The sequence below is a fragment of the Saccoglossus kowalevskii genome, chromosome 4 (genome assembly GCF_978046115.1).
Source record: "Saccoglossus kowalevskii chromosome 4, keSacKowa6.1, whole genome shotgun sequence".
In the NCBI taxonomy this organism is placed as follows: domain Eukaryota; kingdom Metazoa; phylum Hemichordata; class Enteropneusta; family Harrimaniidae; genus Saccoglossus; species Saccoglossus kowalevskii.
In genome coordinates, this window is record NC_140644.1 from 3,904,757 (window position 1) to 3,976,845 (window position 72,089).

General features: G+C 36.0%; 3 protein-coding genes, 1 long non-coding RNA gene and 4 other non-coding genes across 8 annotated transcripts in view; 6 read left to right on the plus strand and 2 right to left on the minus strand.

Moving 5' to 3' along the window:
• Positions 1 to 598: 598 nt before the first annotated feature.
• Positions 599 to 717, plus strand: LOC144353967 (5S ribosomal RNA). Its single transcript, XR_013420912.2, has one exon. It is a non-coding gene; the product is annotated as a 5S ribosomal RNA (ribosomal RNA).
• Positions 718 to 2,178: 1,461 nt separating this feature from the next.
• Positions 2,179 to 2,297, plus strand: LOC144353965 (5S ribosomal RNA). The gene has a single exon (XR_013420910.1). It is a non-coding gene; the product is annotated as a 5S ribosomal RNA (ribosomal RNA).
• A 1,461-nt stretch (positions 2,298 to 3,758) lies between these two features.
• Positions 3,759 to 3,877, plus strand: LOC144353966 (5S ribosomal RNA). The gene has a single exon (XR_013420911.1). It is a non-coding gene; the product is annotated as a 5S ribosomal RNA (ribosomal RNA).
• A 1,461-nt stretch (positions 3,878 to 5,338) lies between these two features.
• On the plus strand, positions 5,339 to 5,457 carry LOC146746193 (5S ribosomal RNA). Its single transcript, XR_014929358.1, has one exon. It is a non-coding gene; the product is annotated as a 5S ribosomal RNA (ribosomal RNA).
• Positions 5,458 to 7,605: 2,148 nt separating this feature from the next.
• On the plus strand, positions 7,606 to 29,338 carry LOC100369567 (ubiquitin carboxyl-terminal hydrolase 38-like). The gene is made up of 8 exons (XM_085497670.1): positions 7,606 to 7,730; positions 19,761 to 20,717; positions 20,963 to 21,064; positions 21,613 to 21,771; positions 22,405 to 22,598; positions 23,219 to 23,312; positions 25,318 to 26,853; positions 28,186 to 29,338. The coding sequence occupies exons 2-8, from the start codon at positions 19,779 to 19,781 to the stop codon at positions 28,357 to 28,359; spliced, it is 3,198 nt and encodes a 1,065-aa protein (XP_085353796.1). The 5' UTR covers positions 7,606 to 7,730; positions 19,761 to 19,778; the 3' UTR covers positions 28,360 to 29,338.
• On the minus strand, positions 17,125 to 18,868 carry LOC146746194 (uncharacterized). Its single transcript, XM_085498202.1, has 3 exons — positions 18,596 to 18,868; positions 17,933 to 17,936; positions 17,125 to 17,843 (listed from the first exon to the last, which is right to left on the minus strand). The coding sequence occupies exons 1-3, from the start codon at positions 18,866 to 18,868 to the stop codon at positions 17,125 to 17,127; spliced, it is 996 nt and encodes a 331-aa protein (XP_085354328.1).
• A 19,510-nt stretch (positions 29,339 to 48,848) lies between the features above and the next one.
• On the minus strand, positions 48,849 to 55,030 carry LOC144351955 (uncharacterized). The gene is made up of 2 exons (XR_013420504.2): positions 54,786 to 55,030; positions 48,849 to 48,968 (listed from the first exon to the last, which is right to left on the minus strand). It is a non-coding gene; the product is annotated as an uncharacterized LOC144351955 (long non-coding RNA).
• A 6,534-nt stretch (positions 55,031 to 61,564) lies between these two features.
• LOC100369716 (uncharacterized) overlaps positions 61,565 to 72,089 on the plus strand; it is a 21,946-nt gene continuing 11,421 nt past the window's right edge. Inside the window, exons 1-2 of the mRNA XM_002734716.4 lie at positions 61,565 to 61,851; positions 62,197 to 66,426. Of these exons, the coding sequence (XP_002734762.1) occupies positions 62,316 to 66,425 (4,110 nt within the window). The 5' untranslated portion in view covers positions 61,565 to 61,851; positions 62,197 to 62,315 and the 3' untranslated portion in view covers position 66,426. The remainder of the gene's footprint in view (positions 61,852 to 62,196; positions 66,427 to 72,089) is intronic.

Below are 72,089 nucleotides of genomic sequence, written 5' to 3' on the forward strand. Positions count from 1 at the left end.
CAAGATCAGTTACCTAATATAAACTATAATAATGTTATCTCCGTCAAGCCTAGTTATGATCTATGGTAATTATATCTACAAATATATCTGCCCCTCTCACACACAGATAAACTATCTAAATTAAGGAGATTCGCTACTCGTAAATATTAGCCGTGAATGAAGAATTGAAATAGGAGTTATATTAATAGACCTAGTATTCTCGTTACGTTAATGCATCGAACTACGGCACCCACTAAAATGTACCGCCCCCCACAAATACAACAAAACAAAACAAACCAACTAAATTAAGAGGGTTCGCTACACATGTATTTATTTGTCATGCGTACGAGTTTTTAAGTCCAGGGCACACGACATCTAATATTTAAGCATGAAGCAATATGCAAATGAAACTAGGGTCAGAGTACAAATTTCCGACACAATGACTGTATAGTAGTCACTAGAAAAGGTGTTGACGGTGTTTGTGGCATTTTACCATCATTAGTCCGTTTCAGTTTTATATACGCCACATTTAGAAATTCTCCACACGATATATAGAACAAAACAAGAAGAAACCTTGTCGACGCGATGTGATGTAGTGACTTAAATATGTGATACAGATGCCTACGGCCATACCACGTAGAATGCACCGGTTCTCGTCCGATCACCGAAGTTAAGCTGCGTCGGGCGTGGTTAGTACTTGCATGGGAGACCGGCTGGGAATACCACGTGTCGTAGGCTTTTTCATTTTCTCTCTCTCAATTTTATCTTTTTCTCTCATTTTTATATCCCATTCTCATATTTTCTCTTCATAAAATATTTTACTTGCCCTCAAACTATTATTTTCACACTTTTTTCGCCAACAAATTTGTTTTGCCTTTCGAACCAATGACCACAAGAGGGCGCACCACCAAGCCGACGAACAACTTGATTCGTCATCAGTGTCAATTTACCGTTAAATGCAGCCATTTTCAACACTTGTTTGTCACGGAAAATAAACCCAGTTTCTAAATATATCTTATTCTAGATTATGGCGCTGTATTTTTTCCAATTTCTCACTGATATTTATTGGATTGCAAACACGGTGATATTAGAAGAAACCAACTTAAATAGTCTTTGATATCTGTTTATACGTTTCAAAAATAATTCCAAGGTATTGTGTTTTTTGTTTTCATAAAAAAGATTACATCTGTGTAACATTTTTCGTTCTAGGAAACTACTACAAACTATGATTAGAGTTATATCTACGTCTAGCCTAGTTAACTGTTATGAACTAAGATAACTGTATGTACGTCTAGCCTAGTTAACTACTATAAACTACGATAAATATATGTTCATGAAGACTAGTTAACTATAATGAACAATGACAATTGTATTTCCGTCAGACCTCGTTAACTACTATAACTTATGATAAATATATATTCATGAGGACGAGTTAACTATAATGAACTATGCTAATTATATTTACGTCAGGCCCAGTAAACTATACTATCAACTATTTTAATTATATATTCGTTAAGACCGGTTAACTACGACGAACTATGCTAATTATATTTTCGTCAGACCGAGTTAACTACTTTAAACTATGATAGTTATATGTACGCCAAGATCAGTTACCTAATATAAACTATAATAATGTTATCTCCGTCAAGCCTAGTTAAGATCTATGGTAATTATACCTACAAATATATCTGCCCCTCTCACACACAGATAAACTATCTAAATTAAGGAGATTCGCTACTCGTAAATATTAGCCGTGAATGAAGAATTGAAATAGGAGTTATATTAATAGACCTAGTATTCTCGTTACGTTAATGCATCGAACTACGGCACCCACTAAAATGTACCGCCCCACACAAATACAACAAAACAAAACAAACCAACTAAATTAAGAGGGTTCGCTACACATGTATTTATTTGTCATGCGTACGAGTTTTTAAGTCCAGGGCACACGACATCTAATATTTAAGCATGAAGCAATATGCAAATGAAACTAGGGTCAGAGTACAAATTTCCGACACAATGACTGTATAGTAGTCACTAGAAAAGGTGTTGACGGTGTTTGTGGCATTTTACCATCATTAGTCCGTTTCAGTTTTATATACGCCACATTTAGGAATTTTCCACACGATATATAGAACAAAACAAGAAGAAACCTTGTCGACGCGATGTGATGTAGTGACTTAAATATGTGATACAGATGCCTACGGCCATACCACGTAGAATGCACCGGTTCTCGTCCGATCACCGAAGTTAAGCTGCGTCGGGCGTGGTTAGTACTTGCATGGGAGACCGGCTGGGAATACCACGTGTCGTAGGCTTTTTCATTTTCTCTCTCTCAATTTTATCTTTTTCTCTCATTTTTATATCCCATTCTCATATTTTCTCTTCATAAAATATTTTACTTGCCCTCAAACTATTATTTTCACACTTTTTTCGCCAACAAATTTGTTTTGCCTTTCGAACCAATGACCACAAGAGGGCGCACCACCAAGCCGACGAACAACTTGATTCGTCATCAGTGTCAATTTACCGTTAATCGCAGCCATTTTCAACACTTGTTTGTCACGGAAAATAAACCCAGTTTCTAAATATATCTTATTCTAGATTATGGCGCTGTATTTTTTCCAATTTCTCACTGATATTTATTGGATTGCAAACACGGTGATATTAGAAGAAACCAACTTAAATAGTCTTTGATATCTGTTTATACGTTTCAAAAATAATTCCAAGGTATTGTGTTTTTTGTTTTCATAAAAAAGATTACATCTGTGTAACATTTTTCGTTCTAGGAAACTACTACAAACTATGATTAGAGTTATATCTACGTCTAGCCTAGTTAACTGTTATGAACTAAGATAACTGTATGTACGTCTAGCCTAGTTAACTACTATAAACTACGATAAATATATGTTCATGAAGACTAGTTAACTATAATGAACAATGACAATTGTATTTGCGTCAGACCTCGTTAACTACTATAACTTATGATAAATATATATTCATGAGGACGAGTTAACTATAATGAATTATGCTAATTATATTTACGTCAGGCCTAGTAAACTATACTATCAACTATTTTAATTATATATTCGTTAAGACCGGTTAACTACGACGAACTATGCTAATTATATTTTCGTCAGACCGAGTTAACTACTTTAAACTATGATAGTTATATGTACGCCAAGATCAGTTACCTAATATAAACTATAATAATGTTATCTCCGTCAAGCCTAGTTATGATCTATGGTAATTATATCTACAAATATATCTGCCCCTCTCACACACAGATAAACTATCTAAATTAAGGAGATTCGCTACTCGTAAATATTAGCCGTGAATGAAGAATTGAAATAGGAGTTATATTAATAGACCTAGTATTCTCGTTACGTTAATGCATCGAACTACGGCACCCACTAAAATGTACCGCCCCCCACAAATACAACAAAACAAAACAAACCAACTAAATTAAGAGGGTTCGCTACACATGTATTTATTTGTCATGCGTACGAGTTTTTAAGTCCAGGGCACACGACATCTAATATTTAAGCATGAAGCAATATGCAAATGAAACTAGGGTCAGAGTACAAATTTCCGACACAATGACTGTATAGTAGTCACTAGAAAAGGTGTTGACGGTGTTTGTGGCATTTTACCATCATTAGTCCGTTTCAGTTTTATATACGCCACATTTAGAAATTCTCCACACGATATATAGAACAAAACAAGAAGAAACCTTGTCGACGCGATGTGATGTAGTGACTTAAATATGTGATACAGATGCCTACGGCCATACCACGTAGAATGCACCGGTTCTCGTCCGATCACCGAAGTTAAGCTGCGTCGGGCGTGGTTAGTACTTGCATGGGAGACCGGCTGGGAATACCACGTGTCGTAGGCTTTTTCATTTTCTCTCTCTCAATTTTATCTTTTTCTCTCATTTTTATATCCCATTCTCATATTTTCTCTTCATAAAATATTTTACTTGCCCTCAAACTATTATTTTCACACTTTTTTCGCCAACAAATTTGTTTTGCCTTTCGAACCAATGACCACAAGAGGGCGCACCACCAAGCCGACGAACAACTTGATTCGTCATCAGTGTCAATTTACCGTTAAATGCAGCCATTTTCAACACTTGTTTGTCACGGAAAATAAACCCAGTTTCTAAATATATCTTATTCTAGATTATGGCGCTGTATTTTTTCCAATTTCTCACTGATATTTATTGGATTGCAAACACGGTGATATTAGAAGAAACCAACTTAAATAGTCTTTGATATCTGTTTATACGTTTCAAAAATAATTCCAAGGTATTGTGTTTTTTGTTTTCATAAAAAAGATTACATCTGTGTAACATTTTTCGTTCTAGGAAACTACTACAAACTATGATTAGAGTTATATCTACGTCTAGCCTAGTTAACTGTTATGAACTAAGATAACTGTATGTACGTCTAGCCTAGTTAACTACTATAAACTACGATAAATATATGTTCATGAAGACTAGTTAACTATAATGAACAATGACAATTGTATTTCCGTCAGACCTCGTTAACTACTATAACTTATGATAAATATATATTCATGAGGACGAGTTAACTATAATGAACTATGCTAATTATATTTACGTCAGGCCCAGTAAACTATACTATCAACTATTTTAATTATATATTCGTTAAGACCGGTTAACTACGACGAACTATGCTAATTATATTTTCGTCAGACCGAGTTAACTACTTTAAACTATGATAGTTATATGTACGCCAAGATCAGTTACCTAATATAAACTATAATAATGTTATCTCCGTCAAGCCTAGTTAAGATCTATGGTAATTATACCTACAAATATATCTGCCCCTCTCACACACAGATAAACTATCTAAATTAAGGAGATTCGCTACTCGTAAATATTAGCCGTGAATGAAGAATTGAAATAGGAGTTATATTAATAGACCTAGTATTCTCGTTACGTTAATGCATCGAACTACGGCACCCACTAAAATGTACCGCCCCACACAAATACAACAAAACAAAACAAACCAACTAAATTAAGAGGGTTCGCTACACATGTATTTATTTGTCATGCGTACGAGTTTTTAAGTCCAGGGCACACGACATCTAATATTTAAGCATGAAGCAATATGCAAATGAAACTAGGGTCAGAGTACAAATTTCCGACACAATGACTGTATAGTAGTCACTAGAAAAGGTGTTGACGGTGTTTGTGGCATTTTACCATCATTAGTCCGTTTCAGTTTTATATACGCCACATTTAGGAATTTTCCACACGATATATAGAACAAAACAAGAAGAAACCTTGTCGACGCGATGTGATGTAGTGACTTAAATATGTGATACAGATGCCTACGGCCATACCACGTAGAATGCACCGGTTCTCGTCCGATCACCGAAGTTAAGCTGCGTCGGGCGTGGTTAGTACTTGCATGGGAGACCGGCTGGGAATACCACGTGTCGTAGGCTTTTTCATTTTCTCTCTCTCAATTTTATCTTTTTCTCTCATTTTTATATCCCATTCTCATATTTTCTCTTCATAAAATATTTTACTTGCCCTCAAACTATTATTTTCACACTTTTTTCGCCAACAAATTTGTTTTGCCTTTCGAACCAATGACCACAAGAGGGCGCACCACCAAGCCGACGAACAACTTGATTCGTCATCAGTGTCAATTTACCGTTAATCGCAGCCATTTTCAACACTTGTTTGTCACGGAAAATAAACCCAGTTTCTAAATATATCTTATTCTAGATTATGGCGCTGTATTTTTTCCAATTTCTCACTGATATTTATTGGATTGCAAACACGGTGATATTAGAAGAAACCAACTTAAATAGTCTTTGATATCTGTTTATACGTTTCAAAAATAATTCCAAGGTATTGTGTTTTTTGTTTTCATAAAAAAGATTACATCTGTGTAACATTTTTCGTTCTAGGAAACTACTACAAACTATGATTAGAGTTATATCTACGTCTAGCCTAGTTAACTGTTATGAACTAAGATAACTGTATGTACGTCTAGCCTAGTTAACTACTATAAACTACGATAAATATATGTTCATGAAGACTAGTTAACTATAATGAACAATGACAATTGTATTTCCGTCAGACCTCGTTAACTACTATAACTTATGATAAATATATATTCATGAGGACGAGTTAACTATAATGAACTATGCTAATTATATTTACGTCAAGCCTAGTAAACTATACTATCAACTATTTTAATTATATATTCGTTAAGACCGGTTAACTACGACGAACTATGCTAATTATATTTTCGTCAGACCGAGTTAACTACTTTAAACTATGATAGTTATATGTACGCCAAGATCAGTTACCTAATATAAACTATAATAATGTTATCTCCGTCAAGCCTAGTTAAGATCTATGGTAATTATATCTACAAATATATCTGCCCCTCTCACACACAGATAAACTATCTAAATTAAGGAGATTCGCTACTCGTAAATATTAGCCGTGAATGAAGAATTGAAATAGGAGTTATATTAATAGACCTAGTATTCTCGTTACGTTAATGCATCGAACTACGGCACCCACAAAAATGTACCGCCCCACACAAATACAACAAAACAAAACAAACCAACTAAATTAAGAGGGTTCGCTACACATGTATTAATTAGTCATGCGTATGAGTTTTTTAAGTCCAGGATACGCGACATCTAATATTTAAGCATGAAGCAATATGCAAATGAAACTAGGGTCAGAGTACAAATTTCCGACACAATGACTGTATAGTAGTCACTATATGATAACTATATATTCATGAAGACTATGTTAACTATTATGAACTAAGATAATTATATTTACTTCAGGCCTAGTCAACTACTATAAACTATTATAATTATTCATTCGTGAAGACTAGTTAACTCCTATGACCTAGGGTGATTAGGTCTAAGCTATTTAATACTATGCGTTATGATGTTTGTATTCACGTCGATCCCAGTTAGGCCAGACTTTTATTATCCCTTGTTTCGCGAACCCACCGAATGAACAGGAGCCGAAAATAGATTAAAATAAAATTTTATTTCAGCATAATTTCTCGCGCCCGCTGAATTGTAAGTGCAAAAAAATACTAAAACAAATATTTTTATCTTAATTATTTTTCCGCCCGCCGCATAACAAATTCAAGTTGCATTTTCGTTGGAGTATCATGATCAAAGTACCGAAGTCTTGCGCAGATGAGAAACAAGATTATACATGGAATAACATTTTATTTCATTTTTTCTCTCCGATCAATGATGTCACTTACAATTCTTTGAGAATCACACAAATCTAATGAAAAAAAAAAGAATTAATTTAATTTTTTTTCCGCCCTCCTCAAACAAAATTTGCCTCATAAAAACTCGAAAAACAAGGGATAAAAAAAGTCTGGCCTTAACTTCTTTGAATTTTGATAGTTATATTAACTACTGTTCAGACTAACCATATGTTTGTATATGTATATCGGCTCGTCCCAAGGTTTGTGGTTAAGATTGTCAATTCTCGAATAAATATTATAATTTATTTGTCTTTTGATCCCGTGATTGTTCTATAGAAGCACGCCCCCAAGTTTGTGCAACTGCATGACTGCAACGAGGAAAGAAATACCAACATCCGATTCAATATGGCGGAGAAGTCAGTGGCATTTTACAACATGATGATATTTTTTGGAAATTTTGGAATGCTGTGTGGCTTGGTTTTATAATTACTGATCATTTACATTTGACAGTAGTTGGTAAGTCATCTAAAATTCGTTTTCGTTAGGTTAACCTTCTGGTGCACTCGTGTTCATTGATATTTTCTTGAATTCAGACGAATGAAATTTGATCACGCGCATCTGTAGTTTTTTGTGCAGCACATATTTTCGTCTGGGAATTAAAATTTACGAGTTGAATCATATCATTGCCACGTTACGAAGTGACGTAACTTACTTTGCAACAGCCGCGTTAATTGTAACGCACTTGTGTTTTAAAAGTCGCGGAAATTGTACGTCAGTCCACCGTCCCTCAACACCGTCCCTCGGTGTTGAGGGACGGTGGTCAGTCCACAGGGAGCCCAGGAACTTTAATCAACTGTAATACGCAGTCTCTATGAGCAGGGGGGGGGGGGTATCAGCTGGTATCTAGTGCAAGAAATAGACAAGGGATGAAGGCTCCAGCCAGCTCACATTTTTTAAACTCGAAAAAACAAACGAAAAAAATAAAAAATAAAATCTAAAAAAAATACCAGGTTGAAGAATATTAGTTGCTCCTTCGAATTTCGTCAAAGCCTTACCTACATTTTACCGATATCTGCAGAATAAATCAAGAAAACTACAGAAATTGACTCCATTTGGGAATTCCTAACGGTTAGTCCGAACGCATGACACCGTTGGAGGCGTGGCCTGTTCAGCATTTGTCAACAACCAATCACAAGACTGGTTACGAACCAGTTGAGCAGGGCTAACCGAGTCGTGACCTCGATGTGGTTCGTAACCAGTCTTGTGATTGGTTGTTGACAAATGCTGAACAGGCCACGCCTCCAACTGTGCCGTGCGTTCGGGCAAACCGTTAGGAATTCCCAAATGGAGTCAATTTGTGTAGTTTTCTTGATTTATTCTGCAGATATGGTTAAAATGTAGGTAAGGCTTTGACGAAATTCGAAGGAGCAACTAATATTCTTCAACCTGGTATTTTTTTTAGATTTTATTTTTTATTTTTTTCGTCTGTTTTTTCGAGTTTAAAAAATGTGAGCTGGCTGGAGCCTTCATCCCTTGTCTATTTCTTACACTAGATACCAGCCGATACCCCCCCCCCCTCCGCTCATAGAGACTGCGTATTACAGTTGATTATAGTTCCTGGGCTCCCTGTGGTCAGTCACTGTTAATAGCATTGATCAGAGTTACGTCATTAATTAGCTCATGAATATTCATAATGACATCATCGCAACCCGAGCGGACAAACTTTGCGATTCACTGCACTTGCATAATGGAGCCGATCACTCTCACTGAAGACGATATGCCCGGGGCGAAACTGGTCCATTCTCTAATTGACAAGCATTCAAACGCTCAATTGTCCAGATGGTTAAAATGCAGGGGCCTTAAAACGAGTGGAAAGAAGAGCGATCTAATAGAACGGTAAGTTTTTTTTCGGAGTTTATAGGCCAGCATACGCTGTGCCGGCAGCCCACCGTTCCACTTCCGGGGTCTGTCTCAGACTGCAATCGCTGTATTTTCGACTATTTTTCTATCAAGGTGTCCTTTCTGCTTGAAGATCTATTATAGAAAAACATTTTCAGACGGCATTTGCAGTAATCCAATGTCTACATGACTAATTTCCATTCAATTGTCAGTCGACAATGCGTGTCAGTAAGAAGTCGGTCACTCACATCGCCGAACGTAAACAGTAACCCAGAGCCCGTGATTATGTTTTTGATAAACATTTTACCCGTGTTTTGAATGTGAACAATATTTAATATATACAATTTACCTATTTGTTTTTATTTTTGGGTTACATGCATGTAAAATTTTGAAATATACAATTTACTTATTTGTTTTTATTTTTGGGCCGCATGCAGGTAAAATATTGAAAAAACTTGTTAATACCCATGAAATGACCAGTGATCAATTGTAAAAATATTAATTCCATTCTATATTTTGTGTTATCCAGAATTCCCAAAATTTGTTTGAGTAAATCAAATAAATATTATTATAGATGTTTCTTGTGTTATAATTTTTAATATTTTTTAATATTTCAGTTGCAAAAGTTGCATTAACAGTGGAGGATCAGTGGATATTGACCCTGCTATAGATAAGGGGCACTGGGTGCAAATCAAGGAGAAGCAAGTTCGTTCATGTGGTACAGCTCAGGTGTTAATATCTTGCCAGTTACTGGTTGGAAGCACCTGATAGATATTGGCGATGAACTACCAGTAATAACCGAGGGTCATATTTATCACCACATAATAGAAAATCACCCAGCCAGCCAATTTTATCAGGATTCTGGTGATGAAGATGGCAGTGTATCAGAATGTCATACTGACAAACCCCTTAGAAGAGGAAAACAATTTTACAACAGTGGCAATGTTCTTGAGATCCAGGGGAAGCTACAGGGTGCAATTTTTTATTTCAAGGCAAAAGTTAAAGCAAGTATGAGGAGCACATCCTATTTCATCACTATTAGTCTATCGAATAACTCTGGTTTCGTGAAAGAATCAACATGTGAGTGCAAATCATCGGCATTAGGTAGATGCAGCCACATTGCAGCTGTCTTAATTTACATCTCAAAATTTGACAAAACTACGTGTACTGGTAGACCAGCTGCATGGGTATGGGTGCCAAGACAAAGAAAAATCCCACCAGAATTACTGACGTGAATTACAGTAACAGAAAGAAAACCTCGGATGTGATGAATTTCGATCCACGTCCTCCCTCACTAAGAGACAATACCATGTCAATTCAGCAAAAAAACGAATTTATTATTAGTTTACAGAAGTCTGGTAGTCCACGTCCATCAATGTGGGAAACAATTATCCCTATTCACTACAGTGACTACACACCATCAGAAGACCACATGGAGTGCATTAACCCTTTTCCGGTCAAGTCGGTGAAAAACCGCCGTCAATATGGGTATGCTAGAATTTCCCACTCCAGCTAGCTAACTGGTTAAGTCGTTGAAAAACGGCCTGTTATTTAGGTTGCTCAGACGGTCAAGCGTTTATAATACGTTGTACGGAACCTGATATTTTACACTTGCGAAATTATGGAGGGAGAGAATTTGTTTTCAATTACGCCAAGTCAAATAAATTAACCAAGTAATAAAGAATGTAATTCTATACTCTTGTCTGCTCATTTCACTATTTTACCGTCACAACGCGACGTTTGCGACGACGTAAAGAAACCGCCTTGACCACATTGCAAACTGCAGCATTACAACCGTATTTGAACGACACGATTCACGGTTATAACGGTAGTAACGTATTTTGACCAGCTTGGCAAATAGTCCCGGCACTTAGAATGAATAGCATAACGGATTCCAACGGCTGAGCTTGGAATGTCGGCAATCACCAACGTAAAATGACCGGGACAGCTGGTGGGAAATATTAAAGTCCACGTGATTTCACCGTCTGAGCTAGCATATGCAATTTTATGTGTATGTAAATTGTAACCAATCTGTGTTCGAAAAAATAACATATTTATTTACATAACAATAAATATTCAAATTGTGGGGAGATGCAGTCTTGTGGACATCTGGTCGTTCAGTATAAATATGGCCGAAGAAAGTGAGATAAAGCCCAGACTCGCTGTGTGCCTCCTTTCCGACACATACGTTAATATGCCGTCCTATACAGATAGAAAGTGTTTTATGAAGGCAAGAAGGAAACTGAAGAAAACGCGTCAATCGTGCAGTGGCACGGGGAGTGATAAGTTTGACATTGACACGACAGATTTTTCACCAGCAAAGCGTGGAAAAAGAAAGAAATCCAAAGCAAAGGAAACATTTGACGTCGGTGAGTTACCAGCCGAGCGTACCACGGACACCAGTGATAATAGTCCACTCAAGAAAAGGCGTAAAAAGAATAAGAACAAACGCAAGTCGGAGACTGTCTCCTCTGTCAATGAACATGCGATTACAGAAGAAAACCGTTTGAAGGACTGCAGGGGCAAACCAGGAGGCAAACGTAAATCGAAGACGAACCGTAAAGTGGTTGAATCGCCAGCTGCCGACAAAGCAGATGCCGAAGAAACGGAAGTTGGTCACGCTGAAATACAACGTGCCGTCGAAGATGTGATACAATTTTTGCAAGACAATGTTTGCGATTCGGAACCGTCGACATCCGCCACAACTGCCAACGCAGAAAAGCAGGGGCCTGAACATATCGACCCAGCGAGTACGCAACAAAACGTCGATGTCACCAAAGAAATGGTACAAGAAAATGTATGCGGTACAGAACAATCAACACTTGCGAGTTTCCCCGAAAAACAAACTATTAAAAAACGTGTTGTGTATGCACACGCATCGCCAATGGACACGCGTGATGATGAACTTGTATTGGACGAAAAAACGGGTGAGCTACGACACAAAATACCAGATGATTTCATAGTTGCAACTGACGACGATACAGATTCAGAAATCGATGAAGATCGTGCTGAGAATGACGATTTTTTAGAGCAACGTTACCCACCTGTACTCGATAGCGACATTGAAATTGAATCCGACACAGAAATTGGTGCTACATTCGATTATGTTGCCTCCGGCACTGGTGAATGGAGAATGGCCACGGAGGAAGACGGCGATATATTTACTATTCCAGTTTTTGAACCCAAACCTGGACCAACTTTCGAACTGCCTTCATATGCTCGTGAGGTGGAATATTTCTACAAATTTATCCCACCAGAACTGATAGAACTGGCTTCTACCGAGACTAATAAATACGCCAAATATCATCGAAAATGCATTGCAAAAAAATTAAATGCCCGCTGGCGTAATACAAATTTCATTGAAATGCAAGCATTCTTTGGTGTGATGATATGTATGGGTGTTGATCACAAATCAGCAATCGACGATTATTGGTCGAGTGACCCCTTTCTGCAGAACATGGGAATTGCATCAGTAATGACTCGGGCCAGATTTCAAATGCTAATGCGTTATTTTCATTTAGCTGATCCAGTAAATGACCCACGGCGGGATCCTGACATTGAACGTCGCCGTCAACGATCAGAGGCCGACCCGTTGTATAAAATCAACCCGTGGCTGAAACCCGTACTCGAAAATTGTCGGCGATACTACCAGATGGGACAGGAAATTTCGATTGATGAGGGTATGATTAGATTCAAGGGACGGTCCAAGTTTAAGCAGAGATTGCCCCACAAACCCGACCGTGATGGCTTCAAAATATGGCAGGTGTGCGACTCGACAACGTCTTACATTGCAAACTTTGAACCATATTTGGGGGTGAAATATAAAACTACAATTGAGGGGAGAAAGAAAGAAACTGGGACAATCAAGAAGACAACACACCGGTTGCTACAGCCCTTCACAGAAAAAAACCATATTCTTTTCTGTGATTCGCTTTTTACGTCAGTTAACACAGCCCTTGAATTACAAGACAAGAAAGTGTACATGGTCGGTAGTTTTAGTAGACGAAATCGGAAAACCATGCCGCCGCAATTAATTCCTGAAGGGAAAAGCAAGAAGCTGAAATTGAAAATTGGTGAAATGAAAGCAGCAACTAGACCGGACGACACTATCAATATTACTGCATACCAGGATGACAGCGCGCAAATATTGATTTTAAATACAGTCTATCCCCCACTGGCTACGTCGGCAGAAGCAGTAGATGACGAGAGACACGTGCCTGTATCGTTACAATGTTACAGACATCACATGGGTGGCGTGGATCGTTCTAACCAAAGGCGAAAATACTATCACACGGGCAGAAAAAACAATCGTTGGTGGATCTACATGGCCTGTTACCTCATAGATGTTGCATTGGTCAATGCTTATGAATGTTTCAAGGCATTGAATCGCACGACTAAAGTAACGCACAAATTCTTCAATATCCGCACAGGTAAACAACTGATTGGTGGACACTCGAGTAGAATTCAAAAATCCATAAGAGAAGTTGGCTCTCTTCCAAGTAACACGTCATTTATTCGTAGTGAAAACATGGATTCGCACGAAATATGCAGACTATCCGGGCGTCAAAAATCGTGTAAGCAGTGCAGCAAGGACGGGAGAAAAACTGCGAGTGGCCGATTATCAGAAACATCAAAAGGATGCCCAATTTGTAAAGTTCACCTTCACGCGGGCGAATGTTTCGCTGCTTTTCATCACAACATGGCACTGAGGGGAAAACGCACCGTGGGAACACAAACACGAAGTACAGAAGAGCAGCCCTCTACATCAGGCAGACGCATGGGAGCAGCCCGCCGGGGTGGACGACTAAGAAAGGCGTACAACAAATAAATTTGGGACTTATTACAGCGTCACGAACTGTACAATAGTTTGAGTTGGTGAAAATACGTTATCGTTAATTTAGTTTCATGCTCACTCGGCATTTATACGTTTTAATGTCAGGATAGTTCATCGGGTCTAGTCGGTGGAAATACGTTTCTGCGTGAGTATATATACACGCCAAGTCCCTGCAGTTACGTTCTCGCTAGTTCGTTTTATTTCAAGTCGTTAAATATACGTTGAAATATTTAGTTGGTTAATGTGGTCATGTCGGTGAATATACGTTGCCGTGTGAAGGTAACCCCGATCAAGTCGTTGCAGTTACGTTCTCGTTCGTTTCAGTCTCAGTTTGAGTCGTTAAATATACGTTGTAAGTGTGGACTTACTCATACGGTCAAGTCGGTTAATATACGTTAGAGCTTGAATATAACATCAGTTAAGTCACGGAAAGTACGTTGTAATATGTTACACATGTAGTTCAAGTCGTTGAATATACGTTGCAATTTGAAATGTACGCTAACGGGTCGAGTACGTCAAACACGTTTTCCCCCGTACATGTCCCAAATATCCCCATACTCACGCGTTTTTTTTCTTCTTACTTCGAACTTGCATTCATGTAGTGACCTTGTACTTGCTTGTAATGTGTTTTCAATTAAGCAATATTTATTTCAATGTTTAACACGTGTTTATTGAGACTGTACAAAGGGCAAAACATCGTTACTTAACGACAGTAAAAAATGTGTATTGAAATAAAACGGTGATTTTTTTTATACGAGAAATTGTTGTCCATGGTGGTAATGAAGTGTGTATGCAAACAGATTGCAAAAAATGTGAAAACTGTGGTCGATACAGTCTGTTAACTATGGCCTATTTTTGCAAAAATGTCTGGCAGGATAGCATGCACAGATGCTGGCTACTGGAGTGCATTGAATCATGACCGTTTTTCAACGACTTAACCTGATAGCGTGAAACTCCCCTGACCGGAAAAGGGTTAAAGCGAAAACTGACATTCTCATAAAGAATCTCACAGTACCTGGCATCACTGAGGTTACAACAGGACAGGGAGATGGTGTCTGACACAACGAGTGTCGTATTCGCATAACAGCTTCAGTGTGTAAGCAAGTTTTCACTTGTAAATCTGAGACGGCTGCTGAAAATATAGTGTTCAGTAAATTGTGGGGCAAACCAATATTCACTGCTGACTGGGGCCAAAAAAACGAAGACAAGGCACGTAAAGAATTTCAGGGAACCCACGGAAATTTAGCTGTTAAGGAATCAGGGATGTGGACAAATGGCAAATACCCTAGCCTTTCTGCATCGCCTAATGGTGTGATCACCGACAAGGGCCAAAATATAGCAGTCCTGGAAATTAAATGTCCATACTGTTTGAAGACCGGAAATCCTGTTAGCTTTGAAAAAGATCTGCGTCAGAAGCAGGTAAAAAATTTTTGCTTGAATTCTGACCTAAAGCTAAAGCGTAACCATGCATATTACTACCAATGCCAGATGCAAATGGGAGTCTTGGAAGTACCCAATTGCTACTTCGTTGTATGGTCACCCAATGGTATGACATGCGAGAAATTACAGTTTGACCCAGTGTTCTTTGCAAACATTGTGAAACGTCTCACAAAATTTCACCAAACCAAGTTGATTCCAGAACTGTTTGAAATGAGACTCCCCAGAAGGCTGCCAATGCTGAGCATTGAATGAGTAGTACAATATTTTCTCTATTAGAAGCGCACTTTATAAATAACAATGGTTTTCTATGGTTAAAATATTTCAACATTTCTTTATACAGATAATGCAACTTTTGTTCTACCTGTGCTTCTATTAGAGGAAATACGGCACTTTATTTTGATTACCTCAGTCACTTTCATATATTCTGCACACAGTGTGAACTACATTGTACTTCAGTGAACAACCAAATGTGGAAAGAAAATACAATAAATTAATCAGAGTATTTTATTGCTTAATTTGGAATTCAAACACATTGTATATGTACATCAAATTGGATGAATAAAGCAAGTACAATAATTTTTTTTCACTTTCGCAGTGCATTTGAAAATACTGTATGATTTCTAGTTGCACTATGAAAAGCAAATTGTTTTGCCATATCATGTTTTATAAGTCACTTTTACAATTTTGTTATGAAATAAAATATTGAATTATTTACATTTACCCGGTATTTGTCTATTCTACCCCTGAACTCTCAATATTAAAGGATATATCCCCCTCAATATTACACAATGCATCCCTCCCTATATCCTCCCCTCAATATTACACAATGCATCCCTCCCTATATCCTTCCTCCCCTCAATATTACACAATGCATCCCTCCCTATATCCTCCCCTCAATATTACACAATGCATCCCTCCCTATATCCTCCCCTCAATATTACACAATGCATCCCTCCCTATATCCTCCCCTCAATATTACACAATGCATCCCTCCCTATATCCTCCCCTCAATATTACACAATGCATCCCTCCCTATATCCTCCCCTCAATAGTAAATGATGCATATAAATGAATATGAAAATAAAATCCAGCTGATTCAAAACACCGAAAAGTACATTACAGTTGTAACATTAATTTTTTGCTGGGATTTATTTCCGCTACTATTTGAATAAAGTTGCATGAATATGTAAAATAACAGACATACCCAGTGCTCCCTCAAATATACCAAAATTAGAATCCCAGTGAAAGTTGATGATTTTACACAGTACATTTACATTCAAAAAATACTCAATGAACAATGGGGTCTTGAAAGTTTACTAGACAGCCTGCTACAAACACCATTTGTGAAAACACTGGCTGAAGAGACAAGGGCAGTATCTTCCTTAATAACCTAAATTTCTTGATTCGCTCAATAGCACGTTCAACGTGTATGTGTACTCTGGCAATTTCTTTTGTTTTTATTTCTTCTGCTGCTGACAACTTATCCCTGCCCCCTAAAAAAGGAGGAATATTCAGGTCTGCTTTCTTGTCAAACAGCATATCTCTGATAGTGAATCCTCTATCAGCAAGGACAAGATCACCTTCAAGCATGTCAAGGAAACCAGAGTCCTTAACAATCTCATTATCAGAGATTGACCCTTCATAGGCAGGTGAGATATAGGTAATTGCCCCAGATGGAGCAATGCCTATAAGAACTTTATAAGTTACATGATTCTTATAACTGGAGTACATATTACCCTACTGTTTAAAATGAGTAGACTGTTCAACGAAAAATTCTGAGCAATCGATGATAACACGTATATCTTTGAATTTTTTGAAGCATGGTGGAATATTGCATTTTATAACATCTCTTGAAGGAAACATATCTGATCTTAGTCTGGAACACTGTAAATACATAAACTGTATCCAAGTAGTGACTATAGTTGTAACGTGACCTTTGGAAACCCCAAACCTATACGCTATGTCCTGATTTAACAGACCAGCTCTCAGTCTTACAAGTGTCATAAAAAGTGCATTCATTGGACTTAACTTGCGATCAGGACCACAGCGCTTTTTCGGAGATGTTTCCTCATTGACCACATCACGCTTCCAGAAGAGCAGTTTCTCTCGTGCAGGCCCCAAGAATTCCCAGAAGCTAAGAAACTGGAGCCAAGTCAAGCCGGTGTAAAACTTGCATTTTGCTGCATCATCTTGAACATCAGTCACACTGAAAGAGGGTGAATTCACTGGAGTTTGTGGAAAACTATCGGTACTTGTACCTGCACTTTTCAGAAGTGTTAACTCATTTCTAAGTAGTGTATTTTCAGATTTCAGACGAATTAGTAAGTTTACATCACCACTATTGAAATTAACTTGGGTCTCCTTATCAGCTGTCTCCTTTTCATTACCGTTGCTTTCACTGGAACACGGAAAAGGTGGGCATGTTGAATCACAATGAGAATCCTCATTGCTACAATCTGTACAGTATTAAAAATATGAGAGTTACAAAAAGAACACTAATGAGTTATAAAATCGAAAAATGTTAAATAAAAAGGCTTGTGCTAACCTCTCTATGAAAATAATATAAAGTACAGCAACCCACATGTACATGTACTCCCCTGAGGCCTTATTAATTTATAGCGATACAATAAAAGTTTACACAACATAACCAACAAAAGCAAATTATTAGTAGTAAAGCATGCAGTGAAACAATGTTAGAAAATAATTTATTATCAGATAAACAAATGGCTCACCTGTGACAGTTCTAGTATCTGTTGTTGAAGCCCCCAGTAACAAAAGGCAACTTGCAGCAAGGGCAGTATCATTTTTTAGTTGTTTACTTGACTTATTTTGTGAATCATTTCTTTCTTTTGGGGCTTTTTTTTTTTCTGGAAAAACGTTTTATCTGAAAGAAAGAACTACTATTTAATATGATATTGGCAAAGAACTGAACTGTGTTAGGTGTCAAACATTCGAAAAGGGGAGGGGTTGGAAGATTTTATGAAAAAAACATTTTTTTCACCGTACCATGGCATCAGTTATTTTTCCCAATGGGTGCAGTGTTGAATATTGTATAAAGGCGCGACAATTTTCTTCTTCTTTTTTTCAGTTTTTACCTCAAATTTTAATTCGCAAAACATTCCAATCCCTCCAAGAAATTTCAAATGGGTGATCCCCTATATCGTTTTAATTCCGTATACTTGACTGCTATAGTTATATTTCACTGTACCTGTTCCTCCGAGTACGTTGCTGGTATAGGGTCAGGTTGTTCATCTGTTGGTCCCTTTTGTCCAGGGAAATGAAGAGAACATATGTAAGTGTCCTTTTTAATGTTTTCAACGCCGAATCCCTGGCGACCACAGGCGGTAACCCATTTCCTGCATTTCTCGATGTTCAGATGCGGCTTTGGAAAACGAATGAAATGCACGTCTTTCATATCATCTCGGTGGCTGCATCGTGAGTCACTACGACACCTGCCATAACAGCAATGTTTAGCTACCATGGTGTATAAGCAAAACTGAAACTAATGTGCCTACGGTGCACTAAAATCATGGAAGATTACGGCGACACAGCTTACAACAACATGGCAACCATGAAATGTTTGTCCGCCTGACCTCGCGCATGCGCATGCAAAATCTGTTTTTAGCTCGATCATAAAAACCGCGATCAATGCTATTGTGGACTTCCATCACTGTTGCTGCAGTTTCAGCAGCTTCGATTGGCCGATGCTCGGCTATGTTACGACCAAGAAGCTGCCGGTCAATGCCACAGGGGCCTGACGATCTATTACTGTCAATAAATGGACGTCTATTGGGCGGACCTTAGCCTTGCTCAAAATAATAGAAATTATATAATTAATACAAATTTAAATTTAAGTATCCATGCTCCGAAACCCCCGAAACTTGTTTCCGGCCAATCAGCTTGCACTATATATATAACAAAGGAAAAAACAATACATGCACATATTTTTTTAGCTGTCGAAAATCACACCTCAAAATACAAAATACCTTGTCCAAACCAGTTACGAGTACTTATACTTAAAGGACACTGGGCTATTGCAAAATGTTGATCATATAAATCATATTTTTCCAAATTTCACGCATTTAGGACAAAAAATGACAATTTCTGTTTCTTGTGATGCACTTTCATACGTAAACTCAAAGTTGTATTAATGAGTGTGAATTTTGTTAAAACTTGGGACATACAAGTATGTTGAACGTAATGAGACCTTATTGCATGTCAGTTAGTTTTTTCGGGTCGCTGGCTTACTATAACTTATCACAAATGCCCTTTCCGTTTTACATTTATTGACGATTCTATGTCTGAATTTTACACTCTGTTTTGATTTTGAAATTCCTGTGCAATAATTGTGACATTTTTATACATTTTTACAGAAATATAAAAACAGTAATATGGATAAAATTCTTCAAGGTATAGCAGCGTCTAATCATCCAGACAATGTGAAGAAATTTCTCATTCAAAAATTTGCTACATCAGCCAACAAACCTGTGAATCCGGAAGTATGTAAGTCCATACTAACAATTTCTGCCAACTGGATCCTCCAAGATGAAACTGCTGTCCTTCAAGAGATGGGACGTGTGGTCTTTCAGGCGTGGGCCAAACAAAACTTGAAGATCTTTGAAGAGTTTTTTCATTACAGCTACTTAGTTAATGTTATGTCCTGTGCAGTTCTTAATCCAAAGCCAACTATTGAGTTTATCCATGATTCTATTAGACTCCTCCGTGACAAGACACCAGTTTGTAAAGTGATCCAAACCAGGGCTATCAGCCTGGCTAGGGACTGTGCACAACTTGATGTCTGTGCTGCACTCTGTAAATTAATGATTGAGTTTCCCGAATGCATTCCTCTGGGCGACTTTGGTGCTGCGTACTGTGTCACCTTGATTCAAGCTGTCAGCCGTGTTGAATTTCCAAACAGTGAACTCGCTTTAAAGACTAGATTTAAAGATGTTAATGCGATTGGTACGCTTCTTTTTAAAATCTGGCACTCAGATTTCAGTAACATCATGCCGTCATTGCGTGAAATCTTCACTATTCTTACTAGAATTAAAAGAGACGGTGATGATCTGCCGAGGGAGCCATCTGTAGCCCTAGGATGTCTAGCTCAGTATGTACCCGTAGAGATGATTTCGCTTGTGACGAAGAACGCCGCTTCTGATCCTTCTGTGTTGGATGCAAATATGACTGTTGCCTTATCTAGAATGATTGATTGGCTGTCCTGGCCTGCCGTGAAAATTATCGATAAATGGATTGTTGCGTTTCTGAGGAGTCTTGCGTCAGTACAGAAATTCACAATATTGATCAATGTCACAGTAGCCACTGTTGAAAAGGTGAGAATTCATCATAATGACCATTTTTTTTTTCACTATAGCGTGTAGTATAGGAAAGTATAGTACAGTACAACTTAGATTTAACGTTATTGTCTGGCATAATAAGTCTATGTACCTGTACTCGTGAACTAAAAACTGTTTCTTTGTGTATATAAAAAAAAAATCATCTTAAAACAATGACATACCAAAACGTGTAATTACGGCTGTCATCAATGTAACTAATACAATTCCTATTTGAATTGTAGGTTTTTTCACGGTTATATTATCCAATTGTAAGAAGCAGTGCTCTTGCAGTACTTACACATATGTTACTTAGTTTTCAACACTCACCAGAAGCCTTCCATAAGGTCAGTATATAATCTAAAATTTGCAAGTGTTATGCTAGTATTATCCTTGAATGGAAAGTAAGTGGTTTAAAACAGCCTGTGATTTTACAAATATGCTTATGAATCAGATTTGATGTCTGTTATGAACATACTATTCCAGTTTCGACCACTAATGATTTTCGATATCGCCAGATGTATTACACTTCGTAGTGATATTTTATCAAAATAATCAATTTCAGTCATTTTAGAGTTGTCAAGTCTGAATTTTTAATTTCACAGCGTCAAATATGCTACCATAACACTATTAGGTTTTTTACTGTTTGAGCATATCACAGTGTTTAGTGTAGAATAGCAGTTAGTGATATTTCACACTACCAGGTAGACGTCACTGCTGTTAATATGATGGACCATGATCATGTGTGATACACCAAAGTACTACCACTCTTTGAGAAAAATAATTCTCTCCAGTTACTTTCTGATCTCCTAGATGTTGCATTCCAGGTTCTGTACTGGCTGTAATGATCATAATTTTGAGATTTAGCATCAAATTATTAAAATGTGTTTTGTAGGTGGTTGGACACCTGTCTGATCTTGTTGGTTTTCTCAAGAAAGAAGACAGTACATCAAGTCGAGATTGTCTTAGTAGATTATCTGAATTGTTCCACTGTATGATCTATCAGCATGCTGGATATCCTGACTTATATGAACCAGTATTAGAGGCATTTAAAGTAAGTACTTAGATATTTAGCTCTACTGTCAAAAGAGATTACTAATCAGAGCTGTTTGTATTATTGACTATCTGTACCTTAATAAACTTACAATAGTCAAAGCATTATACAATTTTTTAATACCGATAATTTGAGTTCTCTGTTTGCTGCAGTACTTGTGCCAGTACTAATTGTGTCAAAGAAGGAGTTTATGTTTTTATCCCTGCTTTACTGGCATAGTCCGATTTCCATAGCTGTTTTTCATCAAAAATGATCCTGGATATAATGTACATGTGTCCATGCAGATGAAGCAAATTTTGTACTGTATTTTGTATTTTATGAATACTTTGCCAACTCTCTATATCCAACCAACTACAGTGAGAAAATCAATTTGTACTTTATCTAACTAAAACTGGGTACAACTGCATGTTGAATGTGACCTGAATTTTAAATATGTTCCTTTGCAACACACAACTGGTGGCTTAGTAACTATCCATCTTAGTAATCTATTCAGAATCTATTTTGATGAACTCATGACAGTAAACTTGTTTGACTACCGCTATCATGACCTTGACTATGACCCCCCCCCCCCCAAGCAACAACGTTGAAATTTACGTCATTGTGTCACAGCTATTTTAATTTAAAATTTTCTAGGACTACCCCAAGCCTGATAATGAAGTAATTAAACGCAAGCTGAAATCAAATGCATGGACATCTCAGGGACGAATGATATTCAGTGATTATTCTAAGTTTGGTCCCAAGTCTGAGACTGGAAAGACTGGGCTAGTAAACTTAGGAAACACCTGTTATATGAATAGTGTAATTCAGGCACTGTATATGGGAGATGGGTGAGTATCTGTATTTGTATGCGTTATAATGTATATCAGAATTTATGTTAAAAGTACATTGTATACTTAAGGACCGTACTGTACTGTGATATATATTCTGGTATTTTGTTAGTAACTTTGAATTCAGCAGGTAGAATGCTGACAACTGCTCCTGAAAGTTATTTGATTTAGTCAGGCAACAAATGTTTGTGTTTAAATCTTCAAGGATGAAACTTGTGTGTTGATTAGCCTAAAAGGTCAAATGGAATCCAGTAACGTTGGTATTTGTCAGTCAATACTTTCTGCAGGAATTTTTTTAAGCAAGGGAACAGAAGCGCAGCGCCCTCATGAAATGGCCATGTTCCCCCTTACCCCGCGGAGCAGATCCTCCGGCAACCACAAAATTCTGATTGACCAGGGATCACATGTGGCCACAGTCTTCATCTGTGACCTGTCTGATAGTAATTTAGGCACCAAGGAATCCATAGAATGATCCATTTTAACCGATCTCCCGCACTTTGCGGCGCCGCTGAATTGCAGTGTTTTTTTTCTAGAAAAACCCCTGCTTTGTGCATTCTTATCCTTATAATAACCTCAAGTACAATCATTGAGTGAAAATCTAAATATATTTGATTTTTTAGATTCAGAAGAGAGGTTCTGAGCTACTCTCCTCTAGTACAGCAGCGTGTCATGCCAAATATACAGAATGTGTTTGCTTTTCTTTCCAACACTCAGGTATGTGTAGTGAAATTTTGCCTTCCTTTGTATTAACACATTGTCTGCTAAAATCTCTACTCTGTCATCAGCCAATGTGTGTTAAAAATATTCTCTACTTTGATTTTAAGATTAAATGTTACTTTTGTAAAAAGTTTTATAACTTTTTACGTTTCATGTATCCATTGTAGATGAAAGAAAAGGTATGCAAGGGGAAAATGTCTCTATTGTTTCATGATTGCATGCTTTACTACTAATTAACATCAAAAATTACCCAAATCTCACATTTTCATCATTATGGAACTGCATATCAGTTGTGCGTGGACTGATTTTGTTCGAACTTGGTACATATGTTGAACATAATGGTACCTTGATGCTTGTAATTTCATTTTTTGGATCAGTTTCAAAATTGCTGCTCGGCAGCGACTTTAGTTTTAAAGTATACAGTTTGAATTTCATATGTTTGACATGGCTGACCATTCAAGTTCAATATTCACACAGCAGGACAATAACTCAAACAGTTTTATCCAATCTCTTTCAAACCTGTATATTTTATTAACCAGTAGTTAAACAATTTGATCGTCTTCTTCTTATCAGTCACTATGAAATGGCAATCAACTATGTTTTAAGTGTGACTTGCTTGTATAATTTTTAAAATATGGGTTAAAATTTGGCTATAATAAAACAATTGTGCTGTAGAAATAATTGCACAAAATAAAGATATTCATACTGTTGTTAATTTTTTTGAAATTGAAACAAAAATGGGCGAATGATGGGCATTTTATTTTTAATCATGTCCATGTTCATTCCTCATTAATATCACCTGAAGTATTGTACTCGTAGGTTACGCCATAGATTTTGTTAATATGTGACTTTATCAAATTTGTTGAGCTGATAGTCATTTTGTCCAGAATCCTAAAATTGCAGTAAGTAAATGTGTCTGAGATAATTTCTTTCAGATGAACAGGGCTTTGTATCAGGATCATACATACTGGGTTGCAGGTGCACCTCATCTTTTTTAGGATTAGAGAAAAAACAGCCAACAATTATTTGTTTGTTTGATGATCATTACTTAGTTTCTCTGTGTGTATGTGTGATTATAATCACCACATTTTGTCAGTCCATCCAGTAATACTGCATTAAAATTGACATACTGATGATGCATAGAGCCTTTGTGGACATACAGATGTGTCTTATACAATCTCTGAGATTGATTTCCGCCTATCCCCCCTGGGGGAGTTCTTTTTATTTTATGATGTAGATGGGCAAGTGTAATTCACAGATAGATCACCATTGTTTGACACCCCCTCCCATGTGAATTTAAATTAGAGGCATGACAAACTTTAAATTGTATTCAACGCATTATTCTGAACTGATATTTATTAAAACTGCAAAATTTGAAGACACTGCCTTCATCATATTATTCAACACAAGAGGGCGCTTGACTTGTACAAAGGGTCTATTAGCCACTTTAGTCCAGAACTAACAATACAATTACAAAGAGTTGCAATTGCTGTATTCCCTATCCCAGAATCTCAAATTCAGTCATTACACATATGTTTACATTGTAAGCCCCATGTAAAGATTTATTGTACCATGGCAACAAGCATTCATATTCATGAGATGTATGGTAATGTAATTTTAGTGCCTCATTCCCATCCTCAGACATGCATTTTCTCAAACATACTTTAAACAATTTTAGCAAGTGCAATAACATAGACATGCACCTCAATTTGTTTTACTTTCAATTGTTTTCTTTGTTTTCGTTGCTATGCCTTAAACCAGAGAGGTCGTCACGAAACACGTGTTCGAATTTGATGTAAATAAACAATCTGTTGTATACGCTGCTTGGGGCTCAAGTATCAAGAACACGCTCGCGACAACCCCTCCACTTTAATATGATGAGCACAAAGAGAACTTTCAAAAATTTAACGGAGATTGTGTCGTTTTCAATGACTTGTTTAATTTATAGATGGCAAGGCAAGGCAAGGTTGTAATAGTTGTGCTATGTTTTTTTTTTTTGTAGAGGTCTGCGTACTCACCGTCAGACTTTTTGAAAGTCTCCCGACCACCGTGGTTTGAAATGGGTGCCCAACAAGACTGCTCCGAATTCCTCAAATACCTACTTGACAGACTTGATGAAGAAGACAAGGAAAACCGGAAATATGAAATGAGTTTGAGACGAGCCAAAGAAAAAATACAGAGAGTGAAGCAAACTCAGAATGTGGCTGGTAATTCGGAGGAGGGCGGTGATGACCAGGTGGTTCCTAGTTACACTGCTCAGGAAAACAGTGAAGTTAACGTGTGTGTAGAGCCGAGTACATCAATGAGTGTTGATGGTGGGGATATGGCTACACAAGGAGATGTGTCTGTGATGATGGACACTGTGAGACCCAGCGAGGCGGAGGTTCCTAGTACTAAGGATACTAAGATTAGCAGTGCTTCTGCACACTGTCAAAGAGGGATTCTTCCAAAAAGCCAACATGATTGTACCAGTGAGGAAGCCTCCCAAGACACTTCATCCAGTATTGTTGAGAAATATTTTGGTGGAAAGTCGGCTACCATTACAAGGTGTTTGACCTGTAATCATGTATCAACAAGAGAGGAGTCATTCATAGATCTACCCCTGGCATTTCCTGAGAAATCAAAGCCGAATGCTGGTAGTAACCATGACAACAGCTGTATGAAGGGAGGACAGGGTGAGATTGAGAAAAAGGATGGTGATGAAAACAATTGTACATTTACAGAGAAGAAAGATGTTGAAGATAAGAAGGACGATGTTAGTGATTCTCAACGCAACACAGTGGCATTGGAAGACCTTATTGGTCACTTCCTTGCGCCAGAGTTACTTGAAGGAGAGAACCAGTATTTCTGTGAGAAATGTAAAAGTTTACAAGATGCTGAAAGATTTCTTGAAATCCGTTCAATTCCACGTTTTCTTATCCTAACCCTGTTGAGGTTTTCCTACGATGTCAAACTCCATACTCGGTCTAAACTACTTACTGATGTTAAATACCCCAAAATTCTTGACTTGCCGATGAGAGGTATGCACCGGAAAAAAGACAGTATGTTAGACAAACTGACAATGCATGAAAGCAATACTGATTCAGAATCACCATCATTGAAAAGACGTTGTCCGTCATGTGAAAGTGGCGATGACTTACTTGTAAATGACAAGTCTGAGCTCAGAAACTATGCTTTATCTTCAGTCATTGTACATTCTGGTGTGTCATCAGAAAGTGGGCATTATTACTGCTACGCAAGACATACAACGCCTCCACCGTCACCATCAGCAACACAGACCAAAGATACTGAATCAAAAGCAGATGACATGGATGATTTACCAGATCACTGGTATCTTTTTAATGACAGTAGGGTTTCCTACTCGACATATAACTCTTTTAGTAATGTGACAAAACACTTCTCAAAGGACACTGCCTATGTCATCTTTTACAAAAAAATTCCTACGAGTGACGAGAAGTCACAGGCTGTATTGAATGATCCTCCATTGTCAAGGCAGCTAATGGACACTGTTGCCAAGGACAACCAGTTGTATTTACAGGTGAGACAATGAGACAATTTCATAAAATTGTCTGTCATTATGATGGATTTTGTCCAATCTTTTGAACTGTGATATTCTTGTCTTTCTATTAAAGTGCCTGTGAAATGGCTGCTATTTTCACACCTAAAATTATCCATTGATACATAAATATTATTAACTTTTATGTGTCTAAGCATAAATAATTTTTTTTAAGTGAAAAAATGCATTTTAAACTCAGTCTACGGCAAATTTATTTTTGTGTATTTTAAAATGAGGCTCCTCATTTGCATACAGAAATTCCCCCTGTGGCGTCAGAAGGGGAAGTTGCTGGGTAGCTTGCATTGCCGATACGTGTAAATAAGGCAAATTTCTTGTGCTGTTTTCTCGTCTTCGAATAAATTGCCACTTATGTACTTGTTCATCGAGAAAGAATGGACCATAATGAACACATAGTATCAAGTTTGTTGCATGGGGTTGAGTCAGATGCGAAATATGTCCAGTCTGATGTAGCTGGTCACTGTGTTCATCACCATCACCGGCACACGTTTGTACACTGTCGCTGGACTCCGGCATTGGACGAAATCAAATTTGACGCCTGAATCGTCTTGTTATTTAGCAGGTCACTACATTTCATCGATCGTCTGAGTAAAAAAACACATTCAAAATTAAAATAAAAAGAGAACATATTTTGATAATCCAAACATTAAATTAGTAATTAATAAAATAGAGAAATAATTAAAAAAAACAAAACGAAAACAGTTACTAAATAAATGACTGCTGCGTGGAAATAATTTGTTGTAATGGTTGAACGCGTCGGGTCATGACCGGGACAAGTGCGTGAATGGTGGAGTTTAATTGGATAACAAAAATAATTAAGAGTGACTCACATGCAGACAAATATTCAGAATGGATTTAGCGTGATTTTCATAATTATGACATATTAAAAAAATACATTGACAGCCCAAGCCCGGATTCTTATTCCATAAATTATTACGCAGATCAAGCTGCAAGTAAAGGCAACAAAGGTGTGAATTCAAATCCAATCACCGAACAATTCAGACACTTTTAGCCTGCGAAAATGAAAACAGGCTGAGGGCTGCGTAATTTCCTGTTTGTTCAATGCTTCGTTTTCGTGTCATTATCAAAATTACTGCTACTTTTTACATAAGGGTGGTCTCTATAAAGTGATAATCAGGGTCGCAAAAAAAATCAAATCATTTGAAACACTTACCCGACGTCTCTCTCCCTTCTGAAATCCGCTACTGAACATTGCTCTGCATAGTAATAAAAGATTGAAAACTTGCTAATAATGTTGTACTTCATTGATGTTTCAAATTTATATTTCTTACACAGGAGCAAGAATTGGAAGCTCGGACTTTACATTTACAAACTTCGAGGGTTGCTGCTGGTGCTAGTTACCGACAACGAAGGTTTGACGGGGATGACGACGACCATGGTCCACCCGGTAGCTGTGGTGGATCTGGCACAGGAGGATTCAATGTGCCTTCAAATAGATTTATTTTCTGAAAACTGGAAGTATTGTGCAGGATATTTGCACATGGGCATTTCTCACACTAACATTAATGAGGACATGTGAATATGGGTTGTGAGAAATACTAATGTGTTTGGTATTTCTGGATGTGAATGTACAGAACATGAATTTGGTCTATTGAAATTGTAAATGATATGTCTTCTGCCTGAAAGTTTGACGAAGCAGCAAATTTGCATATTTTACTACATTTATTTGCATAATTCGTATTTTGTTATCATACCATGTTCGTTACACTCTGGTGAATCTATGTACAGCAAATCATCTAATTATCACATTATGCAGATACAAGATTCTAATTTATACAATCAGATTTGCATTATGATTTACATTTTTTGATAAAGCAACTAGTTTTGTTTTCTTTTACAAATTATGTCAAGTAATTGTTCTATAGTTAAGCGAGATTTAGTTACCTATACAAAACAAATAATATAGTGCTATTTTTTGACATAGGCATTTAAATTGTTAATTTAATCTAATTCAATTAAAGTCTTGCTTTTGCAGTCAGTGGTAAAGGCAGTATAAATACTTCAATTCATCTCACTGATTTTTTTTTTTAATTATGTATTTGCTGATTTGTCAGAAAAAAAATGTGACATTGAAGCCGTTATCTGAATAAAAACCCAGTGTTAAGAAAACAATCAAAAGTTGTTAAATATAGCGCCCTCTAGTCTCTGAGCTGAATTCTAGGTCATAAGTTATACCAGTGTTATAGTTTTTCCCTGTTTGGTAATAATAATTTAAACATTAGGAAGTATGCAGTTGATGTCTTGACATTGTGGTATTTGAGTATGAAGCATGATTTCAATACATACCAAGAATGAATTTGAAGCGTGTTGGCCATGGAAAGCTTGTTTTCTTCAGTTTTCAACTGACTGTTGTTCTTGCACAGTGATGGGAATCATTTGAGTCCTTGCGTATTTGATCAATGATTAAAGTATATTTGCAGGTACAAAACTGATTCCATATCTAGAGGGACTAAGTGAAATGTCCACTGCTACAAAATCTTGTAATTATTGTAATTGTGCTGGCTTGCTTAGACATTCTCACCTTATGAATATTTATTCGTTTACTAGGCCCCTTAGGTCATGGGAAAAAAACTCCCAGCTACCCATTACATCCAGTTTAGGGAGACCAGTAGAATATGTGAGAGCCACTTACTGCTAGTGATAAGCTATTAAACAATTTCCGTCATGGTTTTAAAGATGATGTCCAGTATTATAATACCATGAACACATATTCTACATTAAAGATGCAATATGGACGAGAAATTGAACTTTTAATCACAGTCGTTTGATACTACATGCTATAGAGGAGATTGTAATGTGATTTATCAGAAGATTTATCAGTGTTTCAATGCAAAGTGTAGTTGGGTGTATTTGAAGGCTGAATTTCAGATTTCTGTCACTATTAAAATGAATATTTTGTTTATGTTTGTGCTTAACCCCATGCCTACAGTACGGCAACCGAGGTGGCTCACAACATGGCATTTTATAAAACCATTTTTACAATTCATTTACATTTTGAAAACTCATTTTTATTTGTTAATCTTTTTTTAAACACCATTTTCGGTTCTGGAATCGATTTTTAAAACCCACTTTCGTTTCTGGATTCTGTTTTTATTTTAAAAACCAATTGTTTAAATCCATTTTCATCTTTGAAATCAGTTTTTATTTTCCAAATTCATTTTCCATTTAAAATCCGTTTTCATTTTCAAAATTCATTTTCGTTTTCATATTCCATTTTCGTTTTTAAAATCCATTTTCATTTTTAAAATCCATTTTCGTTTTCAAATTTCATTTTCATTTTTAAAATCCATTTTCATTTTCAAAATCCATTTTCATTTTCACTTTTTAATCTGTGACCTCGCCCTGTGACCTCATACCACGTGACTAGGAATTGTAACTCGGATTCCAAATTTGTTATTACCACCGGTGACGTTTCCATGGTAAGGCTTATTTACGTAAGTTCTTCTTCTTAAGACTATAACCTATTTGGCCGTGATTCCACGGCGTTTTTGGATCCATAGAGGGTTCTTGGCTTCATCTGTCGGCTTACGCTATCGCGTCGAATGCCTGTACAAACACCGATGGGGCTGCCTTGTATACTGACAGTACCTTATCCGGTACGATAACACAGCAGACCCACAGCTATAACTTGTTCTAATCTGAGTATCAACGTTACAGCTGATAAAATGAGAGCTCCAAGGTTTATTTTATTATATCAGGTGTGCGCCAGCTGACTGTGACCAACCGGTGAAGCCAAGAGTCCTTTATGAACCAAAATCGCCGCGGAACCACGGCTAAAGTTATAGCCTGAAGAATAACTTGCGTAGAGAAGCCTTGTCATGGAAACATCACTGGTGGAAATCAAAAAAACTATCAGGTCAAGGTTAAAATGTATACTAAACACAAATCGAATATCGAATCAAAATGAGAATCTTAGTAAAAACAGTTAAACTTAATGCGATAGGCGGGAAACAACAGCGATTCTTATGTAAATTCTGATGGAAAATTTGCGTCAACGTGAAAAATACGTATATACCTATACTTCAAATGTCAACAAAAACGTGAGAATGGATTTTAAAAATAAAAACGGATTAGTAAAAACAAAAACTGATTAAAAAAATAGATTTTAAAAATGAAAATGGATTTTGAAAACAAAGTGGGTTTTAAAAACGAAAATGAATTTTGAAATCAAAAATGGATTTTAAAAACAAAAATGGATTTTAAAAACGAAAATGGATTTTGAAATCAAAAATGGATTTTGAAAATGAAAATGGATTTAAAAAATGAAAATGGATTTTGAAAACAAAGTGGGTTTTAAAAACGAAAATGAATTTTGAAATCAAAAATGGATTTTAAAAACAAAAATGGATTTTAAAAACAAAAATGGATTTTGAAATCAAAAATGGATTTTGAAACTGAAAATGGATTTAAAAAATGAAAATGGATTTTGAAAACGAAAATGGATTTTGAAATTAAAAAATGGATTTTGAAAATGAAAACGGATTTTAAAAATGAAAACGGATTTTGAAAACTGATTTTAAAAACGAAAATGGATTCAAACAATTGTTTTTTTATAATGAAAACATATATCAGAAGCGAAAGTGGGTTTTAAAAATGGATTTCAGAACCGAAAATTTTTATTGAAAAGGAATTATAAATAAAAATTAATTGTGAAAATGGTTTTATAAAATGCCATGTTGTGAGCCACCTTGGTTGCCGTACTACAGACATACAGAGAGAAAAAAAGAATTTCACATTTTTTTTTTTTTTTGGAGTTACCCGTATTTTTATGTGAACATATATGACCTTGCCTGTGTGTGTACAAAATTTTGTGTTTTTTGGTGGAAAGTCAATTGATCATCATTTTTAGTGGTTGTATGTGCACTTATTAAAAGTTCAGTAGTGAATGACATGTTTGATCATGGTATTATAATACTGGGACATTCCCTTCAACTAAAAGAATATAGGACTTTGTATTGAAGTTGCGTCCTTCATGTCACTGTGTTCTAGTATTAAAATAATTGATGTTACAGTGGTTGTATTAAGAACACTGCAAGACTATATCATGCCCTTTAGTGGCAACATCCTCACCACTAAATTTTTCAATTTTTGGTGAGTGGAAAACAAAACTTTGGAACCGAGAATGACTGTTTTGTACAAACACTGTATAGGAAAATTTTATTCCCTCTGTTCTATGACAACATGCTTCTAAGTGATGCACATGAAGTAATACTTCTTTTCCACTCAAGAAACTTATCTGGTGGTAGAGTGGAATTGCTTGAAACAGAAAGTCATAAAAACTTTGGAAACATCACCTTCCTGATCCATAAATATGGATACAAAAATTGGGTTAGGCTTAGTTTTTAAATTTACCGTGATATCATGGTTTCTGTAACCAATATCCGAGGTTTCCAGCAGTTTCACCTTACCTTAATCTGCCTGGTCAATAGAGTTGTGCATTTAATATATACTGTGAAATATTTTAAAATAGCTACTACATCCATTTTTGCTAATTTGGCTCAATGCTTAAATAAACAGAATCTTAAGAAGTGTCAACTGATATTGTATTTACTAGTATTACTTACTAAATTTACTAAACTTATTATTACTAAATTAGCTAAAATGACATGCTAGCTAAAAAGATGTGTTTTTACAAGTACCACATTTGCTTTTTTTTTGTTTAGCTTCGCTGTGGACTTAGTCGAGCGGAGCTTATCATATGAGTGATTGTCCGTCGTCGTTCGTGTCAACTTTTTTACTTTTTCGACTACTACAAGCGTGAATGCTTTAATACTTGGTGTATATGTACCTTGAGTAGACCTGTCTTAGATTTGTTCATTTCATTATGATATCTTCAATTCTTTAATTTTGGTGAATATTTTTGGTAAAAAGTGATATTTGCGACTTCTTGTTGAAAACAGCAAGTCCAATTGCTGTCATACTATACATATTGTTCATTTTCTAATGATATTTTTAGTTCTTTAATTGGAATGTGCATTACTAACAGCGGAGCTATCTCAGCCGACAGGCTTATACCTATACCAGCTGTTTGAGGTTGGTACATTTTTCTTTTTGGGCATGTAATTTATTGATGCGTTTATGATACACCAACTATATACCTCAACAAGACTAGGAAATAGTATATATGATAGTTTGGCTCTCGTTGCATCAATATTTAAGAATTTATTTGTGTATCCTGATGAGAGAAGCAAGGCTGGATAATTGCGTATCATTTTTCAAAAGGCGACAAATCACCGATTAATAATCCTGGAATATAAATACATAGTTTACTGTCGCAGTGATAACGGTGAGACCATGAAACAATAAATTTGCTGAGAAATGAAGGTCTGTTTATGGTTAGGTGGCTGTGTACATGGCTGAACGTTTCATAATGAAGTGCTAATGAGAAATCGGATGTCTGTTGTAAACACATTCAGACATGAGGTCACTAAGTAAGGTTAGAATGTATGATTATATGTATTGGTGTTGATGGCAACACATGTAGAAACTGTTGATTGAAAACATGAGTGTGTTTCTTCTTGTTCTGTTCATGATCTTTCTTGTGTTGTCCCCTGCTGAGTACGGATTTGTTTCAGATGTTTCAAACCAGGACATGGGTAGTTTTAGGTTTCTATTTCTGAAGGATTACCAGGGTTGGGAGTTCAGCAGCTGGACTTTCAAATTAAACAGATTGTTACTAATCATATTCTACTACCATATTTATATACATTTTCGCAGTTTCAAGATTTGACAGAATTCGTAAAGAAAAAATTGCCTGTATCGGTTACAGTAACATTTTACTGCATGTCTTTAAAAAAAAGCACATTTCTGTCAGTTATCATATAAACATATAGGTAACTAAAAATTAATACATGTACAATTAACATCAAAAGAAAAATTATGGAATTTCATTTTGTATTGTGAAGCACCTAATTCAAAACTTCCATTGATTTTGATCATTTCATTCACTCCCTTTTCAAGTATATATACAAGTTTCTGGAATGAATTGTTGGTGTCACTGAGACTGTAGGTAAATGTTCACTGATGCTCATTTTTCTGATAATCTCTGAAAAAAATTTAGAGTGGTTTACAATAGTATAAAAGGCCAGAATGCATGCTTCTTCTCATGTACACAGAAATGTGTACCGATAATTAAAAAGTACTAGAAAACCTTGATATTCACGCAATTTGCAGAAATTATTACCAGAACTGAAACAATAACAAGGGCAACCTGGAGGGAGAGATAAATGGTAAGCCAAGTTTTGCAAGTACTGTACCAGGAAGCAGAATTTGGCTCTCCAGGAGAAATTTTTGTCATAAAAGGTGAGCAATAAGAGGGCCTATACTTCGAAATGGGTAGGGGTGGGTAGAAGAATCAGCTACTATTTATATTTAGAATTAGGTGAGTTCTTTAATACGTGGTATGGGAATACATATACTACCAGTACTTTATAAAAAAAAATATATATAAAATGATTCTCTGTTTCAGGAAAGATGATTTCTGGTACAAATTTTGCTCAATCCTTATCCAACTTCAAACGACCTGTACTTATTTCCACCCAATTATCTTAATTTAAGTGACATTTTAAATTGAAAAATACTTGCATTAGGTTCTCAGTCATTATCAGAACTACAGGGACATTTTATTCTTGATGTTTTCATGGTCTCTTTTTCTTTGCATCTGAAGACGGCTGGTGGCATATGTCTTCTATTATTGTATTTCCCTGGAAGCAGCTCTCCACTACTATCAGGTGATATGAAGAATGTCTTAAAGGGATACTCTAACTTTAGACACCAAGTGCTATAAAGATCTACTTGGATTAACAATCAGAGACAACTGAAGGAGAACTCCATTCTGCAGACTGTTCTATTCACTTGTAGGGGTGAACAGGTCCATTTCCACATGAATTATCAATGTACACTTTGCTTTTATAGTTTCTAAAGAACACTTCCGTCATGTAGCTTGACATTATCAATGTATATTTGTTGCTTAGTTATGTATTGGTATAGAAATGATGCATTATTAGTATAGCTAGATTGTCACTAAGATGTGTATGCACCCTCCCTGCAAACATAATGACTTATACCTGTATACCTTAACTTGCAGCTCACCAGTCTCTTTGACCTTTCTCGATTGTGACCTATTTTTATATGCAAAATTTCTCTCAAATTTGGCAGACTTTTCAAAATCAGAAAAAAAAAATTATCTAAAGGTCAAACAACATAATGCTTCCAGGTGAAAGAGCTTCACAAATGTAGAAGAATTTACACTTTTTGATATCACTTTTTATTTTCTAGCCTTAGATATTCAACTTTGCTACTCAAAAAAATTTCAAATAATTTTGGTTTTTACATACAACATTTAATGTTGATAAATAAAGTCATAGGGTCATCATCAAATTTCTGTGAAAAGTGTCGTTATTTTTAAGACACTTTCTCATTGTCTCCCTCTTTTATATTAGGGGTGTAGGAAACAGAATATGGTGTTAACACAATCCTTGGTAATGAAATATCATTGTGTATTTGCACAGTAAGATTGTGCAGGTCAAAAAATCTCTTATAAAGGTATTTATTGTTCATGTCAAGAAGTATAACAAAAAATATATTAAGAATGAACAAAAAACAGTCATTATGGTAATAATGAATTATAGATTTTGATTAACACTGTTGCTGCTACGATATATACGAACAAATATGTGCATGTAAAAAATGCATAAGTATTTTGCATGATTTGGGGCTCTCCCAGGATATTCACAAGAATTAAATTGCACTCTTAAGAACCCCAGTGAAATGTACGTATCATTTTCTCCAATTCTCAAAAGTCACACAAAAAATTATGTGGGACTCACAGCGACATATACAACATGTATTAAAACATATTGTTTTTTATATGAAATAAGTGCTGCACCATCGCCCTTTAAAACCATGTTTAATTCAGTTTGAATTCAAAAGCCTAATTTTTTTAAATATTTATTCAAAAAGCAGTAGCCAATGAGAAATTAGTTACATTTGGTTTAAAATTAGTAAATAACAGAAATTACATAAAAATATGCAAAATATTGCATCATAATTTTGACAAAAAAAATCACATCATTCAAAGGCAGAAATTGTTATCACCCACCACAGAAGACTTTGACTCCTACGACTGGTATTTTATTACTTCTCCAAATGTATCCAACCCTCCCTCCCTCCCCATGGAATAAATGGACTATCCCTGAAGGACAACCCCAATGAAAGGCCAGCTGATTGCGCAATATAATAAATTGAATATTGAGGATCCAATTATAACAGTCAATATATCCAAAACAAAGAATCATTTTTTTTTTATTGTTTTCAAGGACAGTATGGTAGGCTGTCTATCACCATGGTGACCTCATTGGGCTATCTAGGCAAAATACATTCATGTCAGCATACATTATATCCTCAACCAATCACCATCATTACTGATGACATCATTGCCTGCCATCTCTAGAATGAAACTGTAGCAGTGAGAGTATAGAATGTGGCATGTTATCTTCATGAAAGTGAAGAGAAATTTGTCATTCTTTTCCTAGTGACGGTAAGCATACCATATTTGTAATTACTGTTTAGATTTCTGTACCTTGTACCTTTTTTCTTTCTGGCATTTACTCTGATTTATGTGAAACACATGATGGAAGAAACGTGCATGGGCATGACCTTGAATTTGATTGTTACACCTTAATTTTGTATAATTGGATTGCAATCAATCATATTTACCTGTGCAATATTCATTCTATAATGTCTGATTTCATCTCCTTCACACAATACAATTTTATTCCCGTCGACATTGTGATTAAAATAATATAATCAGAGCTTATACATAAGTAGTGTGCAATTTTCAATACATTTCCTGACTGTGCAGTCAGTCCCTTAGTAGTGACATATATATTTACTGTAGACTACTTTATTTTCGCTGGAATTAATTTTCGCTGAAAAGGCTTTTTGGGCATTTTTTATGGAATTTATTTTTACTGATTTTTGATGAGTTTAATGTGAAATAGAGGGAAAAAAGTATATTCGCTGGATTTTATTTTCACGGAATCATCCCTTCAGCGAAAAAAAATTCCAAGCGAAAATAAAGTATTCTACAGTATATATTGCTTTTACTTTGTGATAGGAATATTTAATTTGGGTCATTGAGAGCACATGTCGAAGATACCATACATAAATAATTCAAAATATATTACAGTTTAGAACTGTTTTCATCACAAGTAAAATTATATATCACATCCACAATCTTGAAAATTTAATGAAATTAATTACCGTAAATACAACATTTCTTGTTGACTTCTAAGTATTGTTATTGGCTCCCGGCTTTGCCATGCGGCTATAAGACAGGAAAATTATTATTTTCCTGTTTCTAAAGCCTTAGGAAGTACCAAGATAATTGCTTCAATTTTGTTGCGAAAAGTGTATTTGATAAATGAGTGGGTGTTAACTGCAATAAAAGTCTGTTTTACTGGCCTATGATTTCCTTGTAAAAGAAATTTTGATATCCTAACAAAATTCAATCCACTGAAGACCCCTCATCTTTTCTCAAAGGTCATGCATGACCTGAGTATATTCAAATACGAATTGAAGACGAATAAATTTTTGCTACTAAACTCTAGCATCATCGCAAATACCCGTACTTCAATATTTGGATTTATTAGATTGGAAAATTTATTTTGCTATCTATAATTGAGTTTGGCATATGACTGAGGGGCAACAACAGAAAAAATGTAATTACTTTAAATACAATGATGTCTGCATAGCCGCTGGTCAATGACAATTATCAGACCCGTCTGCCGAAAGCCGCTGCATGTGATACTGGGCAGCAGTGTGTGTGCTTGTGTACCCACATAAAATAAGCATGATATTTAGACTACTGTACATGAATTATGTATTTAGGTAGACTTGTATTTACTATGCCAATGTGAGTCAGTGAGTAGGTGCAGTTAGTATTGCATATGACTGACAAAAATGAAATAAAACTACCACAAGAGAGAGAGAGAGAGGGGGGGGGGGTCTATTTGCATGTAGATGTACATGTATTATGAACTTAGTGAAGGGATACCACCCATTTATTGTTTAACACCCTCATCCCCACCCCACGAATTTGACACCCTCATCCCCACCCTATAAATATGTCACCCTCATCCTCACCCTAGAAATGTGTCCCCCTCATCCCCACCCCAAAAAATTTCACCCTCGTTCCCACCCCAGGAATTTGACATCCTCATTCCCACCCTATAAATATGTCACCCTCATCCTCACCCTAGAAATGTGTCGCCCTCATCCCCACCCAAAAAATATGTCACCCTCGTTCCCACTCCAGAAATTGTATATTGTCACTTAATTTTAATCTTTATATTCATACTTTTATAGTAAATAGAATTATTCCACAGTAAAGCAATTTTTTAGTTCATATTAAAGATTCATTATAATCTGTTCTATCCAATTTCTATTGTGAAGCACGCACTTGTGTATAGTTAGACATTTTATTCAGTAATACATCATTAATAATTTTGAACAAGTTTTATTAGAAAACAACGTTTTGTGTTTGTGCAATTTTATTTTTGATCTATTTAACAATATTGCTCCAATCTCCACAGCATAAATGTTTCATAACTGTATATGTATATTTTAAGGGTCAACCATGAAATCATGGGGGAAGTGTGCTTTTTCTATTTTTCTTGAATATACTAGCATTTTTTTCCCTGCAACATCTTGCATGCAAAATTTTGTTCTCTTAGTATCTATCCTGCAAATCTTGTTTTCAATATTATTAAAAATGTTCCAGCCACCCAAATGAATTCAAATTATTGACCCCCCCCCCCTTTGTTGTGTAATAATGAAGCAGTTAAACATTTATATGGAGACGCAATTTACACTACTACAGTTTCGAAAAATTACCCGCTCCCGATATCCATTAAAAACTGACTCATATTTGACACCTGTGAATTGGCATGAATAATATGCAGGATTATACTGTGATATAATTCGGTGAAATGAACATGCATTTATTGATCTTGACAGAAGGAATTATCATTCTTTCTATTGGCATTACTTTAGATTGGCATATTTATGGCGTTTGCAACGCAATATATTCAATGGTAGTTCCTGTGACCCTCAGTCTAACTGAACAAAACTAAATTGTTCACTGATACAAAATTACAATTTACAGTTTAATTTTAAACTACGTCATCAATTGTAACAGGCATAGAATGTAGTGATGTTAAATTATAACATGGTTAGTCTGAATCTAGCCGTAAACAAAAATTTACATATTTGGGGAAGCTATGCTTGGTTATTATCTTCCGCCAAATATGTTAATTTTCTCCATTGAGGTCTTATATATACACCATAAGTTACAGCTTGGAATATTTGTCTATTTATCCATGATGTCATCAACAACAGATTACTTTCTTCCTTCTTTTTATTTGCCTCATCCATGTAATACCAGGCATACCAAAGAATCTCAAAATCCCACGAGTAGACATTCATGTTTTTTCTTACAGTCAGAAAATGTATAAATTATCTGTATATATGTGTATTATATATATCTAATTTACATATTTTTCATTATTATCAACACTGGAAGAGAAGTTTTTTTAGTTTTTAATTCTATACTGATTACCAGGGGTCTGACTCAAATAATTACTAATTAATTACCCGGGTTGATTACCCTTATTTTCAGACTCTTTTTCACCTGTTTGTACAAACAAATGAAAATTTCTTATGTAATTATAAGAATAACATATTTATATTGCAGGAATAAAGAACATTTCATATCTGCTACCAAATATGCTCACTTGCAATTTAAAATTTCAAAATTATGATATAACATACTCCCAGACTGGAGTTGTCAATATTTGTTATATAATATTATGTCTATTGTTTTAATTCACTTTTCCCAGACATTATTTTTTCAATATTTTCTATTTTCAGTATAATCAAACTTTATTTTGTTGATTAAATATTATAACAATTATATCAATTCACAGACGCCAAGTCATAGCAGACATTTTAGTAAGATATGAAAAAATTATAATATCAGTATTGTGTTATGACAGCATAATTATGGAAAATACTAAATTCCTTGTGTCAGAGAAAAATCTTGAAACAGTAACTATTCATTCAGTCTTTTACGATATTTATGTCAGCAAAAATTTATGTGTGCATTATTTACATATGGTGCATGAACCTGCCACGTTTGTATTTCAATTTAATATTAATATTAATGTTAAATCGTTTGAGTGCCGCAGTCAACACCGCTCACAAAATAGAACCCATATAAATTTTTAAATTTTTTTTTCAAACATTTTGATCAAGACCTGTAGACAATAGAAAATTATGTCCATGTGGTTAAAATTATCAAATAAATTATAAAAAAAATTATATAAATTAGACAAAATGTTGCACCAACAAATTTGTGGCAAAATGATCATACTCTAAAGGGGGTAATTATTCACTGGGTTTTAATTTAGCTTATTTCGCTGACTGGAAAAATGCGCTAAATTGAAACACAGTGAATATGTAAAATTTAGCATAGAACACATTATCTAAATGATGAAACCGTGAATTTAAAACCCACTGAATATGCCTGAAATGGTAAATCAGTGAAATTTAAACTCAGTGAAAATAAGTCATTTTACAGTACCCAAATGGTAAAGGAGGTGTAATCAATAAATCAACAATTATGCAATAATTTGTAATATTACAAAGTATAAAATTACGTTTTGCAATTCTAAGATAAAAAAAAAATGGACATAAATGAGCAAGTTTTATTGTTTTAGAGTAAATTACTTATTATTACCTGTGACTCATTATTGCCAAATGTTGCTTGGCAACAGAGTCAACATATGTTATACAGTCCTTACTTGTTGATGTCATAAATTATTTGAACAAACATCTTTTATTTTTATTTTATGGCCATGTATTTTTTTCTATTATTTTGTATATTGTTTGACACTTTCTCTCATTTCTATTCATTTTGTTTCTTAGTATGTTGCTGAACACCCTACAGAAAAGCATGATGGGTAAATTTCAAACTGATGTATACTATGACCAGGATTTGTTTTTGTTTCCCAGTCTTACTATTACGGTATATACAGTAAATTACCGTATGTATGCACAACAAAAATGCACAAGTATTCGGATACTGCCTTCATAAACACAATTATAAAATTTGATCACATTTGAGGTCACTATACTGGTTGTACAATACCATATTTGCAGCAACCAATACTTAATTGAAAAAGAAAATTGCGATGGCTTTGTTCATTTTATAATACAACCAATTAATTACAGCTTGTAGATGATTTTGCACAATACTAATTTTTGCATGTGATTTTAAAGTTGACGTTAATGACATTTTCATGTTAGATTGAATGGAGTAAAGTTTCACTCAAAAAAGAAAAGAAAAAGGATTTTCTTCAAGTATCAAATATGATATGTAAATATTAGCTTGAGGGAAGAGTGAGTTTCTTTGAAGTGATATGTTTCAGCTTTCACTGTGCATACACTTGTTCTGTGTGCAATGATGAAAAGATGTATCCAATAACGCTTTTATAAGAAATTTGTATTCCCATATTGTACATGATGCTGAATTTCTATTCTTAGTATTCACAGTGCGACCAGACCACAAGATATCCCGTTTACAAGGAATTGCCATTTTAATGGTTGTAATGTCATTTTGCTGGTGACTTCAAGATACAGTCACATTCATAAAATTTTGTAACGTCATTTCACTGGTGACATTAATATACAGTCACATTCGTGAGATTTTGTAATGTCTGTTTGCTGGTGACATTAAGATACAGTCGCATTCGTGAGATTTTGTAACGTCATTTCGCTGGTGACATTAATATATAGTCACATTCGTGAGATTTTGTAACGTCATTTCGCTGGTGACATTAAGATACAGTCACATTCGTGAGATTTTGTAACGTCATTTCGCTGGTGACATTAATATACAGTCACATTCGTGAGATTTTGTAACGTCATTTCGCTGGTGACATTAATATATAGTCACATTCGTGAGATTTTGTAGCGTCATTTCACTGGTGACATTAATATACAGTCATATTCGTGAGATTTTGTAACGTCATTTCGCTGGTGACATTAATATACAGTCACATTCGTGAGATTTTGTAACGTCATTTCGCTGGTGACATTAATATATAGTCACATTCGTGAGATTTTGTAGCGTCATTTCACTGGTGACATTAATATACAGTTATTTTCTTGAGATTTTGTAACGTCTTTTCGCTGGTGACATTAATGTACAGTCATATTCGTGAGATTTTGTAACGTCTTTTCGCTGGTGACATTAATATACAGTCATATTCGTGAGATTTTGTAACGTCTTTTCGCTGGTGACATTAATATACAGTCATATTCGTGAGATTTTGTAACGTCATTTCGCTGGTGACATTAATATATAGTCACATTCGTGAGATTTTGTAACGTCATTTCGCTGGTGACATTAAGATACAGTCACATTCGTGAGATTTTGTAGCGTCATTTCGCTGGTGACATTAATATACAGTCACATTCGTGAGATTTTGTAACGTCATTTTACTGGTGACATTAATATACAGTCACATTCGTGAAATTTTGTAACGTCATTTCACTAGTGACATTAGGATACAGTCACATTCGTGAGATTTTATAATGTCATTTCACGAGTGACATTAAGATACAGTCACGTTTGTGAAATTTCATCCACATGAATACCCTTAAAGCATCAAATAATGAATACAACTAGCGGCGAAAAGTTTGAAGTGTGTCCCGCCTACATGTCTTAATATTGTATACTCATGAATGGGCCATTATTTTGATAGCAGTTTTCATCAAATTATTTTTTGTACTCAACTGGAGAATGGCCCCTTTCCCTCTGCACAGAATATACAGTAACTTATGTTCAGACCCTGTGTCTTCATGCAGATTAGTGTTTTTTACTTCTGATTTATCGTCTAGCCTCCTTAGCGATAGATACATTGGTTCAACACTTAGAATCAACAGCTTGGTTGCTATGATAAATAGATGAATGTATCAAAATGATTTATGAATATTTAAATTTTGATTTTGACCTTGGCTCCCACTAAAGTAATTCCTGTACCTTACCTTATTCAGTTATTTGGATAATATAGTTCAAATCAAATTATGTCATTCTCCCTAAATTCAATAGTACAAGTCCAAGTCATTCGGAAACAGGAAATTAAATTAGTTGCCAAGATCACTGAGTAATTTGTTGATATATGAGATCCTAAATTCTAAAAAATCAATGTCAAAATTGTTATTTTAAACTTTAACATTTTGGATTTGATTACACCATTTTTAAGAAATTGGTGAAATGGGCTGAAAAAGTTGGTAATCCAAGTCTTATTTTCAAAATAAATCAATTAATTTACCATGTTTCCGATTACTGTACTATGCCCCCTATGTTAATATTGAGATCTTGTTTCCATAAATTTAATAAAAATCTCGAGATGAATTTGTAATAATTATATTATGATGTATAATGTGAAATGGTTTGCTTTCGTTTCTCAATTGACTTTTTTTAAGAGTTTTTGCAATCGCGAAAGGTATCAGGTGATTGTTAAAGTAATACAAAATAAGATGTACATAATAATAATAAAAACAATTACAAAATATTAAAAATACATAGTAAAAACAAAATAAAATATGTAAAATACAATTAAATTCACTCAACACAACATCAGATTTTAATCAGATTGCCAGACAGCCCAGCCCAGCCCTAAATCTGTTAGATCATATACTCTTATATGGGCAATATATTTATTTTATGTACAGTAGTGACAAATTGTAGCAGACATTCTTTATGTGTGTATCGTATTTCATTGGTGAACAATTATTTGTTATGTAGCCTTGGTGATTAGAAGATGAACACAAACAAATATCATCAAAGTTTGTCACAATAGGAAGTCTCAGTAAATAACAGACATTCTGCATTGTCATCAGCAATTCCACGATTACTGTAGAAGACTTTATTTCAAACTGGAATTTAATATCACTGAACATAAATCATTTAAAATACAATCTTGTGAAACTATTATTTCCTGTGGTTATATGGAGTTACTGTAAAAGGATTATTTATTCACTGGGTTTTAACTTTGCTTATTGCGCTGACTGGAAAATGCGCTAAATTAAAACCAAGTGAATATGTAAAATTTAGCATAAAACACATTATCTTAATGATAAAACCCACTGAATATGCCTGAAATGGTAAATCAGCGAAATTTAAACCCAGTGAATATGTAAAACTTAAAACACATTATCTAAATGATAAAACCGTGAATTTAAAACCCACTGAATATGCCTGAAATGGTAAATCAGCGAAATTTAAACCCAGTGAAAATTAGTCATTTTACAGTATGCAAAATTCCAGCTAAGATAAATCAATGCACAGTACATATTTCAATATGATTATTGAAACACCCATTTCATCCTCCACAGGAAAACAAAATCTTTGAGAATATTTATTAACAACTTTAAATACATTATCATTAAATGTTACTTGACACTCGTAGCAGCAGTTTGATAATGCCAAATAAAATTCAATGTTATCTGAGAATATTGAGTGAATGTTTATGAATGACATTTGTTAACATGTGATGGGAGAACAGTAGGGTGCGCCATTTAAATATATATGGATTTTTGCAAAAAATTAAACTGGAAATGCTAAAAAAAAAGGCAAAATCAATTTTAGATTCGCCATATAGCCTGATTGATTAGCATTCAAGTCAAATTTTTTCTCCTTCAAATTGATTCACTCTAACTGCCTGCCTTTTATCTGTGCCTATTATTGCAATTCACCGATATTCTAGTCTGTAAAAGTTTTCGTTTTCAGGTGATCTCAGCAGCGACAGTGTTTAGCATGACCTGTTACCATAGCGATAAATCAACACAGACAGCTGATCTGTCAGCAGTAGCATTATGTTCTAGCAAAGGTTTTGTTGTCCCCGATGAACTCAGTTTCTACAAAGTGTAAAATTTAATATCTAGATGCCTGGAATGAATCAAATAGCCTATGTCAGTTTATAGAATACTTTATTTTTAGATATGAAAGCTGTCTGTAAAATGATAGGAATTCAAATGGACACGCCTCTATTATCGATATTGAGTTTCTCCAAGAATTGTGTCAGTCAGTCAATCAGTCAGTCTTGTGTTACTTAAGGATTTACCTCACACAGTGTCTGTTATTTATGTTATGCGCATTTCAAATTGATGTATCCAGTTTGAGCTAAATTTCAATTAAATTTCCTCTTTCTTCATGCTTCCAATGTTATGGGTGCATGTCGTTAGAATACAGGCAGTACGGTATTATTGAAACAAAATTGTGGTGGCCAAGAATTAAGTTATAAATTCTGTTGGAAAAATGCAGTTTTCATTTTATCTTGTTTTTTGCTCTACTTTCTGTGGTGAACATATTTCTTCAGGAAATTCTTGGGTCTTGGTATGTCACCAGACAAACAAATATACTGTTCATTTCTCATATTGATATACTAACATTAATGCTAACATTTTACAAGTCAGTATTTACTGTTTTTTTGCAGACTGTTTTGTTTTTTGAGCTTTTCAGTTTTGCTGTACTTTACTATATCTTTTCTGTGGTAGTAGTTGGACACTGCTAACCATCTCACTTGGGGGCTCGCTGTGGGACTAGTCTAGGCAAGTTAGGTAGCACTCATTGTTAGGCAGATTTCAGCTATGCATTTCAGACTGTTTGTATGGTCCCAGCAGCGTGTATGTTGTGTCATAAACACCTATATGTCATAGGGCAAAAGGATATGCACCTGTGTGTCACCAGTCAAAGGGATATTCACCTGTATGTTATAAGACAGAGGGATATTCACCTGTATGCCACCAGGCAAAATAATATACACCTGTATGTCATAAGACAGAGGGATATTCACCTGTATGCCACCAGGCAAAATAATATACACCTGTATGTCATAAGACAGAGGGATATTCACCTGTATGCCACCAGGCAAAATAATATACACCTCTATGTCATGAAAAATAAGGATATCCACCTGTATATCATAGGTCATATGAATATCCACCTGTATATCATAGGTCATATGAATATCCACCTGTATATCATAGGTCATATGAATATCCACCTGTATATCATAGGTCATATGAATATCCACCTCGGATATTGGGAAATTCATATATGGTCATGATAAAGATCCTAATGTATGTTAACATTTTCTCAGTATGATAATATCCCACAATGCACTGTTCAAATGCACAGCAACCGGTAAATGCAAGATGTGAAACTCCTTGAAACTCCCTGTTGGACTTTGCATTAATTTATAACTGGAATTAGAATTTGTTTTAAATCCCTAAAGAGTTACTTGCAATTGCTTTTGTACTGGCTAAGGTAATCAATTCCAACTGCCCTCCCAACATAACAACAAACAAACTTCTATACAATTATTGTTAATGACTGATTACACTAAACACATGAATATTTAGTCAGCGTCAGTTCCAGTATAGGTATTGTCTCTGCAATATGCAAGTGTGAGGGCAGATCATTGATCTCTTGGAGGGGAGTGTGTGTAATGGATTTGAATTTGGAAAGTTCATCTAAGTATGAGAATGAAAACATATTTCTGATTCAAGAAATATAATGGCATATGCTCAGACATGACAAGGTTTTAATATCTGATACTTCCTTGACTTATCTGTGTAACCTTTATTATCAAGTTCTTGTAATTGTGGCTTTCTGTTGACTTCAATAACAGTGAATTAAAAGATAGATGAATGATTGTTTTAAGGAAATTACCCATCAGTAAGTGCAACAAATGTTATAATTGGTGAAAACATATTTATATGGAATATACTATATGATTTTCAAAAGTCATGTTTTTTGTTTTAAATTGTATTTTGAAATTATCATTAAAATTTCCTTTTATTTCTTCAATTTTCAAAAAACCTTAAAACGAAAGAGTGGCACATATTTTTTTTTCTGGCATCATGCTTGATAACCAGGAACCAGATTTTTTTTTGGGCAGATTGGTAATGCCAACTTAACAATTTCGATTACAAGTGAAAAAGTCGATTAACATATTTCTTCTCACACACACACACACACACCTTGATCCACACTTGTGTAAAAGCATAGCTCTTTAAATACAGGATATTAATATTTGAATAGTTAATGAATAATAAAATTTCAGGAAATGTAACACTGATAATTATATATTATTAAGTTTCTTTCCTGTAATATACTCATTTTTCATTTTGTCAACAAAACTCATTACACATATCCACAAATGTGAAAGTAATAAAGGGATATCCACCTGTATGTCTCGTGGCATAGGAATATACACTTGTATGTCACATGGCATAGAATATCCACCCGTATGTCACATGGCATAGAAATATCTACCTGTATGTCACATGGCATAGAATATCCACCCGTATGGCACATGGCATATGAATATCCACCCGTATGGCACATGGCATAGAATATCCACCCGTATGTCACATGGCATAGAATATCCACCCGTATGTCACATGGCATAGAATATCCACCCGTATGTCACATGGCATAGAAATATCTACCTGTATGTCACATGGCATAGAATATCCACCCGTATGGCACATGGCATAGGAATATCTACCTGTATGTCACATGGCATAGAATATCCACCTGTATGGCACATGGCATAGGAATATCTGCCTGTATGTCACATGGCCTAGGGGTATCCACCTGTATGTCACATGGCATAGCAATATCTACCTGTATGTCACATAGCATAGGAATATCTACCTGTATGTCACATAGCATAGGAATATCTACCTGTATGTCACATAGCATAGGAATATCTGCCTGTATGTCACATGGCATAGCAATATCTACCTGTATGTCACATGGCATAGAATATCCACCCGTATGGCACATGGCATAGGAATATCTGCCTGTATGTCACATGGCCTAGGGGTATCCACCTGTATGTCACATGGCATAGCAATATCTACCTGTATGTCACATAGCATAGGAATATCCACCTGTATGTCACATGGCATAGCAATATCTACCTGTATGTCACATAGCATAGGAATATCTACCTGTATGTCGCAGGGCAAAGAGATATCTATGTGCATTCCATAGGGCAAAGGGATTGCGACCTGTATGTCGCAGGGCAAAGGGATAACAACCTGTATGACACAGGGAAAGGGATATCAACCTGTATGACACATGGCATAGGAATATACACTTGTATGTCACAAGGAAAGGGATATCAAACTGTATGACACATGGAAAGAGATATCAACCTGTATGACACAGAGCAAAGGGATATCCATCTGTATGTCACAGAGAAAGGGGTAGCAACCTGTATGACACAGGACAAAGAGCTATCCAGCTGTATGACACTGGGAAAATGATATCCAGCTGTATCTCATTGAACAAAGGGATAACCGTCTGTGTGTCACAAGCCAAAGCGATAACCCTCTGTATGTCACTTTGTCACAGGGCATAGGGATATTTACCTGTATGTCAATGGTCTAAGAAATATACACCTGTGTGTAACCAGGCAGAAACATATACACCTGTATGTATTTTAGCAAATAAATCTGTATGTCACTGGGCATGGGAATATCAACCAGTGAGTCTCATTTTGCCTAATCAATTCAATTATATATTATTGTGTCTTTTCCATACTTGTGAGCCATTGGAATCCCCGAGCTACTCTCTATATTCCAATTCATCCTCCTCTCTACGTGCCTATTGTGTCTCATTGTGGCACTTCCATACATGTATATGTGAGCCTTTTCTTCTTGTACCTGTGATCCCGTCCCTTCCTTGTATGGTAATACAAGGCATGAATTTTCCACTTGCATCTATGAGCGCATTCTATCCCATTGTGTCCTTTCGTAGTTATTCCTATGAGCTCAAACTATCTTTGTTGCCTCGGTTTTCTGATTTGCACTTGAGTGCATTTATTTTCTCGTTACTGGTGTACCACTTTCATATTCATACTTGTGTGCCCATCGTGTATCTTCCATATATTTACTTTTTCTTTTCTGAGAGTAGGCTAAAAAAACAAAAAGTATTTACTTCTATGGTTGTCTGAAGGTTATTTGTACTACAGTACTTAAGAACTCTGAATAGGTCGTTGGGAGGTTGAGAACACTGTACTCGTATCAGGATTATACATTTTGGTGTCTGTAACGAGGACGTTTCATTTCTATTCTGTTCCGCCTTGTTAGGAGATCAAAACGAAGGTTTTACCGTAAGGTGTCAGTTTTGATGAATTCCACGCGAACATACCACGACGTATTGCCAACAATTACTGTACATTTGGATTATTTGCTAGGCTATATCGCACTCGTACGTTATTAGGTTACAATTAGTGATCATTTTCTATTCTGTATTCACCATTGGTTGCAAATTGCCTTTATTTTTTTATGTATCTTTAGCTCCGCTGTCGACTTTGTTGAGCGGAGCTTATCATATGAGTGATTGTCCGTCGTCGTCCGTCGTCGTCGTCCGTCGTCCGTCGTCGTCGTCCGTCGTCCGTCGTCCGTGTCAATGTTTTACTTTTTCGACTTCTTCTTGAAAACTACAAGCCTGAATGCTTTGATACTTGGTGTATATGTACCTTGGGTAGACCTCTCTCAGATTTGTTCATTTCATGATGATATCTTCAATTCTCTAATTTTGGTGAATATTTTTGTCATTTTTAGTAAAAAGTGATATTTTCGACTTCTTGTTGAAAACCGCAAGTGCAATTGCTTTGATATTACATATATAGGTACTACATTTGGACCTCTCTCAGATTTGTTCATTTTGTAATGATATCTTTAATTCTCTAATTTTGGTGAATATTTTTGTCATTTTTGGTAAAAAGTGATATTTTCGACTTCTTGTTGAAAACCGCAAGTCCAATTGCTTTGATATTTACATATATAGGTACTACATGTCGACCTCTCTCAGATTTGTTCATTTCATGATGATATCTTCAATTCTCTAATTTTGGTGAATATTTTTGTCATTTTTAGTAAAAAGTGATATTTTCGACTTCTTGTTGAAAACCGCAAGTGCAATTGCTTTGATATTACATATATAGGTACTACATTTGGACCTCTCTCAGATTTGTTCATTTTGTAATGATATCTTTAATTCTTTAATTTTGGTGAATATTTTTGTCATTTTTGGTAAAAAGTGATATTTTCGACTTCTTGTTGAAAACCGCAAGTCCAATTGCTTTGATATTTACATATATAGGTACTACATGTCGACCTCTCTCAGATTTGTTCATTTTGTAATGATATCTTCAATTCTCTAATTTTGGTGAATATTTTTGTAATTTTTGGTAAAAAGTGATATTTTCGACCTCTTGTTGAAAACCGCAAGTCCAATTGCTTTGATATTACATATATAGGTACTACATGTGGACCTCTCTCAGATTTGTTCATTTTGTAATGATATCTTTAATTCTCTAATTTCGGTGAATATTTTTGTAATTTTTGGTAAAAAGTGATATTTTCGACTTCTTGTTGAAAACCGCAAGTCCAATTGCTTTGATATTACATATATAGGTACTACATGCGGACCTCTCTCAGATTTGTTCATTTTGTAATGATATCTTTAATTCTCTAATTTCGGTGAATATTTTTGTAATTTTTGGTAAAAAGTGATATTTTCGACTTCTTGTTGAAAACCGCAAGTCCAATTGCTTTGATATTACATATATAGGTACTACATGTGGACCTCTCTCAGATTTGTTCATTTCATGATGATATCTTTAATTCTCTAATTTTGATGAATATTTTTGTAATTTTTGGTAAAAAGTGATATTTTCGACTTCTTGTTGAAAACCGCAAGTCCAATTGCTTTGATATATTATACATATAGGTACTACATGTGGACCTCTCTCAAATTTGTTCATTTTCTAATGATATCTTCTGTTCTTTAATTGCCATGTGCATTGCTAACAGCGGAGCTATCTCAGCCGACAGGCTGCTTGTTTAAAAATAGGATTTTTTTTTCAGTTTATAGTTTTTACATATCTTTTTGTAAGATCCTTTTTATCTTTTCCTAAGAATTGTATGCGTCTAATAACTATTATTACCAAACGCTTCAGCGTGGTATTAAGAGTTTGTTTTCAGGGGTGGGTGATACCAAGGTAGGAAATGGATGCACATAAGGGGTTAATTCCTTGAATTGCAATATAGAGGGTTCAGGCCGAAATACAATATATAGTGTTTTCATGTATCGTCTGATATTTCTGTGGTATTCTGCTGCTGTAAGTAATGCACGATTTGTTCCGAAATTCAGTATTTTGTGTGCATTCCAGGGTTATTCGTTTTTTGCTGAAAACACCCCTATTTTTTAATGGCAGAGTCGAATAGTTTCACTCCCACTGGGAAATCTGCATTGTTGCTTGAATGAGAGCTAATTAAACACATTTCCCAGACCGGCGAAAGAGTATGCAACAGCCAATTTTAACAGCCTGTCACATGATTTTAATCTGAATGTCAACATGAAAAGAGGCTCACCATTTTACGCAGGAGTAATTGGGAGTAGAACATGTGAGGGATAGTATTAACAGAGATGTGTATACTGGAAAGTAATAACTATCATACTTTTGCACTCTGAGCATTCCTGTTTTAGTATATTGGTTTGAAAATGTTGAACTTGCATGATTTGCAATGTGTTTTTTTATACTGAAACTCCCCTATTGATCGAATTCCGGGTTTGAACGAGAACGACACACCACGTGATTTATTTGAATACAATGCTGAAGGCAAGCATGCCGTGCTACTATGGTACTCCACTGACGGGATGACTTACTAGTACTGCATGCTACAACTTCGCTTCTGATGTTGCTTGCTAGCCGTGGATTGAATGAATCTTGATTACCGGTTAAAATGTTGCTCATTTGGCGTTGGTAATCTTTATTTGGAACTGGGTAACGCCGCAACGTCGCCAGCAGAAACCTCCTGGTACTTCGTACTATGATAAAACTCAGTCAACATACACCAAGTTCTGTCAATCGTAGTATTCCATGTGATGTACACCTAATATGCAAAAAATGTTGCTAAACTGGATAAAAATAGCAGACGAACATTTATTTACAAAATAAAAATACTTCGGTTGCCAATGAAAACAAGCCGGTAAAAAACAAGCAATATGTTTTCGGCTGTTACCATGGTAGGACATGAACGTGAAGCTAACGTCGGTTTATAACTAAAACCAGGCACCTTTATACGAGGTTCGCAAAATAACATTCAGTCTTTAGAAGTCCCTTTATTTTATTGCTAGGACGTCTTCAGCCGTTAAATGTATTATTTCTAACCGTTTTGCGATAGTATTTTCTAGATTGGAGGCAGCATTTAGATTTTATTCAAAGTTCAATTGGGATTACGTTGACAGTGTAACAATGTCGGCGCCAGTGATCTCTTACCAGTGCGCAACGTAGCCAGAATAAAATGCATGATCATTTGGCCACTGCTATTACAAGACTGGTAGGAGGTAATAAATTTGGGGCGAAAGTATTCAAAAAACAGATTTTGGCTGTTGCCATGGTAGCGGTGGGTCAGGATTGTTTTTCCAATTAGTGATGGTACGATCTGCCTATCAAGTTTGAACAAAATCAGCCAAGCCCAAAAAAATCACAGAAGAGTTAAAAAGCCATTCCTGGTGAACAGTTACTCTAACTTTGGGGTCAAATTTCTCATTAATGAAAAAAGATATAAAAAATTCAAATAGTAACTTTGTACCCACACTCAAACCGAGTACAATGAGCTATGTCTGAGGTGTTGTATCACAGGGAATTGGACAAACTTATGTATTTTAATAAATTATTGAATAATAAAATGTTATATAACTTTTCTTTTACCCCCTCCCCTTCCTGGTATCTATTTTTAAAATCAAGTAATCACTATTTTTATTTTGTAAACACATTTCCGTCTGCTATTTTTGTCAGGTTCAAATCGTTCACCAATCGTTCATTTTTGGCATGTTAGATGTACATCACATAGAATACTAGGATTGGGAAAACTTAATGTATGTTGACCACCTGGAAACTGAGTTTTATCAATCTTGAAGGGCTCTCTGAACATCCACCCGCAGCCTGGACCCGCAGTAAAATCAGCCTTTTCACTTTGGCGCGTAGATGTTTTGACTTGACAAGTTGTTTGACAGCTAGCAAAAAGATTGTGCGACGCGCATCGTCGGCGGCGTCTTTTTTATGACGTTTTGAACACTTAGTCAATTTGAGCAGTATTTATTCGGACAATGACTCAAGTTTAGACGTCTGATTATTTTATTTTCACACGTACAGTGACACGCGTTCTACACTGACACGCGTTGCTAGGTCGCAGCACTGTCTTGGAGCATATTAATGGGCAATTGGGTTCCCCGACCTAAATTTCTATCCCGATTTGTTGCACGTTCTTTCTTTAATATGAAATAATCAAATATGGGACATATGTAATAATAACAGAACCCCATACCCTTCCAGTGGTTTCGCTCGTGAAAGTACGGCAGCAGGATACACCGCATCACTCGTGAAAATAACTTTCATACGCAATGAAAGCCACGGGGAGGGTATGGGGTTCTGTCGTAATACTTCATTATCACTGAAAACATTTTCCCCCTGAAATAAATTCCAGTGAAAATGCCATTTCCCTCACACTCTATTGAGACACAGCACAGTGAAAATTGGATTCACATGTAATGCTTGAAAACATGTCAGCAAAAATAAATTAAGTGAAATTCTACGTGACTTCATAAGAGTTGGAAATGAACAAATTACACCCGATCCTACCACTCCATACACAATGTAAACTACACCCCAAAACATCCTTTCGCCCATGGGTACTATCGTGTTTCACCAGTGTATTGAAATAAACAAATTAATTATAATTTCAGCCTCTAGTTGAGCACTACCTCGTCTTTATGTCAACTTTAAGTTATTCATTGCCTACATCAGTGACTTCAAAATATATGTTTCAATCCCAAGAATTTAATTCGCTGTTAATTGCATGGGAGTGCCAGTCTTTCATGAATTACTGGCATTACTGGGAACATGAAGCTGTAACTAAATCCTGGTATAAGCACCGGTTAGGCAGGCTTGAACTATGCATGTGAAGCCACCTGAGAGGTATATTCAATCCAATAGATTTCTCATTGTTTGGTAACTATTTGCTGCAAATGCAGCAAAAATCAATATAAAAATATTACCCACACAGCATTCTACAGGTTACTTGTTATTAGTAAGTAATTGTTTCAAAAAAGCCAGTATCCTACTAGATACCTGTATCAAACTGATAGTCAAAACAATTAGTTTATTATTCACAGTGTAAACCTTGTGACTAATGATGGAACACCACAATAATGGTATTGTTTACGCTGATACATGCATCTGAAAGCGCTAAATATAATTTTAATTCTAGATAAAGTACCAGCCGTTCTACAATGTTGCCACTAGTATATTATATAATGAATTCACGTTTATCCAAGGCGATATTTTCAGGGTGGTAGCAGAACAAAGTAATGTGTTAAATTCGAACTCTTTCTGACAAACAAAATGAGACGGCGTCGACGTTTTTTAGAAAATATAGTAATTGTGTGTTGTTGTGCACAGTTTACCTATTGTACCCGTTTTCATCTTTCATCAACCCTCTGACTAAAGCTTGTGGAAAGAAACATCCAAGAGAGTAAGCCAATTTTGAAGGAAACAAGTCAAAAGGAATTTGAATAGTGATTTTATCATAACAATACTGACATGACCTGTTCGTGGATAGGGTCATGTCAATAAACAACTCTTTGTTCATATACATAGTACGTTAGATGTACTCAGACTATTGTATTGTGTTGTAACTCTGCTGATGACAGTTGATACCTTAACATAACACCTCCCTTGGCAGTCAGGCGATTATCACTATGGTGTAGGCATTTGAAACTTCAACACACGCTCCGTCTCCTCACAATCTGTTTAACATGTTCCTAACATGACGCACTAGACAGGTAGGTAAACATAGAGGTATCCAGACATACTCTTCACCAATATCTTCCATTGATTTAAATCGGATCTGAATGCGTGTAAAATCTCTTCAACACATCATTGACCAGTTGAATGTGCAGGTCAATAACCTGTTGGTATGACGTGAGAGGAGTATATTTCATTTGTTTCCAAAGAATATACGCTTGTCATGATGTACTTTCATTGTATATAGTCTTCCCAGTTTTTTGAATTGAAATTTTAAACAATCATTGGTAATTATAGATAATGCCACTTTGTTCAATTATCAAATAATATTTAGAGTTTAACCGTTTGAAATCTGTGAGAACTCTAGATCGCCGTTTACACTGTGTAGTCTGGGTAATGGTGGAGTGCATGGCATGTGTCCTCCATTTATCAGTTAATGTCCCGTGGTTCTAACCTATTGTATACTATGTTAATATATAGAGTATAAATTGCAGATAACAGAGTGAACGTGGTGAACCAGGAATATAAATCATGCTATGATAGCTGCCAAAATTAATTGTTATGAGGTAGATGGGAAAATTAAAAAATAAAACTAGGTTTCGGATGCTCAAGTATTTCAGCAGTTAAAGCGGGAGGGTCGTCACCTGCGCACGCACGGGAATTGAGTCCCAGGCGACGATAACAACACACGCTAAAAACGCAAAGGCTCATAGGTAGACGCTTGCTTATAAACAATGACACGCTATGGGCATCTGACGCATGCGCAGGTGACGACTCCCCCGCTTTAATATAAACTGGGGTCATGCTGGAGCTGTTGGATTTGTGAAAACAGTGACGTCACCATGATACCAATAAGGCAAATTTGATGTTTAATCGTACACACAATTTATATGTAACTCATTAGACTAGTTCAATCTTAGCTCGGAGAATAAATATTGGTTACCTTCAAAAGATGACGGCAGATGTTCTGCTCGGTGTTATTTTGCATGATTTATATTCATTATTAGATTATTTTGGAAAACAAAAGTATGGTTAAAGGTTATAATTATTCTTGTGCGTTTTTGCCCCAAGGTCAATCTGAACAAAACTATAGCCTTTAATTAATGGTAGTTACGAAGCAAATATCGTACTTAAGCAAAACAGCCTGTTTGTATTTCAAGACTTCATTTCAACAACCACTTGTCCGATTATCTTGAAGTAGTACTCACTGTGACTTGTTTTTTGTTTTGTTTTCGATTCACGGTGTCTGAATTCTGCAACAATGATATAAAAAAACACGTTTATTGGCATTCGCATATTGAAGGGTGGTGGGCCTAGCTGAGCGCGTGTTAGAATTTCATGTAAACAAACAATGTATTTTACACGCGTTGTGTACGTCGTTATGAGTCCCACAAGTAACTGGACACGACACGACGATCACCGGCGTCCATTAAACTGTGTACGCGTGTCGCTCAGATTCGTTTCTACTTGCATATTTTCAGTGACATGAGATTAAATATTAGATGCTTAGACTGATAATAGTGCGTGTAGTTGCATATAATACATTTGATGAAAAAATCACGGTCACATTTAGTATTTGGAACGTGGTCCGATATGTAGATTTTGTAGTTCATTCCAGGTGAAGGTTTCAGAAAACGATATCATCCGTGACCTTGAGAATATACAATAAATGTGCTGGTATTTTATTTTCGCGACACTGACACAATAGATTTATTTGAGTTTAAACAGGACAACGGGAGAGTCAGCTCAGTCATGGGTTTGGTCTATGCAGGGAACTGTAATGATTGCAGCTCCCTGGTCCATGAGTGTCTGCAGATAACGTATACGTAACATGGTGAGAATATATATTTCTCAATGATGATTTTTTTAATTTTTTTAAAACCAGTTTCCGTTAGTCTGAACATCACACAATTTTTAGTTGTTCATAGAAAGTTTGTTGGCAATATTACATTTCCATGTATTTCAGTGTGATCATTGCATGGTGCCAACCCTATTATATCGATGTAATGTACATCACTGTCTGCGTCAATATATGTTGTCCGAGTTCGTGCTTGCTCGCTGGTATTAAGTGCTTGCAATGAAAATCCTGCGCGTTCATTACAATGCTTACTCTGACACCAACGTCATACTTCACATATTTGAATAGATTTGTTCAGCCACAATGCGAATGCTGGTTTGTTTCGTGTTTATAAATAAACAGAGCGGTCAAATAAGTCGTTTTGTTTTGTTTAAAAGAAATGGCACTGAGTTAGGAAAACATTGCGTTCACAAATACACGCCATGCGCCGTGTTTTGAAATTCCACCAACCATTACGACGTTTCTTATAATAGTGAACCCCGCTACTTGTATGGTAGTTTACTTCATTCTTGTATCTCCTTTAGACAAGTTGTTTTTGTAATTGTTGATTAAGTTAAAAGGGGGCATTTTTTTCGCTAGGATGTGAAGTGATTAGCCCGGATATTCTAAGGAGACTACATGAGATTAACACATCAACGTCAACCATTGAAACGATCACAATCGTCCAAGGACGTACGTTCACCGTAGGTGTGTCCACGCATACAAAAACACCAACTGACCAACGATTCTGTCATTGTGATGTACACACATAGCCTGGGACTGACCTTGCTGTACTAATGGAGATACCAGTAATATCTGATAGGCAAAGTACTGAACGACTTTGTTGCGATACAATCTTTACACACATAGGATTAACTATATAGTTGAGCAATCCCGAAATATGGGAATACATTTATTTTCATGATGGTTTCACAACAACTGATCATTTTGTTCAAGTTCGCGAATAATTACACTTCATTTTTGCACTCTGACTATTAATCTACATAATGTATGTCAACGTATCGATGTCCCCATTTAGTAATTGTCTATCCAAAAACAACTTCGCCAACCTAAAGATCTCGCAGTGGCAACGGTCCTGCCCCGAATAGAATAATGGGATCTCAATATAAAATAGTAGATTGATATTACTACTCGATAAATTACCGACGATTACACGCTGTTTAGAAATCACGGAACAATAATGGCACGTGATTGGAAACTCAAAACTATTTCAGAATGGTAATTACTCAAAGTGGCGTACGTGATGATGTGAAAGATACGACGACATTATTAATAATCGTTTACAATCTGCCAAGAATTGGCGGGGTCAATGCACTTGTAATTCTCGCTTTTTTAGTGACATAAATGAAACGACACTGTGTGAGTACTAGTACATTATGTACTGAGATCCCAAGATAGCGATAAAATCAGTATCGCAATTAACGTGTCTGGTTATTCTAGTAACCATGTCAAGTTTAATTCGTCTAACGAGTAACTGACGGACGTCTAACGGGTTGCTCTAATCCACGGTCATACTGTCTACTTCTCGCACCCATGTCGTAATACGAATTCTCTGCGGACAGTAGTACATTCACTGTAATTAATATTAGCACGGAAATCCGGTCACATAACGCAACGGGCTATGGAAGTTTTCTTTAATTGCGTCATCTCTCGTGGAGTTGGTTATTGGCAATGATTGTGTGTCAGTCTCTTCTTTTAGTAGTCTGAGGTCCATGCGTCAATAGTTACAACTGATCATTCACAAAATCAAAACAACCAACTTTATCGGGAAGGTGTATGTCTCTTTTTATCCGTCCCTAAATTTCGGTATATATTGAAAAACCCTCCAAAAAATGCATAGACGCATAAATTTATGCGTGTTCGTTTGCATAGGTTTGACGGAACAGATGTTAGTAGGGTGTATATATATGTTGCTACTTGTTTTTTTGTTTATTGAATTTAAACTTATATAAAGAAAAATCGGCCATTTAAAGGGCACGTTTACACCGGAAAGGACATCGACCGCCAGAGTAGAGTGACAGCGCTATTAGGAATTCTCGCGCGTTCTTCATTCAGCGTGATACCCTGGACTATTTGTTTACAGTCTCACCATGGCGTACAAGTCCACCCATTGCGGCGATTACGCATTATTCGTGGGAATCATAGCGTGCTATGTATTCCTGTGTGTACACACTGAAATAGTTATTTGTTGGTTAAAGTTTCCAAACTATCGAGAACTGAATCGTTGTTTTGATAACTCCGGTGACATACATGCATACACTGTTTTACCCCACGAAACGAGACTTTAAACGTCCGAACACGTTCGGTACTACTACTGCATCCATATGTCCGACGTTGTAAAACCATATACATACTAGTACTCTATTATCTGGGCTCTTTTGTGCTTCGAATTGGAGACAGTTGCAAACAAATATGGAACAGTGTGTTACGTAACAGTAATTTTGATATAAATACATAACTGCAAAAACATGGTTTAATAATCAAATGTATGTACTAAAATAGAAATGGTATTTATTTCTACAGATGTAATCAGAAACTTTCGGGACTTTCGTCAAGTTAATTACTTATTTGGTGCTCTTCAACGTTTCCAATGTTCTTTTCAAACCAGGAGACGTTTGATAGGATACGATTTGATGTCAAGTTCAATAACTATTCCGCACAGGGGTCACACAGAGGACATGAAATCTCACGTTCAGTATCTAAGGGTGGGTGTCCCGGGGTGGGTGGGTGTATTGTTTTAGGGGAGTGGTCTTATGACGTGGGGGGAAGTGTAAACTGACAAAATCAACACGTTTTTCGGGAAGGGGGATTTCGACGACAATAATTTGATTGTGTGTATAATTTTCAAAGAAAACACAAAGCTGCATTCCAATATTGCAATATAGTTTTGCCGTAAACTCGAATCCATTATTGCCGATAAACTGCCTGTTGCAATTGGTTGTACAGTCTGGGCAAGTGATAAGTTCAGACTTCGATCTTTCTGAGCAGGGGTCAATCGAAGGACGTAGTAGATCAACTCAGATTGTTTTATCTAAAAGTTAAAAAGTTGCTTTGCGTATAAGGTCGTATAAAGTGTAGACAGATGGTATCGTTCAATATATTTCCGCAATAATATTTCATCGGGGTCTTCGAAGTGTATAACCGGAGATGCCATTGCAATAATAATTTCGAGATTACCCCTGTTCGGCGATAAAAAGGACACAATCACGTACAACAGGAAGCCATTGGCGAAGTTCAACAAACAATGTCACTACAAGGCTGCATTGATACTCTGACAACCAAAGCACACACAAACAACTGGTCATCCTTCTGAAGTTGAAACAATATGGGACAGCGTATAGTCTTGTGTTGGGTGAAGTCTGAGATAAAATCCTTCTATTTAAGTGTTTGATTGGACCGCGGAAAATCAATCACTTTAACTTTAATCGCAATACGATAGGGTTGTAAAGCGCGTCCATGCCTGGGAGCTTCGCTCGAATATAGATAGGCAGGATCGTTTATATATATGTTTCTATGACGACCTTGGAATTCCTTCTCCGGGGCTATCGAGAAGTTCAGTTGATATCCGTCCAAGGCCGTTGGTAGAACCGAACGAGAACAAATGGCCCATCTAAAGCGAGACGGATGAATTGAACTTCCGGTCTATTCACGGTGTCTTCATTCAAATGTAAAAAGGGTGTGGATTATTTGGATTATAACAATACGGATAATGATAGGCAAGTGACCGCGGATTTCATAATCGACAGAGTGAAATGGAGTAGGCAAATGAGATGTTGTAATACAATTCTGAAGTTCCGACTCCGGTTAGAGAAAAGGTTTATTTATTATACGTGGAAAAATAGTTACATTTAAACGCTCAAGATCTGGGGAAATTAAAAGATTTGTTAAAAGACTAGACGCAGGACGAAATACTAACACATCATAAAAAAACTACTGCTACAATACGGTGAAATACACCATTACAGAAATGCAAGTTCAAGCGTACCAGACTTCAAAACTATAAATATTGAAATTCTGCCGCTGGTAAAATAAACAAACATAAAATGAAGATTATGCTATGCCGACGCGAGCTGGTTTTTTTTATTACTCATTACCATTATCTTCTGTCACATATTTGTTTTCCGGCTTCTATGATATCATTTTTTTTTCTTAGATTGTTGTAAAAATCGTACATCTGCGTCGAAGAGAAAGGTCGGGAAACTAATTGTAGTTTGAGTGTTATTATTTATAATGTATTGTCATTATACCTATAACTCCCTAGGTGCCGCATTGTAATTGATTTTGTATTGATGTATCACTATTTAAAACCATAACGAATAAACAACACATATTAAAAATGCATATAGATATATAGTTATAAACCACGAATTACAATAAATAGGTTATTAGTATTATCATAGACTCTATGAAAGATATAGTATTATGGTGTATCGACTGATAACAAACTTCTTAGATATCTGAAAAGCAAATATTTGTAATAAACTTCCATTCATGCGTTGGGGTTCCGGAACATCTCCCTTATAGTGTGGGAGTAGGCGGGTGTCGTCATAAATCAATTCCAATTATTGTAATGCGGTTAAACGTATATATGTAGCAATATCATCCATCTAATATCAACGGCATACTCTGCAATGTGTGACTTCCAAATTGTCGCTTTGGGTTGCCCCGAATGAACCTCATAATGTAGTAATTTAACGGTGATCACGTGATGCTAATTATTTCTAACGCTATTGTTGCCAGACAGTGCCCGTCAATCATTTATCGTCGGCGTATAGCAACCTTTGAATATGACGTCATGGCGCCGCCCACCACCGGTCAACTCAGATCTAAGTAAACCAAGCAATTCGCTCAGCTATCGAGCGAGTACCGTGTGTTGGTATAAATCTGTCGCAAAACCCTGTGAACTATGTGGAGTCTGTTTGGAATTCACCGGTCTAACTTTCCATGTCAGCCATGTTGGAGATGTATGTAACGTAACTGTATTTGTCTCGCACGGAACGTAAACTCGCGGTGATTGAGGGTACTTGGCGTTTGACGTGAAGGTGACGGTAGCTGTGCTTTGTTTTATTCAATCGAGTCACAGGATTCCCGATGACAGCGATTTGTGGCTCTATTGTTTAGGTAGGATTGTGTGAACAGTACTGATGTTAAGAAACACAAGACGACCTTGGCGGCCTCGCTCTCTCTCTTTCTTTTTTCCCAGTGGTCTTATTCGGCTGCTGGCAATCCATAAAAGTGTGTCTGGAATTTGCACATTGAGACTACCGTAATAACGCTATGACACAGTGATCGTGTTTATTTTAACCAGCTTTTACAGCGCATAGTACGCCCCGTGTATGTCTTTTCCCTTGCCATTTAAATACGACCATTAATATGCTATTAGGTAGCTTGAACAGTCTCGTTAATTATCTGTCCATGCTACATTTTACGTTATTTGTGACTGATTATCCATTTGTCTTATTTCAGGTGCTGACAGTGTACGGGGAATCGTGATGGGACGTCATTAACACTGGGAGCTGGTATTGCCCAATGTTTTTATTTGGACTAGGCCTTGCAGAAGCGTGCAAGTCGAGACCTCGGTCACCATGGCTCAGCAGTGTATGTTGGAAGGAAAACGATTTTATTGCCGCGAATGGGCATTTCAGAAATTATTCCACTGCTTGGAGAGCAGACCAACGTCTAAAACATGCGGGACTCTCATTATGGGCGGGCCTGGGAGCGGCAAGACGGCGTTGTCTGCGGAAATTGTGTGGTCGACCTCGAATCATGGAAAACAACGGACACTAAGCCGACGCGTACTTGGTTTCCATTTTTGCCAGGCTCATGATAACGAGACATTATCAGTATCGACTTTTATTCTGGGGTTAGTGGCTCAATTATCGAGATCAAACCTCCTGCACGGATACGAAGACAAAATACGCGACCCATCTGTTCAAGCAGTCCTCGAGCCGTCGGAATGTGGACGCAATCCTGATGAGGCCTTCAAAAAGGGCGTTTTGTTACCGCTATTAGCTTTGAGTCCACCTCAGCGGTACTGCTTTATTTTGGTGGACTCAATTGACGAAGGGTATGTTGAACCAAGTGGGAGTCGATCAGCAGGCGGAGGTAGCCGGACAATCGCTGAGTTATTAGCTAATAATCACGAACTGTTCCCGCCGTGGTTGTTATTGGTGTGCACAGCTCGCCGACAAAGCAAAAATGTCACACGTATGTTCACAGGTTTCCGAAAGATAAGCCTGGATGATTTGAGGAAATCGCACGTCGTGAGAGATGTCCAGCAATACATATTATGCCGTCTAGACAGGGAAGAGAACTTAAGACAACACCTGAGTAGGGAAACAGCCGAAATGTTGAACCAGCTGCATATAAAAAGCAACGGGTGTTTCATGTATTTGGAAAAGGTGCTCGACGGTGTTGCGGAGAATTTTATTAGTCTACGCGACATATCAGAAATTCCCGGTACACTCAATGGACTCTATTTATGGCTATGTCAGCGTTTATTTGTACGCAAACAATTCGCCAAGATTCAGCCCATATTGAACGTTATGTTGGCTGCCAAACGACCTGTCACCGACTTGCAACTTTATGCAGCGGCACGCACGAGGAATACCGGCCTCGCGCAGGACGAATTCGACCGGCGCCTGGAAATGATGACCAAGATTCTGGTGAAAAGGAAAGACAACACCAGGATTATATTTCATCACAGTTTTGCCGAGTGGCTGCTGGACGTAAAGCACTGTACACACAAGTATTTGTGTAACACAGCTGACGGACATGCCATGTTGGCAATGAAGTACACGTGCAATGCAGCAGAACTAACTCCAGTAGCAGTGCAGAGTTTTGCAGAGCATCTCCTCGATGCGCACCTCTGCCCTCCTTTGGAGCCATATCACTTGGCGCTGTGGCTTGTCTGGGCTGGCACGCCACTACAGGATGCACTGCTGTCATCAACACCCAAAAACCAGGATGTGTTGAAACTATTGGTTGATGCGGGGTCAACGGTCATCAGTTTAGATGAGAATGCAATGGCTTTGCAGGAAGCCCTGGAAAAGGAAGAGTGCATACGTAATTTACTTGACAATGGTGCTGTTGTGAACAATAAAGATAGCAATGGCAGGACGTTATTAGCCAATGCAGCATATTGTGGCAACTTGAATGTTGTCAAACTTTTGCTATCTCGAAATGCAGACATTGAAGCAATTGATAAAAATGGCCAGACACCTTTAAATTTAGCTTCTCGCCAGGGTCATTCGGAAATAGTTAATTGCCTTTTGGATCATAGTGCAAAAGTTGACCATACGGATCATGAAGGGTGGACTGCTCTTCGGTCAGCTGCCTGGGCTGGACACACTGATGCAGTTGTGTCACTGTTGAATGCTGGTGCTGATGTGGATGCAGCTGATGGCGACCAGCGTACTGCCCTGAGAGCAGCATCTTGGGGTGGCCATGATGATATTGTGATAAGCTTATTGCAGCATGGTGCTAGTGTAAATAAAGTTGACAAGGAGGGTCGCACCGCTCTTATTGCAGCAGCATATATGGGACATACTGAAATTGTGGATCATTTGCTCGATCATGGTGCTGAAATTGATCACAAGGATTCAGATGGTCGATCAGCATTATCAGTGGCTTCGTCCAGTAAGGGTCATTCAGAGGTTGTTAGTATGCTGATTGAACGGGGATCTGCAGTTGAACTCCAAGACAATGATGGGATGACACCTTTATTGGTTGCGTCATATGAAGGTCATCATGAAATTGCTGAACTTTTACTTGAAGGAGATGCAGATGTGGAGCATGCTGATAATAATGGCCGGACATCACTGCTCGCAGCTGCATCTATGGGGCATGCAAAAGTTGTGAATGTCCTCTTATTTTGGGGTGCTGCAGTTGACCCAATTGATGCAGAGGGAAGGACTGTGTTATTCATTGCAGCTGCACAAGGTAACTGCGATGTTGTGAGGATGCTGCTAGATAGAGGTCTAGATGAGATGCATCGGGATAATGCTGGTATGACCCCATTACATATGGCAGCCTTAGAAGGCAAAGAAGATGCATGTGATGTTTTACTTGAGCAAGGTGCCCGAGCAAATGAAGTTGACAATGATGGCAGAACAGCACTTGTTCTTGCAGCCCAGGAAGGCCATCTGGAAGCTGTGAAAGTACTGTTGGATTTTGGTGCAAAAATTGATCATGTTTCTCATGATGGAAGAAACTCACTTAGAACTTCTGCAATTGAGGGTCATAAAGAAGTGGTACATCATTTGATCTGTCGGGGATCTAATGTTAATTACAAAGATGGAGAGGGCCGTACCACTTTGTATATGTTGGCATTAGAGAATAGACTGGAAATGGCAGAATATTTACTGGAGAATGATGCATATGTGGAGTGCACAGATACAGAGGGAAGAACACCATTACATGTAGCAGCCTGGCAAGGACATACAGAGATGGTGGAGTTGCTGCTAAAACACCATGCTAAGGTAAATAGCACTGATAATGATCAGCGCACTGCACTTCAATCTGCAGCATGGCAGGGGAATGATGACATTGTCAAGGTGTTGCTGGAGAAAGGCGCTACTGTTGATCACACCTGTAATCAAGGAGCAACAGCATTATGTATTGCAGCTCAAGAAGGCCATGTAGAGGTGCTACATGCTTTACTGCAACACGGTGCTGATGCCAACCATGCCGATCAGTTTGGCCGTACTGCTATACGAGTTGCTATCAAAGGAAACCATGATGGGGTTATAAAGCTTCTGGAGAACTGGGGTGTCTCTAACCCTTTACGGCCAAGTGGGTCACGTAGTGACCCAGTACGTAGAACCGCCTCAATCCCATCTACATCTAGTAATGGTATGCAAGGTAATGGTGCTATAATGTCATCTAGTTCCACTGAAACATCTCCTGACTCCACAATCGATAAACGCAAGTCAATGGCATCAAACATCTCGTCAAAATCGTCATCCAATTTAACTTCAACATCAACCAATTTGTCATCATTTACTTTTCCGCCACCACCGACAGAAGCACCCCCTGGGCTCTCATTTACTGAACAAATACAACAGCACACTGTTGTAGTTCCTCAACCTGAAAAGAGCAACTCACAAGAAAATGTGCGACCGGAACCCCCACGTAATTTATTGTTACACTGTCACACACTTCCAGAAAGAGGTACTGTAAATGTACCAATCAGCCGAGCAAAAAAACATTCACTTAAAAAGTCAAAGAAATCTTCCAGCTCACCGCCTCAGCAGTTCTCGCCAACACATACTGGTCATTTGGCATCAAAGCAGCATCCTGTAATGCAGAAACCCCCATCACCAGAACACCGACCACGTAATCTAATCCAACTTGGAATGCCACATACAATCACTGATCACATCATAATGGGACGCAAATCATCCTTACCATCTGGTGTATCGCTTCAGGATGCCCACTTACACCAAGTATTGAACACTAAGCCACACATGTCTCCAGAACCAAAGCTGAAACGCAATGGGATTGTCACTAACCCAAACTTTAGCAGTATGCTAAAACAAAGCAGCTATTACAAGAGTGATACACTGACTAAACATGGCATCATTAATAATGGAAATTCAGACTCTAGTAATTCTACTTTGGACTATAAACAGAATTTAAAAAGAACTGAAATCACCAGCACTCATAATGGATTCAAAAAGGAAACTCCACTTTAAGGTAAGATTTATTAATTATTATAATTATTGTTTACAAAAAAACAAATCAAACTTCATACTCACTAAAGAACAAACAGTGATGAGCAAACATTAGCCAGTTTTTTAAAAACTCAAAAACATTTTTTAAAAGAGTTTTTTTTTTGAAATTACAATATTTCTTTAAATTGGTAATATAATAACAAATTATCATTAGTTTAATTCTTGAAACTCATTACATATGCATACAGAAAGTAATAATCAGTTCAATACTTTATTTTGAATTAATTATTATTTTAAATAATGTACAGTCCAATTCTGTAGTAACACCCATACACTGTACATTATTGCAAATATTGTACAGTCCAATTCTGTAGTAACACTCATACACTGTACATTATTTCAAATATTGTACAGTCCAATTCTGTAGTAACACTCATACACTGTACATTATTTCAAATATTGTACAGTCCAATTCTGTAGTAACACCCATACACTGTACATTATTTCAAATATTGTACAGTCCAATTCTGTAGTAACACTCATACACTGTACATTATTTTAAATATTGTACAGTACAATTCTGTAGTAACACTCATACACTGTACATTATTTTAAATATTGTACTGTCAAATTCTGTAGTAACACTCATACACTGTACATTATTTTAAATATTGTACAGTCCAATTCTGTAGTAACACTCATACACGGTACATTATTTTAAATATTGTACCATCAAATTCTGTAGTAACACCCATACACGGCATGTTATTTTAAATAATGTACAGTTCAATCATTAATCCTATACAGTACATTACAATGAACAATACTGATACTGTATTTGCTCTGTTAGTTTGCCCACATAATTGCAGATGTCTTCTACGGTCAAAATAAGTAATATTTCAATGATTAATTAAACAACAAATGTGATTTTTTGTTTACATGTGCTTCTATCGAAGAAGATTTTCTAATATGCACCGGTATACTGTATACTCTGCTTGGGTATCCCTTTATCTTTAGAGAGTGTATGCATCAGAATATCCTTTTTGCCATCAGTTGATTATGCCCCAGAGGTGAACAGACTAACTGGGAGATCCCATGCTTGTGGGTTATAGTTTATGATCAAAGGTAGCTAGACATTCTAGATTTAAAGGACTCTATGGAGTAGAAGACAAGTTATAAATGTAGCTAGTAGCAAGATGATCCATAGCGTTTGGAGTGCTACTGTAAAGGGGTTAATTAATCAATGGGTTTTAATTTCGCTAAATGCGCTAAATTAAAACCCAGTGAATATGTAAAATTTAGCATAGAACACATTATCTAAATGATAAAACCGTGAATTTAAAACCCACTGAATATACCTGAAATGCTAAATCAGCGAAATTTGAACCCAGTGAAAATTAATCATTTTACAGTATTCTTATTTAATAATTTTGCAACATAGTAAAAAATCCAATCTGTATTTCATCATGACACTTGTATGTGTATACCGGTAGCTACCTTGTAGCTAAATGTGGCCATGTTTTACCAAGAGGTAGACACACACTCAAATTTCATTGCAAAGCTATAGTTAGGGACACTCCATGTCCACAAGATGTGCCTCCTGTCATTGTCACTCTCTATATATGTGTTCTGTTTGGCAGCTCCATCTATAATAGGCAAGTGTTTCCTCCACCTTGGTGCTAGTGGGGAGGGGTGGGGTGTTGGGGTAGGATGGGGTGGTGGCTGTCCATCTGAAGGAAGGTATATGCTGAAGGGGTGGGGGTGTCATTCACTGTAGGTCTGTCATGCTCTACTGCATGTTCAGCATGTATAACTTGGCATGATGAGAATGTATAGATAAGATCTAGGTAAACATTCTACATGCTCTATCTGGGATAATATTCATTAAAACAAATCAAGAGGAAAGTGAGATTACAGTAAACTGGACTGCATCAGTTTGAAATTAACAATGTCCTAATAAATAACATGGAATGGATCTAAAAAATGTTACTCATCACTTAAATTGAAAAGAATAAACGAGTAGAATATCTAAAAATGTCCTTGTTTGACTCTCAATACAATCTCTTGATCTTGCCTATTTACTGCGACCCACTTTTATTTTAGTGTATGCTGGGAAGGTTTCTTTGATACACTAGACAGCCTCTGGTCTGCATCAATTTTATCATTTGTTGATTTTCTGATGTGTTAATAGCCATTATTGTTGTATTTGGGATGAACCATTTGAATGGGTAGGAGGTTCTTAGTAGAATAGGATGGGTAAAAGTTTTAAACAGTCATTTTCCAGAATTTCCATCTTGTCTTGCAAATAGAGAATTGTTGAAACAAATTATATTTAGAAAGCAACATACTACAGTCTGTAGGAGAAGGGGGTCTCAGAAAATGGTATATGACTTGAATTTAATATAGAATTTTGTTTCCCCTGAGCAATGGATATTTAGAATTGTTTGATTTCTGAGCATTTTTCTCAAACCACACAGTCCAAATTCTCTTCCTTCATTAAATGACACAATTTATGATCCAGACTGGGCAATCAGAGTTAACATCAAACCCAGGTCTAGACAGTTGACTGAACTGAATGGCAGCTTTGTTGAGGGTCAGTGCATGACAGAACTTGTGTTTGAGGTTCAGTGAATGCAGGTTTGTTGATACTTGAGGGTCAATGAACAAAAAAAAATATATCACTTTGAAATCTAGAGAAAATAGATTAGTCATCTTACCCATAATTCAGTGCAAATATTTTTTCATTCTGTCAAATTTCCACTAAATTTCCACATTATTTTGTACCATACGGACAGTTCAAGATATTGCTATTAGTTTTTGATCAACATTTTGTCAATTCTTATCAACATTTCATGAGAAGACTACACAAAATCAATTTGTAGATATTTCATAATGTTGACAACAGCACTCGATGTTTATAAGTATTTTAGGGAATTTTTTTCTCAATTTTTAGTAAAACTGAGCAAAATTTGTGGCACCAAAGGAGTAAAACTGTACATGGTCATATGTCATGTTTAAGCTTATGTTAATGAGGATGGTATAAAAATAACAATGCACAATAATAACATGAAAAACGAAAATTATTTTCAAGCTATCCATGTTGTTTATTTGGACATCCTAACATTTTATTTACCCTTTGTGAGTTTATATGGTTTATCAAGGTGAAGTTTTACCCAGTATCACATGGATTCAAATTTGAAAAAAATAAATAGTTATATAAATTATTTTTATGTCATTAAAGGCTTCCTTCATTTTCAATATTTGTCATCCCTAAAATTTTGTATTCATTTTTACGGCAAAAAAAAAATTATGTCAAAAAAAACTTTAATATATTTTGCCATAATAAATCAGTTGACGAAATATGTGTATTTTTCAAAAATGTTTTTTTTTTTTTTTCAGTGAAAATAGTTATATAAACTAATTTATTAAAACAAATATTTATTAGTAGTGCATACATTTACATAATTGACAGATGTGTCTTATAATGATTAAAATAAAGTACATTTAGATCTAGTAAATATAACTGTTTACTTGAACCTCTATTTAAGATACATTACAAATATAACAAATATGATTGTGATGTCAACTATGCAAATATTACTACATGTATACATTACTTTAATTTCATTTAGCCGCCCCTCCCCCCAGTAAATGATGTGTATAACCTTGAGCATTAAAATGTCTATTAACTAAAAATAAATTTCCGTTAAATTAATTATTCTGCAATTAGTTATTGCAATTTCCAAGATTTAAACATATATAATTTGTAAAAATTATATTGATAATTTAATCAACATTGGTAATATGAAAAACTCGTTTACCGATACTATTTGACTGAAAACATGTAAACCAAACTTGAGTGTTATAACGGTTTAATTTAAAGTTGATTTCCTTGCAGCAGTTTTTAAATGTACAAATTTATATTTTGGTTTTGACCTCTAGAATTCAGGCAGAAACTGCACTTGGCCTAAAAATTTGGGAGTGGTAGATCGACAAACCCCATAGTGTTTGGTAACTTAAACACACTCATTACTCTCTCATTTCACAGTAGGAAAGTGCCCCAACATGTTAGGATACATTCTGCTGTGGCAACTTGATATGCACTTGGTGCACTGTCTGCATTCATACCATGTTGATGGTGTAAAACGATAAGGATTTTGGGCAAAACACTCAATCTTTATTAAACCAATTATGGTAGTTACTAGGTATGCATGGGATTCTAGTCAGTGCTACATACATACCAGGTAATTGTTTGCTTTAATAGAACTGTTACAGAGTTCACTTGCTTTCTGACTTTTCTTCGGTTATATTGGTTTGTCTTTCACGTTATAAGCCCCTATCATTTTGTGAGTTGTCTAAATTCTGTTGAAAAGTTTGTACAACTTTGTAAAAGTAAATATGTTTTTTTTTTTTAATTAATTTGTTATTACCAGTATAATGGATTACTGGTGTACAGTAATTTAATTCAGAAAAAAAGTTTTGTTTTTTTCAGATTTCCATCGTCTTAATTTTTAGTCAATACATATATAGTAGATTCCGTTCCATGTCAGTTTTTAACAGTTAAATGCTATTTATTCACACGCAGGATTCCAAACTGGCAGTTGTTCAGTTGCCCTGGGCAACCTTTTTTGCCATGGGACAACAAAATCATGTTTTAACTGGTTGCCCATTAGGACAATTGATTTATTATTTTTTAAATTGTTTTTAGAAGTCACTACTTGTAAATGCAAGTTTTTATAGTCCAGTGCAATATTGTCACTGCTGGAAGAAAGATCAGTTTCGCTATACTAGTAAACCAGTAAATTGTAATATTTATTTAGATTAAAATATCAATAAAAATTATTGAGCAACTATATTTTCATGCGTACAACAAGTTTTTCAGAATAGTTGTCCCACTGGAGGTATTTTTTTTTTAATTTGAACCCATGCATACTGCTGAATGACTCTATATTCTTCTTATTTACTGACCCATGAAGAGTTATGCAAACTGTTATAATGAACATTTTAGTTCAGTTTGTACCAGCAAAGTATGTTCCTACTTAACTACTAAAAATATATTTATAATGCAAAATACTATATGAATAGTAAAATGTTGAGGGTATGCTATAAATAAATTTATTGTAATTTTTTAATTTTCACAAATTTAGCAAGTCAGAGAAAATTTCTATATGATTCCTAAAACAGGGAGTCAGAGCAACTTTGGTTAAATGTAATCGTTACAAACACCCTACTTTTATGTAGAATCACAAATATATGTTACTGGTGTCAACGAATTCTTGTACAAGTTTATTCAGATTGTAGCGTATCAACATGTACATGTAGTTCTGTCATAAACGGGAGACAGTCGAGTGAATAGTTTGAAATATCTAATAGATGTTGCACTGGTCGCTCATTCAGTATTAAATCCCCTAAAAAAAGGTTTCTGTATTAAATAAAAGATAGCACTTCTCAAAAAAAAACAAACCAAAAACACCATACACATAAAAGAATGCATGACATAAAACCTTAATATTTGCTTTGTTACAAAACCATTTGATATTGAAATGATATCTGTAGGGTACATGAAAATAATAGAAACTTTTCTGAAAAGATTTTTTTTGTTTTGTTTTTTCCACTTATGGAAAGATACAATGTGATTAAAAACGATTTTCTAAAGCATTATTGTAATAATAAAAGAAATAGATA

What these genes read in the sequence shown, in the direction of transcription:
- LOC146746194 (XM_085498202.1), bottom strand. Translation starts at nt 18,868, where the DNA reads ATGGTAGCTAAACATTGCTGTTATGGCAGGTGTCGTAGTGACTCACGA.
- LOC100369567 (XM_085497670.1), top strand. Translation starts at nt 19,779, where the DNA reads ATGGATAAAATTCTTCAAGGTATAGCAGCGTCTAATCATCCAGACAAT. An exon ending in GCACTGTATATGGGAGATGG is followed by an intron (nt 22,599 to 23,218) that starts GTGAGTATCTGT and finishes TTGATTTTTTAG; the next exon opens with ATTCAGAAGAGAGGTTCTGA. An exon ending in CTTTTCTTTCCAACACTCAG is followed by an intron (nt 23,313 to 25,317) that starts GTATGTGTAGTG and finishes TTTTTTTTGTAG; the next exon opens with AGGTCTGCGTACTCACCGTC.